The 60,948-nt window shown below is 32.3% G+C and overlaps 5 protein-coding genes and 1 long non-coding RNA gene across 17 annotated transcripts; 2 read left to right on the forward strand and 4 right to left on the reverse strand.

Moving 5' to 3' along the window:
• Window positions 1–2,710: 2,710 nt before the first annotated feature.
• Window positions 2,711–3,996, reverse strand: LOC107903093 (uncharacterized). Its single transcript, XR_001685702.2, has 2 exons — window positions 3,917–3,996; window positions 2,711–2,974 (listed from the first exon to the last, which is right to left on the reverse strand). It is a non-coding gene; the product is annotated as an uncharacterized lncRNA (long non-coding RNA).
• Window positions 3,997–10,220: 6,224 nt separating this feature from the next.
• LOC107904794 (retinoblastoma-related protein) lies at window positions 10,221–17,259 on the reverse strand. 3 transcript variants are annotated; one of them, XM_041094613.1, is made up of 19 exons: window positions 17,027–17,259; window positions 16,666–16,771; window positions 16,484–16,585; window positions 16,248–16,390; window positions 16,054–16,150; window positions 15,888–15,934; window positions 14,986–15,184; window positions 14,407–14,473; window positions 14,016–14,195; window positions 13,736–13,929; window positions 12,746–13,640; window positions 12,405–12,555; window positions 12,240–12,312; window positions 11,816–11,992; window positions 11,609–11,728; window positions 11,387–11,531; window positions 11,161–11,273; window positions 10,783–10,898; window positions 10,221–10,698 (listed from the first exon to the last, which is right to left on the reverse strand). In XM_041094613.1, exons 2-19 carry the CDS (start codon window positions 16,747–16,749, stop codon window positions 10,542–10,544), a joined length of 3,060 nt encoding a protein of 1,019 aa, XP_040950547.1. In that variant the 5' UTR covers window positions 16,750–16,771; window positions 17,027–17,259; the 3' UTR covers window positions 10,221–10,541. The 3 variants fall into 3 exon arrangements, 2 of the variants coding, with proteins under 2 accessions (XP_040950547.1, XP_040950548.1); XM_041094614.1 differs by lacking the exon at window positions 17,027–17,259 and having other exon boundaries at window positions 16,484–16,581; XR_005914185.1 differs by lacking the exon at window positions 10,221–10,698 and having other exon boundaries at window positions 11,161–11,277.
• Window positions 17,260–22,664: 5,405 nt separating this feature from the next.
• Window positions 22,665–26,051, forward strand: LOC107904791 (protein LNK3). 4 transcript variants are annotated; one of them, XM_041094617.1, is made up of 6 exons: window positions 22,665–23,049; window positions 23,583–24,032; window positions 24,291–24,399; window positions 25,010–25,126; window positions 25,218–25,366; window positions 25,553–26,051. In XM_041094617.1, exons 2-6 carry the CDS (start codon window positions 23,914–23,916, stop codon window positions 25,677–25,679), a joined length of 621 nt encoding a protein of 206 aa, XP_040950551.1. In that variant the 5' UTR covers window positions 22,665–23,049; window positions 23,583–23,913; the 3' UTR covers window positions 25,680–26,051. The 4 variants fall into 4 exon arrangements, with proteins under 4 accessions (XP_040950551.1, XP_040950552.1, XP_040950549.1 ...); XM_041094618.1 differs by having other exon boundaries at window positions 25,046–25,126; XM_041094615.1 differs by having other exon boundaries at window positions 23,583–23,926.
• An 18,242-nt stretch (window positions 26,052–44,293) lies between these two features.
• On the forward strand, window positions 44,294–51,089 carry LOC107904788 (uncharacterized). Of its 7 annotated transcripts, none has more exons than XR_005914187.1 (5): window positions 44,403–44,812; window positions 44,942–45,031; window positions 45,391–45,844; window positions 45,927–46,038; window positions 50,551–51,089. XR_005914187.1 is itself a non-coding variant. In XM_016831276.2 (3 exons), the coding sequence occupies exons 1-3, from the start codon at window positions 44,777–44,779 to the stop codon at window positions 50,717–50,719; spliced, it is 315 nt and encodes a 104-aa protein (XP_016686765.1). In that variant the 5' UTR covers window positions 44,394–44,776; the 3' UTR covers window positions 50,720–51,089. The 7 variants fall into 7 exon arrangements, 2 of the variants coding, with proteins under 2 accessions (XP_016686765.1, XP_016686767.1); XR_005914186.1 differs by having other exon boundaries at window positions 44,407–44,812; window positions 44,922–45,031; XR_001686336.2 differs by having other exon boundaries at window positions 44,364–45,031.
• A 781-nt stretch (window positions 51,090–51,870) lies between these two features.
• On the reverse strand, window positions 51,871–52,824 carry LOC107957445 (cytosolic sulfotransferase 15). The gene has a single exon (XM_016892962.2). It carries the CDS (start codon window positions 52,822–52,824, stop codon window positions 51,871–51,873), a length of 954 nt encoding a protein of 317 aa, XP_016748451.2.
• Window positions 52,825–54,170: 1,346 nt separating this feature from the next.
• Window positions 54,171–59,502, reverse strand: LOC121217139 (cytosolic sulfotransferase 14). The gene is made up of 4 exons (XM_041092691.1): window positions 59,124–59,502; window positions 56,446–56,522; window positions 54,744–55,314; window positions 54,171–54,298 (listed from the first exon to the last, which is right to left on the reverse strand). Exons 1-4 carry the CDS (start codon window positions 59,440–59,442, stop codon window positions 54,171–54,173), a joined length of 1,095 nt encoding a protein of 364 aa, XP_040948625.1. The 5' UTR covers window positions 59,443–59,502.
• Window positions 59,503–60,948: the final 1,446 nt, after the last annotated feature.

Here is a 60,948-nt window from a genome sequence, read left to right on the forward strand (position 1 = left end):
AGTCCCTTAAAATTCTTCACGTTTTCAATATGGTCCTAATTCATCCATTTTCCTTAGTTTCTAGATTATTCCACCCTTAAATATTTACACTATTGGTCCTTCAATTTTTTTGTATTTACACTTTAACCCCTCAAATTTTGAGTATTTACTCTTGGGTAACAAAACTTCTCACTTTTGCAATTTAATCATTTCTTGAATTAATATGTCATAATATACTTCTCAATGTTGACATAACTCAATATTACCCTTTTTATCACTTTATTTCCTTATTTTACTATATCAATGATATTATCTTACTTTCTTACTGTAGTAATTTTCGGGGTATTACGGGGCTAATCTAGTTGTTTATGCTTTAAATGTGGCTGAAGATATAGATGCAAACCAAGAGTCATTTAATTATTCTGAGGCAGTTAGCTGTGAAGACTCAGAAAAATGAATGTTTGCTATACAAGAGGAGATGGAATCACTCCACAAAAACAGAACATGAGATCTTGTGGAACTTTCTAAAGGTAAAAAGGTTGTTCGTTGTAAATGAGTGTTTGAAAAGAAAGAAGGGACTCTAGGAGTTGAAGAACCCAGATATAAAGCAATGCTTGTTGCAAAAGGTTACAGTCAAATTCCAGGTGTGGACTTCATAGATGTGTTCTCCCCAGTTGCGAAGCATAGTTCGATTCGAGCTTTGCTCTTGCTCGGTATTGTGGCCATACATGATTTGGAGCTTGAGAAGTTAGATGTAAAAACTGTATTTTTGAATGGAGAACTTGAGGAGGATGTTTACATGCAACAACCAGAGGGTTTTACAGTCTCAGAAAAAATAGGACTAGGTTTGTTTGTTGAAAAAGTCCCTTTTACGGTTTGAAACAGTCACCAAGATAATGGTACAAGAAGTTTGATTCATTTATGACTTCTCATGATTTCAAAAGAAGTAGCTTTGACAATTATGTTTACTTTAAGAAAAATAGTGATGGTTCTTTTGTGTATCTACTCCTTTATGTTGATGACATGTTGATAACAGCAAAAGATAAAGGAGAGATAAGAAAGGTCAAAGCCCAACTAAGTGAAAATTTTGAGATGAAAGATTTGGGACCAACAAAGAAAATACTTGGTATAAAGATTCTCAGAGATAGAAAAGTAAGTAAATTGTACCTAAGTCAGAAGGGGTACATTGAGAAAGTTCTTGGCAAGTTCAACATGCAGAGTGCTAAACCTGTTAATACTCTTTTAGCAGCCCATTTCAGACTTTCATAAGCTTTGTCTCCACAATCAGATGATGAGATTGAGTACATGTCACATGTTCCATATTCTAGTGCATTGGGATCTCTCATGTATGCTATGGTTTGTTCACGTCCAAATTTATCATATGTAGTCAGTGCAGTTAGCAGATACATGGCAAATCTGGTAAAGAACACTAAAAAGCAATTCAGTGGATTTTAATATACTTACGAGATACTACTGATGTTTGCTTACAGTTTGAAAGAACTAGAGATGGAGTCATTGGGTATGTTGATGTTGATTTTGTAACACCCCTAACCCGTGTCCGTCGCCGAACTAAGGTTACGAGGTATTACCAAACAAAACACAGTTCAAAACAGACATTCTTTACAAATCATAGTCCCAGTAATGTATTCTCCCTTATAAAATTTTTCGAAATAAATTGATAAACCAACCTCTTATTCATACAAGTCAAAATCATTTATTCGAATCACATATCTAACCACACATATCATGCCTTATCGAACATTCTCTTATATGAACTATATTTCAATATCTAACCATTTCAATTACGTTTGCTAATTCAAAACTTTCAAGCCAAGCCATCAAATATCAAAACCAAACTAAATAACAAACGTAATATTTAATAAAAATTATACATACACCTGTTAAACTAATTTAGCCATATCTCACAGTTTAATAACCATTTGCACATAAAACGTTAGGTAACTTTATACATGACCAACTAAGTTTTTTTTTACATCATCCAACCATGTGCATAACACCCTAAAACCAAAAGTCATTTCTAAATTCAATTACCAAATCATAGCATTTTAAACATTATAACCTTATGTACATTTTACTAAATCAAATTTAACCATTTTCGAATACAAATGCCAAGTCATAAAATATCTAATTTGCAAGCTAAATAGCATATCTAACATGTTATATTCAACCACACACATGAACCCCATACCTAATTCGCATGCGAATTATCATGCCTATAATTCATATACACAACCAATTAATATTTTCAATAATCAATCATTCAATTAACCTCCATATCAATTAGATCATATACATTCTTTGTCATTCAAAAATCGAGCCTAAATAGTCAAATACCATAGCCGAACATATAACTACCTATATATATAACACATTTTATAACCATCATTGAATCAATGATTTGACCTTTTTAAAACGAAACTACAAGCAAACATTAAATAGGCATATGTATTCATATCTCAAATGTCCAACAATTTAAAAAAATAACCTTTCGGTTATCAAATTTAACTCAATAAATCATAACATCTCCATCACCCAGTCTATAAGATAAACATAGTATCTTATATCTTAACATCAAAACAATATGTCATTTATAGATATTCAAATGACCCCTTTTACCAAACCATATTATACCACTTTTCATGCCACCAAAGTAAGTTAATTAATAAGCCGAATATATACCCTACTTACCACTTCTCATTGCCAAATCATATAACCAACATCACAACATATTTACCATAAATCATACCTCTCAATTAAGCTTATAACATGACCAAAAATAATTGCCAACATTTGCATCATGAACAAGCCATTTTCGCATGGCTATATACATATACAAATTTCAAAAATCAAATATATCAAAACTAGCCTATACATGCCACATAACCAAATCTCAAAGCGTTTATTTACCGAAATGAATACGGGATAGTGTGATGAGATCTCCCAAGACTTCCAACCAGAGCAAGTCTCCGAAACTCTATAACATAGGAAAAACACACAGAGTAAGCTTTGAAAGCTTAGTAAGCCATAAGCAAATAAATCATTCCAATAATGTTTATAATTCAATTTAACTAAGCTGAATTTAAAAAAATCTCAACCACATATACATTCATCATAATCTCAATTTCTTAAGACCACACTAGGTAACTTCACTAGAGTTAATTATGGATGGACATATAAACCGTTTTTTTCAAATTTATATATCTACCATTAGCTCATTCGTAGGATTAAGCTTCCACAATTTCATTACATACCAACCGAATCATGATCATTTATTACAATTTATTCGTAAAAAATATATCAATTTCTTTTTATACACTTCCAAGCCCGAATAAGCATAACAATTCACATCTCATTTTCACACAAATTATATAACAAATAATCATAACCATACTTACTTTCATTGCTCAAATTCATATTCATCATAAACATACCTGATTCGGCTGCACACTCATATACTCATTTATTTCTCGGAATACCCCGTTGAACCGTTCAGAATCAAATAGGATACTTGGATAGCTCAAAAAAAATCGTACAATGCCAACGTCCCAGACGTGGTCTTACATGTAATCAATATCGATGCCACTGTCCCAGACAGGGTCTTACACGAAATCAAATATGATGTCGATGTCCCAGACATGGTCTTATACATAAATCTCAAATCGATGCCAACGTCCCAGACGTGGTCTTACACGATAACATATATCGGAATCCTATGTCATGACATATGTATCCTAACTATTCCTATGGTTCGTACCGGGCTTTTCGGACGTCGTAATTCTATCGATTCAAGCTCGTAACTAGTTCTCCAACTCTAAATTCAATTCAGCATATGCACATATATTTATTAAAGATAAATTCAACACATATAACATATATACATTCAAATTTAACAGCATTTATTTACTTATGAACTTACCTCGTACGAACGCGAACGGACCGGAACGACTAATCGATAACTTCCGATTTTCCCGATCCAAATCCGATTTCCACTTTTTCCAATCTAATTAATATCAAATTTAACTTAATTATTCAACATTTCATTAAATTTTCATTCAAGAACATATAAATGGAAATTTGCATTTTAGCCCCTAACATTTTGCATTTTTCTCAATTTAGTCCTTATTTCAAAATAACATAAAATACACAAAATGTCACTAAATCCTTGTTAGGCCGAATTCTACCCATACTACTAGCAGCCCATATTTTTAGTTTATTCACACATTTAACCTTGAATTTGTACACTTTTCTCAATTTAATCCTTAATACACATTTTTATCAAAAATCACTTAATTAAACATAATAATCTATCAACAAAAGTTTATATTTCATCATCAAACCACAAAAACATCAAGCTAACATCAATGGCAAATTTCAAAATCATCACCAATTCACAAAATTGAAGCATGGGCTTTAAAGAACACAAAGCAACGATCTCAAAAACGTAAAAATTATCAAAAACCGAACAAAGAACTAACCTTAATCAAAATTCAAAATGGCCGAACCCTTAGCTTGTTCTTTCCTTTTTCTTTTCTTTTACATTCGGTTAGTAGAAACAAAAGAAATGATAATGGCTTTTTAACTTATGTTTGTTTTTTTATTATAATAACTTTATAATATATTATTTATTATTATAACCTTTATAATTACTATAAAAACTATATAATATATACATAGTGCCGTCCATTCATTAATTCAATGGCAAAATTGCAACATGAAACCTTCATATTAAAAGAACAACCACTATTTGGCCTTTCTAAAAATAACCACTAAATTTTTATTTTACTCGATTAAGCCCTATTCTCAAATTAAGCACTCAAACAATAAAATTAATTCACGAAACTTTCACATATATAAATTCACACATAATAAACACAGAAAAAAAAGAAAAAAAAATATTAAAATATTTTTCAGACTCGGATGTGTGGTCCCGAAACCACTGTTCCGATTTGGGTCAAAATCGGGCTATTACAGATTTTGCTAAATACCTTGATAGAAGAAGATCTCTCACAAGTTATGTTTTTACAATCGGAGGTTGTGCAATCAGTTGGAAAGCCACTTTGCAAACTACAGTTGCTTTGTCTACCACTGAAGCTGAGTACATAGCGATTACTAAGGCTTGTAAAGAAGCCACTTGGTTGAAAAGACTCTTTAGTGAACTCAATAAAGACCTTCAAATCAATTCAATATTTTGTAACAGTCAAAGTGTCATTTTCCTTACAAAAGATCAAATGTTTCATGAGAGAACAAAGCACATTAATGTTCGATATCATTTTGTTCGTGATATTATTGCTCATGGTGATATTGTTGTGAGCAAAATTATTACTCATGAAAATCCTGCATATATGATGACTAAGTTACCTCCTATAACCAAGTTTGAACATTGCTTAGACTTGGTTGGTGTTCATTGTTAAAGTTAAACCCTTAAGGGTTTTATGGAAAAAGCGGAGAACTTGTTCGTTGAGAGTTCGCAATGAAGAACTTGTTCATTGAGAATTCATGTCAATGTGGAGATTGTTAGAATTAAGTGACCCGAATCCTTATTTAAATAAAATATAGTGGTAAAACAAAATAAAAGTAAAATCTATATAGAGCTACACTTCTTTTATTTTATTTTAGAATAAGGTTTTTTAAACCTTATTAAACTCCATCTATTTTATATTGATTAGAATAATGTGTTTCAATCTTACTACACTCCTATTAGTATATGGTTTTACAATCCTATAAATAGACATAGTTTACTCCTCTTGTAATCATTCGAATTTCAACATAGTGAATTATCTTCTCCGCTGCCCGTGGTTTTTTCCCAAAAGGGTTTCCACGTAAAAATCCGTGTTCTTTATTTTTCTTTCACTTTTTCTTTGAGATACGTTGTCATTATCAACATTCTATTTTGTCAAATTTAGGTATATTCACACATTATTCATTTTTATCTATTTTTCATCAAAAGATTTTTAATTTTTTATTTCTTTGTTGGACGAGAGAAAGGAAATTGTGTGATGACATAAGAGATTCAAACCTTGAACCTGTGGTGCCCCAAACCCAGTCGAGATGGTCCGACTTGAATTATGAACGTTACATTAGCCACCGAAAAGACTCTCCATTATTCATGGAATATTTGATAACCTGAAGTCATGCTTCTGTTGCGCTACTCTAATCATCAAGTCATCAGCATAATTCGTAAATTAAATTTTTAACAAGAAAATATTTTAAAAGCTTCATTTGAACATTCATGTAGGTGATAGGGTATTTAAAATGTTATATTTGAAAGGATTTTAGAAACTATTTTATTTAAAAACAAATGATAGATCTAAATCATAATGTAGTAAAATGTTGAAAAACACCATTTCAAAAGGTTGAAAATAGTATAGTAGAGTGATATGTATAAATCTTGTTTAGGAAGATCCATTAAAACATCATGCATATCTTCATAAAATCATATCATTTAATTAGTTAACAGGTCACCTACTATTTACGTAATTTGTCCAATTTTATATTTCATGCATACTAAACTCATAATTAAGACTTACCTTAATAACCAAAAACTCTTCAACCTACACTTACAAGTTAGTCGAACAATTGCTCATACCATTCATCAAGCATTTATAATCTACCATTCAATCATCTATTTGAAGCAATAATAAAAACTCAAAATCAAACCAATTAAATAGTCCACAATGTCAAATTGCAAACCATTAATAGTTCAAAGTTTAAAACCCTCTAGATTAGTCCCGCATTGCCTTCCTTATTAAGTTGGGAAGACATCAAACACACTCAAGGTAAATTGCCTTGCTATGGATCACTTGGTGGCTCACTTTTCCTCCTCGTTTTAGTTATATCCTTGCATTGTTAAACATAAGAGAGTGTGAGCTTTTACAAGCTCAATTAGTGCTCAAAGATTGTCACAAGTAGTCACAATATCCAAAGTTAAAAGAAATCATACCATCACAATTAATCATGGTAAGCAATCAAGCACAACTCGTAGCGTTCTCATTGATATGTTGGCACAATTTGATCATAAAGCATATATAAAAAATATATTACATTGGATAATCAAATTTCCAAATACGACTAATATAATGTGTAGCATAAAGCTATCACCCACCAAACACAACCAATTTACCCTCCAAACATATCCACTTAAACATGTATACTTACTATTTTGTACACGCTTTCACATGTCACACAACTCATGTTTATATCACATATTCTAGTCTCATACCATGCGCTTATAAGTACTCACATTATGCTCAAATAGCCACAACATATAGATCTCATATAGTGTACATAAAATCAACAAGACTCATATCATATTCAGTCATAAACACATAACATTTTCATTGTCATCTCAATATACATTACATAACATATCACATTTAAGCATCATTTGCAAATCATCATTAGTTTAAGTAGAAAAACTTAGTCATGGAACTTAGTATAGGTGATTAGGCTACCTAAGCTCCCCTTTAACACTTTGATTTGTGCATAATTATAGCACATCAAACCACTGACCCTGCAACCTTGACTTTAATGGCAAAAATTCAAATAAGCCTTTGTTTGCCTTTATCCTTGCTTGTAGAACCTCCCAATGAGTCCAGAACTTTGCATTCACAATAAATACATTACAAACACATTTAAATCATATAAAAAATACAAACCACAACTCATCTATCATACTTACCGAAACTAGTTAGTTTTGCCAAAAATGCAATTTCACCACTCAAATCTAGTTTCTATATCTTAATTTCGATTCCAAACATCCTAAATATCATCTAATTACATATCTAAACCATCAATTTTACCCAATTACACCAATCTAATTTTTCCAGAAAAATCAAGCTTATGTGATCTTTTAAAAGAGGAAAATATTCAATTTGCTTAAATTCATTAAGAATTTGTTAAATTAAAATAAAATAGCTTTTAATTAGATAAAAATGAGTTAAAAATCACTTTAAAACAAAATCTTAGCCAAGGAATACGAGATCTACCATTTTCAAGCCAAAAATCAACTTAAAATCAAGTGATATATTAAGATCTTGATTAAATCATTTAAATCTAAAATTGAAATAACAACTCACTTAGTTTAATCATAAAAAGTAAGAATCTCACCTCAATTTTATAAAATCGACGAGTTATGGAGTTAATTCAAGCTTTGAGTATTCTTCAAAATTAAAGAGAGATTTTGTGTTTGGAGAGCTTGAAAATCAAAGAAGATGAACTAATTTCGAAAGAAAGACTTTGATTTGGTGTTTGACAAATTTTTGAAGAAGATGAAGAATGGGAGGTAAGGAGACGTGGGGGTTGTTAAATAGGCAACCATTTTTTAAAAAAATGGGTCATTGCCCATTTAACTACCTCCAGTTTTCTCTCTTTTCCAAATTGGTCCTTATTTTTCAATTAAAGCCAATTTCAAAATTATTTTCAAATCCAATCTCATTTTTAAAATCCCTTTTAACCAAATTAATTCCCGAACAGTCAATTTTAATTTCTAATCTAAAATTATTAATTCTATTTATTTAATATTTTATTTAATTAATTCCTAATTATCTTAATTATCTAACCCAATTACAATTTTCAATTCACTAACCCCCGATTTACTATCATGATTCTACTAACCCGGTTTTTGAGATGTGACAAAACTGATATGCGAAAGACCATTGGGTTTGAAGTTCAATACTCAAACATGCCATCTATATATCGCAGATACCTATTTTAGCCTTTTAGTTGTTGAACCAAATGGTGGTATAACTATATGACTAGTTATTTCAATTGAAGGAGTGCCATTCAAATCTATAAGTGGCTTGGATATTTATACAATCATTGAAATGGTTTATTTCACTGATAGTAGCATTGTTTTTTAAAGAAGGTTTTTTTTTATCCTTAATAATTTCTTCTATTTAGGTGAATTTATATATTCGTATTTATACAGAGATAATATATATTCAAACTTATATAGAGAGATTTTTTATATCAAAAGAATTCTTTATTTTTTAATTAGATAGGGATGTTGATTTTCTGGTAAGATATGGTGATAGAACTAGTCGATTGTTGAAATATAATCTTCATTCAGGAGAAGATCGATATTATACGATGGTTTAGCTTTTCCTAATGGAGTTGCTTTGAATGCAAACAATTCGTTTATTCTAATGAGAGAATCAATAAAAATGAATAAATTTTAAAATTTAGTATGCACTATCTGAAAGTAGCTCTCAAAGTATTTGATAATAAAAAGAGAAATAAAAATGGTAAATTTTGGGTAGCCTTGAGCAATGGAAGATTAGGAACAATTGAAATCAGTGCTCCGAATCCAATCAAAATGAAGTTTAATAATGGAGTTAAGATTTTAAAAATTTTGGATGAAAAAGATGTACCTTCAACTTGATCGGTGAAGATGAAGAATATGGGGAATATATGAGATTATATGTAGGCATCTTAAATGCCTAATTGAGATTTTTTATTTTAGAACTTTTTATTTTAAATTTTTTATATTTAAAGTTTGAAATTTTATTTTTAAGAGATTTTGTTTTAAAATTTAGTAACCATTTTTTATCTGGAGTAGACTAGTCCAAATTGATATAGATAGTCTCCTTTTGAAACCAGCTTTATAATCCAATTCTTGAAATTTGCTCGGATTCTTTGCTACTTCATTTTGGATTTTAATCTTGATTTAATTAAATCTGTTTCATGCTTATATATATATATTTAAAAATATATAATATATATGTATTTTTAAGTATCATATTTTTTTCACATAGTATCATAAATTTTTAAGTATTTTTTTCAATTTCATATTTATATTTAAAATATATATGTATTGTTTAAATTTATAATTTTTTTGAATTTTTTATTATTGAGATCAAATTGACACAATGTATAAACATTAATATAAAAAAGTCTGTTAGTCATTTAATAATTAGATAACCAAAACACACAATCTCCAATAGTTGGGTGGCCAAATTATAATTTTTCATAATTGGATGATCAAAGTTGAGTAACCAATGATGAAATTTATCCAATTTTTTAAAAGTTGAAACAAGACAAAAGGGTGTAATATGGATACTTCTTTCACAATCATGAAATTGTTTTATGAATAAAAATTGTGCCAAGGTGCCCACAAAGAACACCCGAAAAACAAAAATACATAGGCATTAGAGTTGGTGATGCATAGCAACCATCAATGTTTTGGCAAAATTAAAATGACACCATTGAAGGCTTTCCCGAGCTTAAAAATGAAATCAATACCATATGATTTATTTTTCAGATATGATCGCCTTCCAAATATATGAAAATGATTAAAATACAAAACATGATCCCACGCGTCATCATACCAACATTGCTACTATTTGCTACAGTCAAAAGAGGCACATTTTATACCAATTTGTTAGCCCAAACTTCCGAGTACTGAATCTAACATCCTTAAGCTCGTAGGGGCGATGGCGGCTATTCTACAATACCCCTTCTTAAAAACTTAAACCTGCTGCAGTATATAACAAGAATAGGGAAATAAAGGCAGAATTTACAAGGAATGCATGTCCTATGCTGCACTAAGATTCCGGTTGCTCAGATTTTAAAGCTGCACCTGGTGAGGATGCCAATGTGTGGCTCCCGCTTTGAAGGTAAAGGCTATTTGCAACCATGGAATCACTAACCAAGCCACCCTCAAGATCATCGAACTTGAGCTTAATTCTGATATTCCGAGTACTAAAAACAGCAAAGCAAATGGCAGCATCATTAAAGTAGTACACGGCAAGAATTTCCATACTTGAAAATAAAAAAAGAAAATACCTGTTCAACTGATTGTTGATGGCGGTTAGGTCTTTCGAAGGACTCTGAAAGGCATGGGTACTCTCTCCGACACAAGCATAGTAGCTTCTCGCGCTATGCGAGATTAGAGCATCCATCTGTAGATGAAAACAAATTTAAGAAACAGGATCGACTTTCTTTTTACAAGATTCATAAAAACTTAAATATTTGCAAATTAAAAGATCTTTTTCTTTTAATTCCTTTTTTCTGTATCGGCCCTTTTAAGAGTGCTTGCATTTTTAAAAGAACAGTTGAGTTGCAGCAGTCATCAAATACACTCTTTCCATTTTGTTTCTGGTTTTCTAGTAAATCGAAATTTGATCACTCTACGAAGAACCAAAAAATATATATAATAAGAACCTTGGATGCTCGCAATGGGGACACGTATACATTGTGCTTTGCAGATACTTTCATTGGGGACATATCAGGGAGACTCGGAAAAGAGGCAACTTTAGGTGATCCAGGGCATGGACCTAACTAGTCAATGAAGAGAGAAGCAAATTAGAAAGGTTTGCATAAGCAGCAAGGACAGAATATTACATTAACACCCCCACCCCAAATAATGGAAAAAAATTGAAAGGTTTACCATCATTACTATTGTTGGATTCAGGAACCTGGGTTGTTCTTGTAGTCGTTCTGGAAAGATCAAGTTCTTCAAGCAAATGTTTTATGGCAGGAATGAATTTTGTATTGTAAAATGCGACAATACCAACATGATCCTGCCTGGTTCTCTGTTTTCAGATCATTAAAATGGTTAAAAACTCACTTGAAAGCAAGCACCATAGAAAATAGAGATGAGATATTATACCCCGTTCTGTTGTGTTGATGATCTGTCAACAAATACACTGCAGTAAACTTCGGGTCTACCTTGCAGTTGCTTCCTATAGTTGCTAGTAATTTCTTTAAAAGGTAGTTCCAACTGAGAAAGCTGCAGGCCATTCATTCAGAAAGTAAGGGTAAAAAGTGCAGATAAATTTAACAACGCCAGCATCTAAAAGATATCATAAGAACTGACCTTTGCAACTACATAGAGACAACAAAGGATGATCTGGTCAATATGATGGTTAAAAAACAGAGAAGTCCGCTGGCTAAGTATTTGTTGAAAAAGAAAATATACACTCTCCCTAATCTCTTGAGACAGTTGTAGCCTCTCAACCATACCATTAATCCTGACAGCAGCCAATTTATTAATCTAGGCAATGCAAAAGCAACTGACATGTTAGTGACGGAGCAGAGTGATAACTGAATCTAAATCAATAGCAAAAGTTGGTGCACATTGGCAATCTGGCACCAAAATATATCAAGGGATATTTACATTTGCAATGAGTGCTAATAGGCCAACTTTTTGCGACACACGTAACCATAAGGCACACCATAGTGATGCAGGATTTAAACAAATAGATGAAACTTGAAAGCCTAATTCATCTATATTTTGATACCTTACTAAAGAATATATTAATTCCTGTTTCGGCACATGTTTCTCCTCCACCAACAGGGTTAGGGCGTGTTGGACTGCAAAACAAGTACCCGAAAATAAAATCCAAAAGCAAGTGCTAATAGTTTAGGTTTTCTACTTCCCTTTGAACTTGCACCAAACAAGATACCTGGCAAACACAGATTGCAAAGGAGCCTTCCGAAGGTTGCTGAAAGCTAATAGACGGTCCTTCACTGGTGATGTAAAAGAATTCCGTTCAACCAATACACTCCTGTAGTCAGTGCATAGTCTCTTCGGAGACCTGACATCCCCATTTTGACCTGAAAAAGGAACATGACCATGTAAATTAAGTTCAGGATAGAGTCGAGTTTAACACTTTCAGGTGGGAATAACTGTAATTCAATCCTATAGCACAAACTACTACAGTAGGCAAGCAAATGGGCACCAGTTACAAAGTATTCAATATCTGAATGTAACAAGTGGTAAAGCTAAGCTACTAATGATTCATACCTAAGATCAAGCTACCAAAATTACTTGGTGATGTTTCATGCTTCTGCAAAGAAGGCACTGTTGGAATACCTTCAGAAAAGTTTATATGCATTGCAATTGCATCCAAAGATGGCATTGGTTCTGCCAATAAGCCAAGACGATTTATTTCAGAAGAGAGTGCAGGCCTTGCAACTATCAAGGTATTGTACAATGAGGAGCCTTTATCCCACACCATGCTTTCCAAAAGCCTCTCCTCCAGAGAGTTTAGATGCCGCTTCAGTTCTCTTGGCAAAGACTTTTCATGTCTAATGAAACTTTCTATCACCTTGCTTAGATCAAAGGCCGTAATACCAGTTCTGCCTAGAACTGTAGGAAACAGCATTGTAGCAGTCTTATGTGTTGCTAACACTAGTTCAGCAGAACAAGCAAGCATACATCTGTGAAATCTCTCATTAGTTAACAAAGAGGTCAAGTTTGGTGCACGTAATATTTGAGCCTCTGCTGTACACATAGCTTCCAGAACCCTATAGTATAACTTAAGTGCTTCCAGTCTTCGTTGTTCCATCCATGTATTATCCATTAGGTTTGCACTTCGAAGGCTTCCAGTTAGACTACAATCATGACTACAGGGAAATATGGCCTCCAATATTATATGAGCCCTACGTATCACATCATTGGTAACATCTTTATCACAGGATGATAAAAAATGCTGTAACTCTGCTGAAGGTCTTGAAGGAAGCGGACAAATAAAAGAACGAAGCCACTTTGCAGTTGTCATTGCAGTGCTGACAGGTGTAGAGGCTACCTTTCCGTTAAGTGGCCCAAGGACACCATTTACATGAGATGCACGATGACAATGAGGAGACAGTGGGCTTGAGATTGTCTTTGACGGTGAAGGTATTGAATCAAACTTCCTCTACTCAACAAATAAAAACCTTAGATAAAGTGACTGCACCATAAAGCATATAAACTGAACAAGGGATAACATGCTTTCACAAATATGAAACGCACCTTAATGCCAGAAATATTCACATCCTCTCCAGACAAGCTCCCAAAACCAAGTAAACTATCTTCTTCGTTTATGAACAGCCTCTCGTCCAGATCACCTCTATTACGAGTTGCATCATCATAATCATTTTCTAAAATGCTCAAATTGGATAAAAAAGATTGTTCCTCCAGTAAACCGTCAAAATAGACCAAGCCATCTGGCATCAAAGAAGATCAGATAATTAGAAGCATAAGCAAATGAAAGCATGCTGTCCAAAATACATCCATGACTTTTGTAACAAACCTGTATCAATATGTTCCAGTGTTTCAGTTTTGCACTCGGATGCTGGACATGGCCTTTTTTTCAATATATCTTCCATTAACTTATTGGTCATCTTCAGTGTTCTCCTCAAATCAGCTTCTGAAGCATCATACATGTTGCAAAGTGATGCAAGCAAGTCGACACCTTTTTCACCTTTCTTAACTTAAAGATCAAACAACAAAGAAATCACAATAGGAACGACAAATTTACCTCCACCAGGAAAAGAAAATAGAAATATGTAAAAGGAAAAGGACCAAACACCAGTGTAGAATACTGGCCAAAAGGAACACCAGTGAAGAATAAAAAATGCCTTCTTCATCAATAAGAAGGATAGATCTAAAATTTTGACTGCCACAAAAGGGCGGATAATTACCAAAGTGTGGAGAGTCATTGATCTTGAAGTTTCTGTAGCAAATAGGAACATGTAAAATCAGAATAGCCTGCAATAAATCACAAAAAAAAAAAAAGTAAGAAGAAACAATTAACCTCCATAATTGCTACATGCTATAGTAAATGTCTAACAGCATATTAGAGCTGAATCTTTTGAAGCACACTTAAATGTAGTTTTCAACCTTTGCTTTCTGTCTTTTTAATAACTACTAGTTAGATTGGGATGAAAACAGACATGCAATACACAGTGCAACATGATATGAATGCAGTGACACATGAATTTTTGGGACACGATATTGTAGGGCAACAAAAACATTTTTACACAATAACATACAATAGAATGTCTCCAGCACTTAGACATTCCACTAACAGAAGTGTCCATGCTACACAGATTTGTAATATTATAATAAGAACAACACGTTCCTTTAGAAGAAAAGGATGGCATGTTATTACTTAGGAAAACCAGGTCTGCCTTCTCATAATCAACTATTAAGAAAGACGCAGAAGTTGGAAAAAAAAACAAAAAACAAAAAACAAAAAGCCAAAGAAAAGTGTAACTGACCAGTACAGAAACAAAACCAATTGTGCAAGTCACTAGGTCTGCAAAATGGCTGAATGCATGTACACGGAGTGCCAAAAACAGTAACCACCCAAAACGATGGTACTTTGACAAATAATCAGGAGCACCAGTAGCACTTTCCTGTTTTCCAATATTTGCATCACTTGACAAGAAGAGTTCCCGAAATGCACGCTTGTATGACCTTTTGTACCATTAAATAGAAAGATGCACATATTATTTACTTTACAAAATGAAAAGCTATACAAAGTACCCAGAAAATCAGGTTTTGAGGATATAGTTTCTCAGAGAAAAATAACATCATACACAGTACAAATTCCATGTAATATATGATTGAAATACAAAACAGCAATCTGTCTAAATGAGAATGCCATACGCATATCAGGATCATAAATTTGACCCTGTTATCTATCTGACAAGATTGCAATCAAACCAGGCCATAAACACGCTGCATGACCAGCAGTTGGCTTAAATAGGATGTGTCTGTGGTGTGAGTATGGTGCCTGCATGTATGCATGTATGCATGTATGTGTTGAATGAATTTTAATTTCCAAACATCTTTGATATGCCCATCTTGTACACTGCACCACCTCCCACCGTGTGGGTAATAAACACTTAACGAAAACACCAACATATACACCTGTTCTTGTCAATTTCAAAGGTTCAAAGCAATATAAGGAAGCACACTGCAGAATCTACACAATTATAGAACATAAATTGATGACTGAGGCAATATATCTTTTCAACATGCATTTAAAAGTAACCCATCAACTTTAGTAAATCATAGTTATATTGAGGAAAAGAGAGAAATACTAGGGCCATTACAAAGTTATACGCACAATAGCATATTCTAATCTGAACAGAATATAAAACAAAAGGGCACCTACTTGCTTATAAGGGTCAAGTGCTCAAAATTGGCCTGCATCTCCTTTGCCTAATTGATTAAAGTGTCATAAATCAATAATAAAGTATGTCACACCATAAAAAAAAGTCTTTTTAAGCAAAAAAAAAACACAGAACAAATTAAACCATAAATCTATATTCTTTCACCACCTCAAGTCTAGTCTCCCAATCTTCACCATACATGTTAGTCAATACAAGACCAGCTTTTACTACAAATTGAGGCAACTCTTCAAAGAAATACACAATACTGCAAGACAGGAAAAAGAAGAGGAAGCTTGGTGTCGTTAAAACAGGTGTAGATAAAAAAGAACACCCATATGTATACAAAATTAATAGCATCATACTTTAGCCTTGTAGCTCTCAATATCTGGCATAATGTAAACCTATTTTCATCAGATTTTTGTTGTGCACTGTCTCCACCTTTTTCACTTAGGCGGTTCAGCGAATACAAGACAAATGAAAACCAAAACCGCTCTGCTTCTTCAACCTAAATCCAGAATAAACGCAACTGAGTTTAGTTAACCAGAACGCAATTACCATTAGTAATTTCATTGTAAAAATAAAGTTCAAAAATAACTACCGTCCTCTCAGCTGCTGAAACATTAGATGAAACAAGATGTTTGGTTTCTTTAAATAGCTTCATAGCTCCTGAGCAAGTTTTCTCATCCAAAGATAGCCCTTTCTTCAAATCATGAAAAAACATCATTACCAAAAAAAGGGAGCATATTTGAAATAATATTACTAAAAAGAACATATTACTACCTTGCACAAATCAGTGAATCTAGCTTCAAAAGCATCGCCATCCATGCTGTTGGAAGTTGAAACTAAAGGCTTAACGTCTCCCATCTCTTTGAAATAATCCTAGCAGCTGATTTCAAATTTCACAAATTTCGAAAATTAAAGAATATGATTCCTCGAAAAGTTTTATCAATAAACTCATAACCAGTATATTAAAGATTACGCTAGCCGCTAGAGTTGCTAAGCCCAAAAAAACCGCAAAAGAATTGGAAAAAAAAGCTATTATTACAAAAAGAAAAGTAAAATTCAGAACCAAAAAAAAAACAAATTTCTTTTGTGCTTCTGAAAATGGAGAATTATCATTCAAGAATGCAAGGAAGCTTACAAATTCAGGGCTTGAAATTCGGTTAGGATCATATCTACAGATCCAGTGAAGAAGAAAAACCTTTTAACGGATCGAGAACAAGAAAAAAAAAACAGTGAGAAAGCAACAGAAAAAAATTCCTTCTTTATTTTTTTTATATCATCGTCAAGACCAAGTCAAAGAACCCAAAAATCTTCCCTCTTTCTTTCTTATATGTAGTTTTATCTCTCTGATTTTGGGCCTCTTTTTGTGGAAACCCTAATCAAGGAAGGATCTTTTTCTCTTTAGCGCGGGAAAATTAACCAACATAACATCATGATAACATTCACATGCACATGACATGCGTGACTATCCAGTTATATTTTGACACCTCATGATGTAGGATTGGCCTTTTGGCGCCAAAATTGTTTAACGCCTCGCCGTGACGAGGTTTCACGCTTTGCAAAGTTAGGGAAGCGGTTGGATGCTCTCCGTTACGATGATGTTTAATGGAATAGTTTTGGGGTTGGGTTCGGCCCAGCCGTTCGTCGGTATTGCCAATTGGGCTCATTGATTTAAGACATTACTTTGAACGAAAATATTTTGGCTTAATAATAAATTTGGCCATTAACGTTTGCATATTTTGTCAAAATGACCTTAATTGTATTTTTGAGCATTTTTTAGCCATTAACCTTTATTATTTTTTGTAATTTGCTTTTTCTAACAAATTTAATGGAAGTAACATTAAAAAAGTTAACGGGTATGATGTAGAATTTCATATGTAGAATTTTTTTAATGAGATGTAATTTATTACTTAGATAACCCAATAAGATAATTACATGTGAAAATGATAAAATAAATAAATAATACATTAAATTAAAAAATACTTAATTTAAAGAAAATAAATATAATTATCTAAAAAAATTAACTCCATAGAAAACTTATCATTAAACAAAAGTATGAAAGATTGAAACCTCTGGAAAGAAAAGAAAATTTGAAACCTTGAATTTATTCATTAAATCTATTAGAAAAAGCATATTGAAAAAAAATAACAAAGGCTAATGATAAGAAAAAAAAGGCTCAAAAATTCAATTAGGGTTATGTTGACAAACGTTAGTGGCCAAATTTATCATTAAGCCAAATATTTTTGTTGAATATTCTTTTGTTTATAATTTTTTTTGTGTTTTATGTCTAAATTTTAAATTTATATTCTTTATTCGTTTAAATTAAACTAGATTTTATGATGACTGAAATAAAATATTTTATGTTAAAAATATTTTTTTAAAATTTATTCACTAATATTACTAATAAATTTGTATTTTAATACTATTGAACATGAATACGACTATTAGATTTATAATTTATAATTCTTTTGTTTAAGGATAATATAAAAGTATGAAAAACAAAAATTTCATCGTAATAATATTAATTATAATTTAAAATAATAGTTATTTATGTAATCCATAATTGAATTGAAAGGGTGAATACTATAGATAATTTTTTCTTCATGAAAATTTAATGAATTTGTTCATAGACATTAAACAAACATGTTCACAAGTAGACTTGTCCAAGGGCCGGGTAGCCCACCCGTCGGGTCGAGTTTAGACAAAAAAAGAATTTATTTCGAGCCAACTCGATTCTGCGCAAATTTAATTTAAATAATATTTTATTATTTTATTATTTTTTTAATAGTAAAACGGAATTTAAGGGCAAGCTAAGTCGACCTGAAAACGAATCTGGACTTGAAAATTATTTTGGAAGCAGCCTCAATCTGATCCGAACCATGAACACATTTATTCATAAAGCAATTTGTTGATAAACTTAAATAATTTTTATTTAAATTGAAGTATAAAAAATATAAATATAAATTAAATTGTTTTTTAACAATAAATTCAGGCACCCACGTGCAAGAATCACGTGGCTCTCATCTTATGGGCATGTAGTGGAGGTGTAGAACTAGAACCAAGCAAACTTATCCTTTACTATCAATAGGCAAAAAAGTCAATTTAATTGATGCCTTAAGAAGAAGAAATTCGCATGGAAAAGAACAAAATTCATTTTTGGATGCACATTTGCGTTCTCGCCTTTAACAAGGATCATTTTGTCCTTTCACTCCTTTTTTGCGCCATTCAACTTCATGTGCTCACTTCCTCGCATGTTCGCTTCTTTTTTAAACCTATATAAATTTATTTATACATCAGTTTTAAAATATTTTAAAATATGATTAATTTTTACAAAATGAGAAAAATATGTAATAATCATTAAATTATACCCTAAATATTAATTTAATAAAAATATGTTGCAAATTTTACTTAATTTTGAAAATTATTTATTTATTTATATTTATTTTTTGGATATTTAAAACTACCGCTCCTAATAATATTTGAATTTTCTCCTGACATGTCTTATTATTATTATTGCGCTCAACAATTATTTATAAAAATCAATTCCCTATACCTCACCAACTACCAGCCACCTTTCTTTAAAAAAAATCGTTCACAAAATAATTAATTATTATATTATTTTAAATTGAAATATGAAATATAATTTTTTATAAATTATTTAAATAATTACAATTACATTTTTCGAATGTATAAATATTTTTATAAAATTTACAAATTTTAGATTCAATTAATTTATAATTATAAATTATTTAATAAAATTTTAATTGAAAATGTTGGTTTTTTTTAGTATTTATTAAGTAAACAACAAAGATAAAATACGTTGGTAAAAATAAACTTATAAATTAATTAAAATACTTTAAAAAAAGTTTTGAGTTCTTTTTATAAGTATTAATTCTTTTATAATTTATATTTTTGACACTTATAAATATTATAACTCTAATCATAACTCTATATAAAAGGTCCACTTTTCCTTATTTTTCTACCATTTCAATTATAATGGTAAAATATCAGTTTTGATCCCTCTGTTATACTCAAATTTAATATTTAATCTTTATATTTTTATTAGATATAATTTAATTATCTACTTTAACAATGATATTAGGTAGTCCAAATAATTAACATCTTTATCTATTCTAATTAATTTTTTTAGTCTTTTTTTTTAAGAAAATACTATTCAATAATAATTTGACATAATGAATTGAAACAACTGTTATGAAAAAAATTTCACATCAGCTACTAAAATATCAAGAGTGCTAATTATTTAGACTAATTAATAACACAAGTCTTTTTTTTTATTTTTTAGTCATTGTAAGGTAATGATAAAATTGTAATTTCGATCTCTTTATTATGCTCGCATTTGAAATTTATTATTTATATTTTAATTTAACATAATTTGACCTTCTACTTTTATAATAACATTAGTTAGCTCAAATAATTAACATACTTAACTATATCGATTAAAATGATTAGATGAATTTCTCTTTAAAACACCTTTCTAACACAATATATATATATTTCTACATGAAGTAGGAAGAGGTATTTTTAAGAAAAAAATTTGACCTCAACATTTTAACCAAAATAATTAAGGGTATCTACTATTTCAACTAATTAATGATATTGTATAGAGAAGCCAAATTATAAAAAAAGAATTTAAATAGATACTACATTCTAAATTTAAACATAATAGAGAGACAATTACCATAATTTGATCTAAAACAATCTATGCCTAACATAATCATTGATATTTTTTATTTAATAAAATGGTAATTATTTGGTACACGGGAGGTGAACAATTTTAACTCTACAAGCAGAGGCGAATTTAGGGGGCTAGCAGGGGTCCGGCCCCTCCTAAAATGTAAAATTGTTATTTAGGCGCTTAAATTTTATTTTAAATTTTAAATTAGTAAAGGTAAAGTTACACTTTGGCCCTCTTAAAATTATAAAAATTTAATTTAATATTTTAAAAATTATAAATATATATACTATAAAAAATTAAAATTTCATTCGCCCTTAACAATTTATTCTGGCTTCGCCTCTATCTAAAGGAGATTGAGATTTTTCCACATGTCTTGTCGATAATTTTATAAAAAATTGTTTTTATTTAATTTATTTGGTACAGGTGGTTATATATTTATCGAAAATGAATGGGAGATAACAAACTAATATTTACTAAAAATTTAATATATATATATGTCATGTAATAAAAAAGTGTGTTTGAATGAAAAGTATTCATGTTTCATTATTGATATTAACTACTTTACGATTACATCATTTATCATTTATTAAATTTTGGTTAATATATTTCATAGGTTCTTATACTTTTCATAAACATGGAATTTAATCTATATGCTTTTATTTCTAGGAATTTAACACTTCTATTTTTCAAATTTCAAAGTATAGATTCAATTGTTAGCATTGTTCATTTTTTTTGTTAAATTTATTAACGTGACATTTTGAAATTAAAAAAAAAACCCACTTGACAGTATAATTAAAAGAAATGGCTTTGTAATGAATTTGAATTTAACAAAATAAATTTAATAGTGTTAAGAAATTTTTGGGTAAATTTCACCAACGATCACTCAACTTTGGGGTAGCTGGTAAAAAAATCATTTAGATTTCAATTCAGTCACTGAACTTTTGAAAAATAACAAAACAGTTACCACTAACCATTTTTCATTACAAAAGTAACGGAGTTACCATTTTCCGTTACAGACGTAACGGAGCTATCATTTTTCGTTACAGTTCCACTACATACTTAACCAAACTACCATTTTCCGTTACAGACGTAATGGAGCTACCATTTTCCGTTATAGTTTCACTACAGACTTAACTAAACTACCATTTTCCATCCCCCTCCCATCCCTCACCCTCTTCCCCACCATCCCCCTACTCTGATTCTCTCTCCCTCTCCGCCTCTTCCTCACCATCCTTCCTCCTACTCTGATTCTTTCCCTCTCCCCCACCATCCTTTTGCTAATCCTCTCACTCTTCCTCACCGTCCCTTTCCCTCTCCACTCTCTATCTTTCTACCTACTGTTATCAATTTTAAACCAATCTAACAACAAATTCTTCACCGTCGTTTTTGTTTAGAACCCTGCACTTGCAGGTCAATGGCTGCAATGGCTGCAACAACTGGTTTAGGTGTAGCTCTGTTTTTCTTTGTGGAAAGGCAAAGGGACGCAGGAAGAGGGTTAGCAAAGGGACGGCAGGGGAGAGGGAAAGAACCAGAGTAGGAGGAGGGATGGTAGGGAAGAGGGAAAGGGATGGGATAGGAGGGGAGGGGAGGGGGATGGAAAATGATAGTTTGGTTAAGTTTGTAATGGAAAATGGCTAGTGGTGATTGTTTTGTTTTTTTTGAAAGTTGAATGACTAAATTGAAACCTAAGTGGTCATTTTGTTAGCTACCCCAAAATTGAGTGACTGTTGGTGTAATTTACCTTTTTATTTTTTAGCACTCTACCATTATAAATACTATAACTTATTGGCCTTCACAAATATACTCATAAATTTACGTCTTGCATGTCCAAAATCTCACTACATTAGCATAAATTTTTTTAAAATATTCACTAGAGTGAGCCCGATGATTAATTTGTTATCTTATTAAAGAATTATATTTGAATGTAAAAAGAAAGTGGATAATGTATACTTTTAAAGTCGCAGTGATATACGTATAGTTACCCAGTACCTAGGACTATCAGAATCTGTGCAACTCACCGATAAGTGAAGCTATTTTTAGCTAACAACGTGGAATGCAGCAAAAGGACCACAATAGCCACGTGTCAGCAACATGGGTTACCAAAATCTCAAAGTAATGGTTGGAAGATTAAGAGGTGGAATAAAATGATTACAAGTGGAGCAATGAGAATGCAGTTTTTGATGGAGGATTCTAAACCACTAATGAATTCCATATTATTTCTCAGCCACAAATTCTTTTCCTCTTGCCCCTCCCTGTTTTTTAAAAGCAGAAGTGTACACCATACTCAAAATCTTTTCATTTCTTCCCATGAATCGACGTTTCTCTTTCATTTGCAAATTGTTTGTTTACTAAGGGGGCCAAAAAAAAAAACAGCCTGCACATACCACTGCCGCCTTTGGTTTATAGCTTCTAAATCCAACTAGAGAACTAGGTTGTCTTCATTTGCTCAGCTAATTCACTACAAGGTTTGATTCTTTCTCTTCTTCTGTTTGGTTGGTTGTTCTGTTTTTTTAGCTTTCTTTATGTATGTTTGTTGGAAAATATCTGAATTTTTTTTATAGTTCATGTAATTTGCGTAAGAACTTTAGTTAATCCTAATTCAAAACTTTTGAACTTGGAAGTTTATTTATTAAAAAAAAAGAGAGTAAGAACTTGGATTCGTTTATATGTATAGAAAATAAGGGGTTTAGTTCATTTTTTTTCTGGAAAATTTTGAAAAATTTTAGAATATATGACAAAATAAGAACTTGAATTGATCTTGATTCTTCATATCAGTATGGACTGAAAGTTTATTTTGATTCATGATATTGCTTGTTTAGTGATTAAAAAGTAAGGGAAGTATGATTACATCATCAATTTTTATTCTTTATACTTGCCCATGAATTATTTGGTCTTGGAGAGTATAAAAGCTTGATGGGGTTTAGAGAGCTTCTTTTAATTTGTGGGGGGTTTCTATGATTTTCTTTTGTAATATGTTGTTTTTTTTTTGTTTTTTCAGTAAAATCACATGGATTGGTATCTCTGTAATGGTATGGAGGATCTTGTTGTCCCCAGAAATCAAGAATTAGAAGATAATATCCCTTCCCCAGAAAGTTGGTCAAAATGGGAATTCAGCCCTCCTGCAAATTTTAACGATGAATGCTTTGGCGTGGACACGAATTTAAGTGGTGATAAACCCAAGTTTAGCGGCAAATTATGCCATGATGTAGCTGATGTTAAGGATCCATCAATCTGTTCGAGTGTATATGGAGGTTTCTTGAATCAGGGTCACATTTTTCAACAGCAGACGGATTACCAGCTCCACGATTTCGGCAGATTCGAGCAGCTCGATGACATATTCTTGTACTAAGCTTAACTCCTGGAATTACCTTTCTTGCCTGTGGGAAAATCATATAGTTATGAATAACAGCATGCTCGGACATCCCATGATAATTGAAGGGTTTGGAAGGTCCGGTCTATATAATTCTGTTAAAAACTATTTGTTCTTCATTGAAATAAGTAGCCACCATTGCAACTGGTTAGAACTTGGCTGTTCTTAATATGTTCTCTTTTATGCTATGATTAGAAGTGTTTTATAACATAGGTTAGCCATTCAATATTCCATGGGATGTTCGGATTTACTTTCGGTTTCGATGTTTTACCTTTGAGATCATATGGTTCTTGTCTTTTCAAATCATCACTCTCTTTGGGTTTCTCCATGTTGCAGGGGTTCCTTATTGGAAGATCCTACTTGGAGTGAAGATCTTCAAAAATCGTTTTGCTTTTCTCCTGAGTACGAGTGCGAGACGATGGCAACTGATCATCTTCTGGAAGATGTAAGTTTGGATTTTCAAAGTATTTCAAGCAATGAACATAGCATGGAAACAAGCATAGTATCTCAAAACTCGTATGTTTCGTACTGTGCAAGTTCTAAGCTTGAATTGGCTGATGGTAAAGCTGAGATTTTTCCATCCATCTTTTCACCAATGAACCAAATATATATTGAATACTAGGCTAGCCTTCTGTATGTTATTAATACATGTATGTTGAAGATGTTTATTGTATATATAACCTAAGTGCCCTGCATCTACTCCGGTCTTGCATAAGAGAAAGAGCATCAACCCTTGGTAATAGAGGAGTAATCTGAGCCTTTTATTCGTTACATAAGATTTTTTTTTCTCTAAACTAGCCTAGGCCGCAAAAGATATGTTGCAGGCTTTTATGGCTATATGTTTTTAGTTCAGTTGAAAAATGGATTCCGTGTTCTTGAAATTACTTTTGTCAAAATAAACTCCCACAGTGAATCCGATGCAGCTTTGAAGAACCTTTAGAAATATCCAGGGCAATCTGCCATACATACATTGCATCATCCTATGCTTATATTATGAAATTTAATGTAGTTTTGGAGTTTATGAGATTAACTAATCAATGTAACTTCTGTACAAGGCATCTTTTGCCAAAATATTGGTTCCTCCTGAACAGATAACTGCAAACGGACTTGTCTCAAAAGGAATTTCACTTGAAGAATCGGTTTTGAAGGAGCTTGAAACGGTGACGGCTCAGGTAAAAGACTAAACAAATGCATACATCTACTCATCAACGATTTTTATAAAAACAACTGCTTATAAAAATTTCCGTATTTTGATTTGTTCAGCTGTCTGATAAGACTCGAATTTGCTTCCGAGATGCATTTTACCGTCTTGCCAAGAACTCGAAACAGAATCCTGTAGCATTAAACCAACAAGGAAACCTCCATGTTCGAACTCATTCTCCGAAGTGGACAATCTCAGAGGAGAAAATAAGGTAAACTTTCACTACGATTTGGAGTAATTTTATGTTTTTTTCTTATGTTAAACTTCCTTCTTCCGGTCCCGAGTTTCATGAACATGGTACTCTTAGCCTTTGTTTTTTTTTCCAACCTGCTATGTCCTTGTTTAGACATTTTAAGCATGTTCTTGGTCGGAAGATAATTTTGATATATATTTTCAGGTCTGGGAAAAAGGAAACAACTGAATCAGAGACCAACACCATCGATCGAACTATCGCGAACCTCACCTTCGATAAGATGGATATGAACGTTCGAGACTTTCCGGTTTGCCACACCCGACAACTCTAAGCAAAATTGTCATCGAAGTGACTGGAAAAGCAAACACGAGTTTCAAGTCAGTCGCTCAGAGATCCATTACGCTAGGCACGAAGTGATGCCGGAGTTGCAGACATGGATATGCCTCGAGAACTGATGCAACCGACAAGAATACCACGACTTAAAAAGAATGATTGAAAGGGAAGCTCAAAGGAAAAGATTTAGATTAAATTTTTTTGGGCGTGTTTCAATCATTGAATATGTGTATATATTGCTGCTGCTCTCTGCTCGGCTCAGTTTTGATAGAAGCATTTGTAGAAATTGCTTCAAATTGCATAGTACCATGTGTTAATTTTGACTCACCGTGAATGTTACATTAGTATGCATTTAATGCTTTAGTGCCAACATATTGAAGTTTCCAAGACCGTTGTTTAACATCAATTAAGGGCGTGTTCTTCATTGCACCTGAATGCATGCGTTTTTACATTGCTGAATATGAAAAATGTTTTATTTTTCAAGTTAAAAATGCCATAAAAAATATATTTTCATTTTTATATTTAGAAGTAAAAATTATAAAAGACATTTCTATGTATTATATTAGCTATTTAAAAGATATATTAAAAAATTAGATTATTTTATATTTTATATATTGATGAGTACCAAACAAGCTATAAGTCTAAAATGGGTTAAGAAATTAACTAATAAAAAATTAAAATTCTAAGAAATTCATAATTAAACTATAAAACCAAAAGTAGTATTGAAATCTAAATTCTAAATTAGAACTAAAGTCTAATTTAACCTAATTTGAAATTCTAAAGAATGTATCTTAACTTAAATCTAATTAAACTCAACTAATCCTAAATTTTTGTAATTCTAGAACTAAAATTTAAGACCTAAAATGCTAAATATATCTAAGATCTAATCTAGATTTGAAACTTGCTTAAAGTCTAATTTAACTAAGAAAACCTTTTTAATTTCAAACATACAACTTAAACTAAAAACCTAATTCAGCTAAAAGTTCTAAATATCTAATTTAAACATAAAATTTAAAACTTATTATCCAATGAATGTAAGGTGTACTTAAAATTTTACCAACACTTGAATTGAATGTAAAACACATACAATCTTAATTAAAATATCTAAAATATGATGCCCTAAATCCCAGGAACAACCAACAATAAATCAATCACAATCACATTTTTTTCAGGGTCCTGATGAAGTAATTATCCTTTTTAGATTGGCTGAAAAAGGGATGCGGCCAATTATTTCTAAATTTTTGGTCTATTTACAATTAGGTCTGTCCCCTTTTGAAATTAAATTTAAATAACTCTTAAAAAAATATAAGAATAACAAAAATAAACCCTTCTAATTTTTTTTTATTTTGTAAAAACCAATATAAACTAGAGAAATTTTTTTGAGAGTATATTTGGGTAATTTAAATAATAATTTTATATAGTTTTTTAAGTTTATTGTTTTTCTTGAAAAGAAATGACAAGTGTTTATTTTTGTTATTATTATATTTTTAAGGGCTATTTAAATTTAATTTTAAAAGGGACAAACCTAAACTAAAAGTTGGAAAGCATAATCAATGGCACCCTTTTTTTCAACGAATCTAAAGGGTAATTACTTCATCATGTTTCTGAACATTTTATATAATCACACTTCAGTCCAATGTCATCACTAAAAATTTAAATTTAATTACTTCATCATGTTTCTGAACGTTTTATATAATCACACTTCAGTCCAATGTCATCACTAAGAATTGTTTTTTTTAATGCAATCATTAGCTGCTGATGGGGCTAGTGCTGCCAATGTGTCTAGCGGCACCGGTAAGCACAATAAAAATCAAATTATTTACGTACATGATCTTTAAGTTGAGTCATTTTCGTAATTAATTACTTTTCCTATAATGTTGACAGAGAAACTGTTAGGATTTCAACCCTAACCTGCAACATGGAAAATGAAATAGGCAAATTAAGATGGGCTTCGATAGAGTTGTTACCTCAAAAGAAGATTGGGTTTTAACAGTTCAAAATTGAGCCTTGGCTAATTTTCCCCTCCATTTGCTGCTCAATCCCAGATTCTGACCTTGGGTTTCAATTTTGGACTAAAGGAATCTCCTAAAACCTTTTCGATTTAATTCATGAACAACAATAATTGATTTTTGAATAAAATTAAAATTAATTATTGAATAATTTAAGTTCAAATTAAAACCCCTTCTTTCCATACCTCAATTCTAAAGTCGAAAATATGATTTTAATGGTACAAGCACATGTCCAATGGTGTCAATGGTCCAAGTATGAGCCCAAAATAGTTCATATTTTCTTTTGATTTTCTGGAATCATTATATTATGTTATATTTATATTCAATATTTTCGTTTATTATTGTTTCTATTAGGGTTTTTTACTAATATAATATAAAATTTAAAAAAATAAAATGACATGCTTGAAAAATTATGTACTAAAATGGTACATTCAAAGTGGTGGAGGGTGGTGCATAGGCGGCACCACCCTAGTTTCTGACACATCTGACAAACACAAAAAAAAACTGATAAAAAAAACTTGATGAAAACAAAAATTAAACTGATGAAAACAAAACCGGTCACGCCTAGGGAAGAGGCGACACCGGTCACGCCTTCCCCATAGGCGGCATTGATCACATCTTCTCCATAGGCGGCATCGGTAGCTTTTTTCCCCCTCCTCCATCTGGCTCTATTTTAAAGTATCAATTAAAAAAATAGCAGGAGAAGATAGGGAGAAGAGAAGAAAGAAAGAAAAGAGAAGAAAGAGAATGTATTATTATTTTTATTGTTATTTTCAAATAGAATAGATTATGATAAGAAAAAAAAATATTTTATTAGTATTATATAGTTTGTTTAGTGTTATTTTTATGTTTTGTTTTAAAGTTATTTTGTTTATTGTGATTTGTTAGTAAGTTTTGTATTTAGATTAATTATTTGTTTATTGTGAATGTTATGTTTTAAATTTTTTTAATATATTTGAAAATTTTTATGTTAGTAACTATTATAAAGTAATTGTTAGTTAGTGATAACAACAGAAAAAAATAGATAAATATTGAAAATATTTCTGTCATAGATATTGTTAGAAATGGCAATAAATTTGATATTGTTAGAAATGGTCTCTTTTCATTCATTAAATTTTTTATGTAAGTATTTTTATGCTGTTCGAAATTGTTTTGAGAATTTTTGTTTATTTTTTAACAGATTGAGTATTGAAGATGAATAATTAGTTTTTCGTATGCATTTATTTCGATGGAATCATCTTGACAACAACCATTGGATGTATATTTGAATGTCGGCAACAAATAGCAATCTCGTTCAATGATTTGAAGGAAAAGATTACCGCAAAAATTGTTAGACGTTGTGGGAGAAGGATCTCGAAACTTTTCTACAAGTTTCCAATTTCGACAAATCCCATCAAATTCACAGAAATGGAATTTGTAGACGATGAAGACGTGGACGCAATGATCGCTCTTTATTGTGGGAATCGGAGTGACCAAAATGCACCGATCCAGTTATTTGCTGAGTTAGCTGGTCTGGAGCCAACAGAGGATCTCGCTGCATTTGGTTAAGGACATGGAGCTGAAGAACCGTGTATGGTGGCTCCAATATCGTACGTTGATAGTGAATCGACTATATGCGAGATCAATATCGATCTAAAATGTTGCACCCGATATTGATGTGGTTGGTGATGATGGATACGATAGTAGTGATCGTTGTGATCAAAAGGTTGATAGTGATAGTGAGTCTCGATGTGGATGAAGTCCTTGATGATATTGATGACGAAGATGTGAATAACGATGGAAACATTAATGGGTCTTCAGTGGGGAACCAGATTCGACGTACTGTGATACACAATAATCCTAGGCCATACATGTCGTTCATAGACCCCGACGCAGCACACGTAGCTGAGTTCTCGAAGTACTTTAAAATACTACCTGCTCATCGACTAGCCGTGGATTCTGATCCTGAGGAGTTGTTCGTAAGCCAGAGATTTGAAAGTAAGGAAGAGTGCGTATTTGCTATTAAGTGGTATATCATGAATATATTAGTGGACTACAATGTCGCAGTGTCTAAACTGACATTATATGTTGGGGAGTGTTGGATGTTGGCGGAAGGCTGCAATTGGCATGTACGAGCTGCATTTATTCAAAATTCATAGATGTGGGAGATACGAAAATTTGTTGAGCCTCACACATGCACATCAACACGTATGACAGAAGATCATCGAAAACTTGATTCCAAAACTATCTGTACGTATATCATGCCAATGGTGAAGGACATGCAGACCATTAAAGTTTCAGTACTGATTGCCGAAATATAGGCACGATTCTAGTATCGAGTATCATACCGAAATGCATGGATAGCTAAACATATGGCAATTGAGTAATTATATGGGGATTTCGATACGTCGTATAATAAGTTACATTGATGGATATTCGCTATGCGGGAGTACGTACTGAGGTTGTCATTGAGTTATAGACATGACCTTATTATGACCCGAATGACCAAATACAACCGGGAAAAAGAATTTTCCATCGAATGTTCTGGACGTTTGATTCATATGTGCGCGTATTTCCCCACTGCAACCCATTTGTACAAGTAGATGGGACCTGGCTATACAGAAAATATACATAGATCCTACTTCTTGCTGTTGCTTGAGACGGTAACAAGAACGTGCTCCCGATAGCATTTGCCATCGTAGATAAGGAGAACATGGAATCGTGGGAATTCTTCCTTACCAACCTGCGGAGGTATGTTATTAGCAACGATAATATTTGCATCATCTCCAATAGAAGGAAATGATTAATTACCGCCATTAGACGTTCCGGTGTGCTATAGAGATCCGTTTACTGCATTCGACATATCGCAACTAACTTCCATCGAGATTATAAGAATGCAAACTGGCGGAGACAAGTTGTGAGAATGGGTAAAGGATAACCTTATCTTTTCAATATAAGTTTTAATGTTTTAGGGCAATACTGTAACTTATCTTTTCTTAATACATATACAGCGCACGAGCTAGAGCCACACATTTTCGCCAAAGAATGACTCGACTTGAGAGTGACATAGAGGATCAAAGAAACACATCTTTTCAATAGTGTTTGGGTACCATGGAGTGTGGCAATGGGCTTAAATTTTTGACGATGACTTTCGTTATGGTCAAATGACCACAAACTTAGTAGAGGGGATCAACGCTGTGTTGTTGAAAACACAACATCATTTGATTTCATCTATCTTTTTGACTACATTCTATAGGTTGGCTACCTCGATGCCAAGAATGGGTCAGTAACAAGTCAACCAGATCGAGGCAGAACATGTGTTTGTCAAAGATGTCAGGGATGCAATGGTTGTAAACCGTCGAATGGTGAGGTCGATGAATGTAGAAGTGTATTCACGATGTCTTGAAACATTTCGAATTAAGGAGACCATCGGTTGTCGACCTGGTATACCACCTAGGTCTTATAGAGTTAATCTCCGAAACAGACAGTGCGATTGTAGGAGGTTCCAAACATTTCATTATCCATGTGAGCATGTCGTTGTAGTGTGTGCTAAAGTATTGCTCAATGTTGAACAATTTACCGATGATGTGTACACCTTTGAGTGCACGTTACATGTCTAGGAGAATGAGTTCCCTGTCTTGCCTAACCTGTCTACGTGGGATGTGCTTCCGATGACTTTCGAGCTTGTCCCAGACAAAGGGTTGTGTAGGAATCCGAAAAATATTCCGCAATCATCCAGAATTCATAATGAAATGGATATTAGGGAGAAACCTGACGGTAAGCTTTATGGATTATGTAGATTAGCTTATCATAATCGAAGTAAATGCCCGCAGTGAAACTACCATATTGGACAATAGTCACAATCGGGTAGGAATTGAGCTTATGTAATCCAATGTACCTAATTTATATTACAAAGTTTATTCCAATTTTTAATGTTGTAATGTATTTAATTTATATTACAAAATTTATGTTACAAAGTCTGTTCCAAGTTTTAATGTTGTAATGTTGTAATGTTACAATTAATCTAATTTATGACTACAAAGTTTGTTCCAAGTTTTAATGTTGCAATTAATCTAATTAAATAAATACAAAGATTGTCTTTTTCTTGATTTATATTTTTTAGAATAAAAAAGTACAAACTTTGTAATATTTAAATTGTAAGAAACCCTTAAAATTGATGGTTTGATGGTGTGGTCCTAGGGGTATATTTCTGTGGGGGTCAACGTTCACGTTGTGGGTGATTGCGGTGATCAACATCCTCTTCAGTCGCAGGTGGGGGTGTGTGAAACATGAAAGAAAAATCATATGCCCCGAACGTCATCGATGAACTTGAGCCGAGATGAGTGTTGTATTGCGGTGGTGCTAAACTAAAGATATCAAACCCGAAATAATTTTCATTTCTTGACGAGCCCGAAAAATAGTCATTGACCCGCAACTCCGAATGATAAAAACTCTCAGCAAAATGTGTATGCGACCGCTCGAGCTCGGGCTTGGGCTCTGGCTCGGGCTCGGGCTCTGACTCTGGCTCATCTTCTATATTGGGCACTGGCTCGTATGCCCTAAGTCGATGCATGTGCGGGGGGACTACAGTCGACTGCTCACCAAGTAAATATGGTTTTCCAGTACTAGAGTACCATTGTATGTACTCTAATAATGGTTGCAAATCGGAAGAAATATCCATCTGAGGTCTCCGCGCCATCTGATTATCCTACACTACAATATATTTCTGGTGCACAACCCCCTAATTATTTCCATATTTTCTTCTCTTGTTAATCCCGTGAATCTTCCCCACTTGCATTGGTGGAGCCGGGATATACTAGATGCAATCAAACTGCTGGAGTATTTGATCCTCGTGGTACCACTCGACTGTCTGGAAGTTGATAATTGGTGCGGTGCGTTAATACACCACAGGTGAAAATGAATGTGGGCAGATGAGGGTATAACAGCCGCAATTTTTGGTCTCCAATACAGCATCCAGATAAACTGCAAGATTAATAACATGGTTAAAATTTAACACGATTCGAGTAAGATATACAAAGTTATTACATATCTCAAATATTGGAATAACTTACCCCTTTCCCAGTATGTTGTTCAATCATCAAACGATATATCAGGATAGTGTACGACCTCTCGATACCAGGATAAAAACTCCATCTACGAAAATAAATTACATGTTAGAATAGAATCGTTAGAATAGTATCATTAGAAAAAATGTTAATTAATTGCTATAACAAGTTAAATTTAATCACCTGTTCACTAGTGGGAATACGTATGCTTGGTGCCTAACTGATGCCAAGAATGACATTCGATAAAGAGCCAATGACTGTAGCAATATAACGTATCCGCCTATGTTTACGGCATCAGGCTTTGTCGCCTGACAAAGCTCATGATACAACATAGCGAGAATTGCGGAACCCCAACTATACGAGCAAACATTCTGCAAATCAGCTAATAGGGGTAAATACATCAAATAAACCCTATTGTTGTTCGCTTCCGGCATCAATACACCCCTATAATATGCATAATGTACGCTCGAGCTGCGTACATTACCTCATGCTTAGTGGAATTAATTGATAAATGTTTAAAATTGACTTTCAGCCATGAAAATCTCAAACCCGTAAATTGACTCAGAATCGTTGGGCGAGACTCCTAGTAGACTATAACAAAGGGTAGCTGGCTCAGCTATTGTACTTACGCTCGTTACGGCACTCTCGTCAATTGGGAGCCTAAGTTGCAATACAAAATCCTCCAGAGTGACAGTGCACTTTCCACACGACAAATGAAAAGTGTGGGTCTCCGGGCGCCAACGCTCGACCAATGCGGATATTAAATCGTACCGCAAATCAAACGTCCGGATCAATGCTGCTGACCTGAGTTCAGCTAACTCTAAGTATGACATCAATCGTTCATCCGGGGAATATCCTAAACCATTCCCGACCCATTAATGCACGGTACGGGCCCTGACACTATTAAATTACAAAAATAGTTATAATAACATAATTTATTTCGGTAAATGACATAGAACATTTTTTAAGGGAACCCGTGATTAACAAATAACAATATATTACCATATTATTAACTGTGTTTAATATGCGACCATCGTTCTCAATTAATAAACCCATTGCGATACCTGTAATTTCAAAACAAATTTCGGTTATTAATTTCAAAGTTTGATGCATTTTAAATATTTATCAAAATACCTAAATTTCATATATTGCTTTTAATTACAAAAAAATACCAATCAGTTTTGTCCACATCATATTTTTTGCTCTACTACATTAACAAAATATATATATCATACAAATTCGAACTCAGACTCCAACTCAATGGTCCCATTCACAAATTCCATCTCAATGGTTTAATATTTTACCTACATAAAAAACAATAAAATTTATATTAAAATAATAAAAATAACATGCCAATAAAAAATATAACAAAAATATAACATAAATTATCTCAACATAATAAATACAAATATTATTATAATTTTAAAATGATAATAAGTAAAATGTATTGGTTTAAAATATAATATATATAATAACATGCCAACTTAATTATTGTCAAAAAATATAAATTTTTTTTGCATACAAGGATTCAAAAGAAATTTCATATATAATATTTATAAAAAGCATAAAATAAAACTTAAAAACATAAACTCTTATTCTCAATTATAAAATCTTAAAAAATTAGAACATATAAACGAATTCATAATTTATCTCATAAATTCTAACTCAGTGGTCCCATTCTCAAATTCCATATCAATAGTCTCATCTTTTACTTACATAAAAAATAAAAAAAATTATATTAAAATAATCAAAATAACATGCCAAATAAATTACATAAAAAATATATCTAATCAACCTAAAACACACATAACAAATAAATTACATAAAAAAATAAAACATTATTTGTACATAACATAAATAGACTTTTTTACTTCAATAAACATTAAAAATAAATTATGAATGAATGAAAATATAAAATAAATACAAACACACCTTAATAGCTCTTTTTAACCAAATAATACCTTACAAAAATAAAATTAAAAACTAAATCTGAATTAAATCAACAATAATAGCAACAAAAACAAATTAAATTAACATTAATTTATAACAAAAAAATTACCTTTTCTTAAACACCTAATCTTCTCTAAACAACAAACTCTCTTTTTCCTTTTTTATTTATTTATTTTACCTTGTCTTTCTCCTTCCCTCTCTCTATTTTGCTCCTCTTTTTTTCTTTATTTTTCCCTTCCCTTCCCTTCCTGCCCTGTCCTTCTCCTTATTCTTCTTCTCTTCTTCTCTTCTTTTCTTCAAAATTCTCTCTCCTCCGGTAGCCAAAAATGGGCATTGGGGACCATTATAAGGTCCCCAAACACACACAACTCGCAGGCCTTCATGCATGACCCGTCCCATTGCTGCAGGCCGGTGTTACCTATGAGGAAGGCGTGACTGGTGCCGCATCTTCCCTAGGCGTGACTGGTGTGCTGTCCCATCAATTTTTGTTTTCATCAATTTTTTTATCAATTTTTTTTGTGTCAGGCACCACCCTCCACCACTTTAAATGTACCATTTTGGAACATAATTTTTGAAACATGCCATTTTGGTATTTTTTTTAAATTTTATATTATATTAGTAAAAAACCCTTTCTATTACCTATTAATATATTACATATCAAATATTTGTACTAAAATTTATATTATATGTACTATATTTTGTATTTTAAATACATTATATATTTCATGTATTTAGTATATCAGGAACGAAGTCAGAAAACTTGTTTAGAGGAGACCGAAATTAAATTGTGATTTTTATGATAATAAAAATACAATTTCAACATTTGAGTAGTTTTTATTTTTATAATTTTGAAAGGATTAAATCAAAATTTTATTATTTTTAGGAGGGCAAAGTGTAAATTTACTTTTTACTAATTTAAAATTTTAAAAATTTTAAAAAATTTAAGGATGTAAATGAAATTTTTTTTAAGATACGCCTTGCAGTGTATATAATATATATATATATATATATTTCATTTTTCGAATTTCAGATAAAAAATTTAAAAAAAAATCTGGAAACTGTTCAAGAATCAAAGAAAAAGAAAAAACTTTTTTCAAAAAAAATCAATAAAAAACTTTCCTTTCGAAAATCTGTAAAAAAAATAACATCAGACGTTTAAGAGAAAATTTTGGAGTGATTTTAGAAAAATCTTTCATCATTCCTTGATACATACACATTTCTTTTTACCTCCAAAAATCATTCCCCAAAAATCTGTGATTCATGGGAAAAGGAAGGAAACTAGCACAACAGCAACCGAAAAAAGACACATAAAAGAAAAATACTCAGAAACAAGAAGGAAAAAAAAAGGAGCAGAGGATTGCAGAACTTCTGCAAGTCAGAAACCTTCTTTTTAAGGTATATTTTAGAAAAAAAATTATTCTTTTCTTTTGCTTGCATGTCTTCTATTTCATGAAATCCTTTTTTAAAGAAATAAAAAAGAAATGTATCATCTTTAAAAAATATATATATATTTTGGCAACATATGAAGTTTTCGGTGCCGGAAATTGAAAACTTTGAGTTTTCCGGCGCCGGTGAGTAAGCGGTTAAAGCAACGAAGAAAGTAGAGGGATCAAAAATAAAAATAGAGGAAAAGCTTTATTTTTTAGAACAAGTTGGAAATGAATTAAAATAGTTGATAACTAGTTTCTTATCCGGTGAGATGTACGTATTTATTATATATATCTATTAAATTTTATTAATTTTAAAATTCGTAATGTTTGTCAAATTAAATGATTAAAAATAAATATTTGTGCCATATTAAATTTAATAAATATTTAAAAATCCATAATTACTAATAAGAGGTTGTTTTGGAACTAAATGTAACAATTAAAAGTTAATAGGGACTCATATCATAATTTTAAAAGTTATTAAATAAATTGATTTCAATAAATTTAAAAGAGAATTAAATTGTGGAACTATTAATATTTAAAGAATTTATGATGCAAATAATATTTAAATATTCAAATCCATTGCATTGAGTTGATTGTATATTAATAATTTCTGAATTAACATTTAAATATTCAAATTCATAAATTCTTTATATATTAATAGTTCCACAATTTAATTTATTGAAATCAATTTATTTAGTAACTTTTAAAAATTATGATATATTAATTAATCACAGTTATTATAGGAATAAAATTCTCTTCCTTTTTATTTATTTATTTGATCTAAACCCTATAATGATTAAATATATACAAATCTAATCATATTATTTGTGAAACATTTAAAATTTTAAAATATTTTAATTAATATAGCATAAATTTTGTACTAATTTTTAAGTAAATAATTATAATATAGACACAAACAAGCAATGCAGAAAATTTATTTGACATTTTAATTATTGAAATCGGTTTAAATATTATAATGTATTTTAATTATTGTGGCACTATTAATATTTAAAGAATTTATGCAGAAAATGGATAAGGAGATTTACATGATTAAAAGACGAAAAAAGTTAAGTAATTAATTAGTACCCTCAATTGAATTAATTGATTAATAAGGTTGCAATTTCATAATTAATTGAGAAATGACCTAGATTAAATGGTTAAGTAAGTAATGCACACTCTTAAAAGAAATATTATTTGAAGTTAAAATGCAGTAGCCCAATGGTTAGACATGTCCAACTCCCCCTAAATACTCTTTTCTCCTTTTTTATTTTCGGCACTAGGTATATTGTCCTTTTTCCTCATTACAATTGAGTTTTGTTTTTCTCCTCCCTATTTCTTCTGCCTTTTCCTCTCCATCTTCTTTGCAAATATTTTCTTTTCATTACTGTGAATTCTTATTGCTTATTCCGAATCAAAGCCAATCTCCATTAACTCATTTTCCTACCGGAATTGTACTCGTTGTTAGAAACCCCCAATTAAATCCCAAAGTTTGATATTGAATCTTTATAAATTTTCTATCTTGCGATTGATTAAACGGTTTTTCTTAATTTTTCATCAAAACTTTCAATAATCTTGACGAATCTTTAAATCAATTATTAATTCTTGTGTAAATGTCGTTTGAAGGACTCATTTTAGGTGCATCGACCTAGATTTGAGCACGAGAAATGTCGATTGAGATCCCGGAGTCAAGTGTGTGTTCTTTTACAGGTGAATCAAGGTAAAAGCGTGCCTAAGATAGGGCCACACAGCTTGCCACACGTGTGGTCCATACGACCCATGTCCCCCTGGAACCCTAAGATAGTTCGAATATGATATTAATATAAATGTTAATTTGTTTTAGTGATTTTAATTAAACATTTAATTACAGAAATATAAATGTTATGGGCGATAATTGTACAAATTCACAATAAATATTCTTGAAATTTGAAATTAATATGATGGAGGGTATTGGAATAAAATGTGTTAGTTAATTTGTGATCTAATTGAAATTATATGAACTAGTTGGAAATGGTAAAATAAAAAATAAAAAAATAATATTGTCCTGATTTATATGGAGAGGTAATTAAAGTTTTTATTAAATATATGTTTGACACAAGTTCAAAGCAATGTATGTTGAAATTAAAAATAATTTAATTATAATTACTAATGTTAAATATTTGTGATTAGTTAATTTGTATCAACATAATCAAATGATGTTTATAAAGACATCTTGATGTTGTAACAATTAGGCTGTCTTTTTCTTTTTTTAAAGAAAATTGATCTTGCCATATCTTATATTCTTTGATATTATATATAGTGATTATATTTAATTGGTAAATGTATAAAATTAAATTGTATATTTATTATTAAAAGGATATATGATGGTAGAACTTTGCGGCGTTTATGGACAAACTGCTATAAGCTTAAATTTTATCGGTGTTTTATTTGGATATACATTATTAAAGAAATTTAAGATGTAATAATCTTTTGATACTGAATCAAAGTAGATTACATATATTTCTTTTTTTGAAGATTCACATTCAACTTCTCTCTAAAAAAAATGGTAATAAGCATGTATTGCATAATATATAATTAATAATTACAAAAAACAATATCATTACCCGTTAATTTACTGATTTCTTACTATTATTATCCAAGTTGAACTTACTTCTTGTTTGTATTGCATACCCAACAAAAAAAAAACACAAACCAAAAAATAAATAAATAAATAGTCAAAGTCCATTACAAATAAATAAGACCCAAATTACCAGCTCAAATCTAAAACCTATTACCTAAATTACAAAACTCAAAAAAAAAAAAAACTAAAAACCCTAAATCCCAAATGGCCCAAAACTAAAATAATTTTCGACCAAAAAAAAGAAGGGCAGAAACCCTAGCCGCATGCCACGTCGGCGCCGCTGCCTCCTCGCACGCGCCTGACCCCTCTGTCACCACTGTCAGCCTCTGTCACCTCCTACAAAGAAGGATAAACACACAAACAACAGTAGAAATAATAGAAAACTTTGTAAAATGGCTATATAAGCCATGATAAACGGATTGTAAATGACGGGTTTTTTTTTAATACAACAAAAAGAACAGATTCAAAGCATACAAACAAAAATATAGCAACCAAGCAGAGAAAAAGTGAGAAACGTGCAAGGTCCTCTTCATTTTTTTATTTTCTTTCTTTTTCCTTTTTTTGAAACCGTTTATACATACAAATATTTCTTTTTTTTTAAATACTGTTTATACATATATATATTTATTTCAAAAGTATATGAAAAGAGAAACTTACACCTTGACCCGCGCGCGACCTAACCCGCCAGGGGATCCGCATGTTTTCAACTTTTGGGTTATTTCGCAGAAAGTCCTTCTGCTTTTTTCACCTGTTTTAATTAGATCCTTTTTGTTTATTTTTGTTTCTTTTAATTCGGACTGATAATTTTGTTTTCATCACATTTTAGTCCCTAATGGAACTGTGCGTTTTGGTGGACGAATTATTTCCCATTTTGGTCCCTCCTTGTTATTCCTGCGTTTGATGTGGTCCTTTACCCTTTCTTTTATTTTCGATTTTACCTGAAACTCTATTTAAAATTTCAATTTTTGTTATTATTATATTTTTAGATTAATTAATCTAATATTATTATTACTATTATTATACTTTCCTTTTTTGCATTTACTTACTTATTATTATTATTTTACTATTAAACAAATTAATTTTATATTATTGCTATTATTATTATATTTCTTTTTTTTGTTTGTTTACCTAATGTTTTCTGTAAATATATTTATTTTTATCATTTTATTATATTTACTTATATTCTTTTATAATTTCAAACTTAGATTATTTACTATTATTACTAATATCATGCTTATTATTTGTTTATTTATATCCTTTTCATCATTTCAAACTTTATTATTCTTATATTTATTAATATTAGGGTAAACTATAAAAATAGTCACTTTTGTTTGTCTTGGATTACATTTTAGTCACTTATGTTTGAAACGTTACGTCTTAGTCACTTACGTTATCGTTTTGTTACAAAGTGGTCACTCTACCGTTAAACTCCGTTACCTCCCTAACGACAGTCCTACGTAGCAGTCCAAATGGATTTTAAATGCCAACTTAGATGTCCTATGTGGTAGTCCAAATTAAATCTATTTAATTAAAAACCTATTTTCATTTTAACAACCGAACATCCAAATTGGCATTTGAAACTTATTTGGGCTACCATGGAGGATTGCCGTTAGGGAGGTAATGGAGTTTAACAGTAGAGTGGCCGCTTCATAACCAAATGATAATGTAAGTGACTAAAACGTAACATTTCAAACATGAGTGACTAAAATGTAATCTGAGACAAACAAAAGTGACTATTTTTATAGTTTACCCTTAATATTATTTCTTAAGCTGTTTATATACCATTTATTTACGTAATTATTTACTATTTTTTTATCTTTTATTTTTAGTTTCTACTTTTTTCTCTTTCTATTTGCAATCAGCTCGTGTGTTTCGTTAATTCCTTTATTTTATTCTCGTCTTTTTTATTATTATTATTTATTTTTATTAACTCATTTCTTTTATTATCATCGTGATTTATTTTTTACAACAAATTGGTGTTACATTAATCTTTTACTCAACACATACAATTGCGGTTTTTTAAAATAAGCACTGTTCGTATTTTGAGATTCGAAAAGTCGTACCCCAACTTACGAGGTTTTGATTTTCTCGATAAATCCGTATACACAAACCTCTTTTAAACATAGGTTTTAAATATTCTCGGGAATTAAGAAAAATCGTGTTCCAACTTAAGGAATATGATTTCTTTCTAATATCGAGATAATTAAATATATTTCAAATAAGTAAATTTTTCGGTGTTCATTCTCATATCAGGAATTTGAGACATTGTGTCATAACTTACGAGACATAATTCTTTTTCTCGATTAACGTGAAATATGCCCCTTTCTAAAAAAATTTCAATATTTTAGCAAAGGATCGTATTTTAAATCTCTTTAAAGCTTTCAATTCTCGACACTAAGGCACTAATTAATTAACTAGGTACCATTGGGCGTAACGAAGGTGCTAATCCTTCCTCGTACGTAACCGACTCCCTAGCTCGTTTTCTTGAATTTCGTAGACCAAAATCATTGTTTTAGTAAATCAAAGCATTTTATTAAAACGATCAATTACGAGGTGATCTGATCACACCTCAATAAAAAGGATTGGTGGCGACTCTTATTTTCATTTTTTTTGTTTTCATAAATAAAAATCGACCATTTTACAAAAAATGGTTTCGACAACCCTAACTTGATTTTTTTAAAAAAATATACTTATTTGGAATGTTAATTTCATATTGGATGGTTCATCTTAGGTAGCGTTCGGTATTTTCTGATGTTATGATTCTAATGGAATGTGATTTTTTGAAATGTAATAGCTGGGAATGCAGTTACTATGAATGTGACTTTATAACATTTGATATACATTGGAAGGTATTAATTAAAATATCATGAAAGTTACATCATTACGTTTGATTCATTAAGCACTTTCTTAGGAATGTAGCGATAATTTATGAACTTACCCTTATTAAAGAAAAAATAATATTCATGTATTAATTTTCATAATAAACTTTATTATTAACAAATATTTGGATTAAATATTTAATAATAAATATTAATATGTTAATTTTAAAATAATTTTTTTAATTTATAATTTTAATTGAAAGCAAAATTATTTCAAATTTGTCTTGCATATATATATTTCTAAATATAATAATGCATATATAAAATTAAGTATATATAAACTTGTTTTGGAATAAATTTAAAAAATACTTGAAATCACATTTTATTTTAGCTAAAGGCTGACTCATAAGAATATAAAAAAAGTTGATTCTAACGAATCCTTTGAACAAAACTATAAATAATTTAAAGGTAAACCATGCAAAAAAAAAATTATGATTAAATAAGTGAGTTTAACCTAAACTTTAATTTTTTTCCATTTTGCTCAAAAAATTCATAAAGACTATAATAAAATTAAAATTTCAATTAATATACTTAAAAAAAGAGTTAAAAACAATAAAAAAATAAAGATAATATGTAAATAGTATACTAGATAGATCATTAAATATGCATATGAAAAATAAAATTAGGAAGAAAAAAACTTACGAAAAATTTGTTGAAGTAATAGAAAAAATCAAGTTGGAGAAAGAAGACAATAGTTTTTATTTTGTTTTTTTTCATATGTTCATGGGAAATCAACTGTCAAGGGAAAGTAGCTCCTCGAAAGAAAATTAGTTTACAAGAAAAATAAATAAAACTTGACATACTAAACATTATCTTAAATTTTTTAATCAAAATTATGAAAACTAGGTTTTGAAATCCTAAACTGCAACTATCATATTGCTATATAATATGATATGATATGATATTGCTATATTTTTATTAAAATTCTCTCACTTCAAGCTCGATGGCCTAACCCATAAATAGATCTAATTTTATACTATTTTTTATTATTTTTATTCTACCAGAAAAGTAGCTTTTAAAACAACATGCACAATTATATGATTTGACTTCTCCTACTGTTGCTTTATCATTTTTCATAGAAATAAAAATTATTATGTTTTTAACAATAACAATGTTATATATAAAGTAAACTACAATGCAAGCCACTCAATTTTCTTTTTTCACTCAATTATAAATTTTTTATTTTAATTACTTAATTTTTTTTCACTCAACTATTAAATTTTTTTAATTTGTTCACCCAACTAATTAATATTTTTTTTGCCCATTTCTATTAAGTATAGTTAAATCTTTAACCGAGAATGACATGGCAGTTAAAAAAATAATATAATAAATTTAATCATCAACTTTTACATATTATATCGATTTAATCATAATTTTAAAAAATTAATCCTCAAAATTTACCTCCTCTTCTTCTTCCCCACTGCCACTACCATGGTTACCTCCGCCACCACAACCACCTCTAACTTCACCTCTTCCATCTTTAAAAAAAAAAAAAAACCTTAACTTGCACAAAATGTTAAACCAAACATTGTTTGCAGGTAACTTTACCTTCCTTCACTTCCTTGTGTGTTGTCATCTTTCTAAACTTAATTTTGTATTTGGAAAATTAAGTATCTTTGTTTCTAACATTGACAATTTGAGTTTTCACTGCAGGTGAATATTAAAGGGAGTGAATTTCATATTTAATAATTAAGTGAATTGGAAGAAGATGCTTGTAGTTTTGAGATTGTGATTGAGAAGGCAACAATGGGTTGTTGAGTTTGGGGCCATTAATTAACCTTGGGGTGGCAGAATATGGCATCTGGAAGAGGCAGGAGTCATGGTCATGAGTTGATGCCTCTGGTAGCATTTATAAGCAGAGAGATGAATAAGCCAAGCGTGAGATACGAGTATGCTACTCAATCTAGGAAAGGAAAAGATTATTTCTTGGTTAAAACAGGTTGTCAATGAGTGCCTAGCAATCCTTCATCTACCTTCTTTGTTTTAAAGAAAAAGGGAAAGCAAAAGTTTTTAAAGTTATCCCATTTCATTGAGGCTCTTGATAAACTCAGAGAAGAGACCAAAGAGACTGTAAAGGGATTGGAATCAATGTTGAAACTTGCGGCTGATGATTTTGGTAAGGATGCAATGATGGATGATTATTTAATGATAAATTAGGTTCAAATAGAAGAAAAAAAAAGTTTTTTTTAAGGAAAGTGGAGTAAGAGGTGGTGGTGAGGCAATGATAGTAGTGGAGGTAGAGGAAGTAGGAGAAGAAGGTAAATTTTAAAAATTATTTGTAAATTTTGAAGATTAATTTTTAAAAAAAATTATAATTAAATTAATTTAACATGGAAAAGTTGAGGGCTAAATTTGTTATTATACTAATTTTTTTAACTGTCACATTACCTACCTGTTAGCGATTTAACGGAAATGAGCAAAAAGAAAAATAATTTTAATTAATTAGGTGACTAAAAAATAATGATAATTGGGTGATTAAAAAAAACCATAATTAGATCAACAATGATGTAGTTTAGCCAACTAATCCATTATCATATTAGATTCTCCAAAATGGAAATCCTACAAATGCATTATCATCTCATATATTAGTTAATTCGATATTCAGATTTTGATGGAGTTTAGATTTTGCCAAATTAGATTGCATTTGTAAAATATGATGAGTTGGATACGTGTAGAATAATTTCCTTAAAATATGAGTTGCAATAAAACTCTCGGTACTTTTATCAAGGTATTTTTTTTTGTAAAATAGGCTGATTTATATAATTTCACAGCTTGAAGACACAGCTGTTCCGCATTCAACACATGCATAGAAAATATCAACAAAATAAAGAAATAGCAAAACCGAACAAAACAAAGCAGAAAGTTCACTTTAGAAAATGAAACGCCAAACGAACATCAGCAGTGGCTCTTCCTCAACCCAAATCAGCCAAAGTGCTTCCCACTATATCTGCATCGATACCCACAGAAAGGAAACACTGGAGCTATGAACAGATTCTTGGAGATTCAACCGAACCTTCTCCAAAGTTTAAAGCTAACTCATCAACAACCTTGAGACTTCCGTCCCCACGCAATCCAGTCCTTTCTCACCGCCTGTAGAATCAGATTTGGGACATCAGTATCCCAGATCCGATAAGCCTCTCTCCTTCGTCCTTCGATGGCTAGAGCATGCGCCGCTTCATTTCCTTCCCGAGGCACAAATGTGTAAGTAACCTCTTCAAAACTCCTATCAAGCTGTTGGATGTGATAAACGATCGATCTAATAATCGATTTGCCCACCTCTCTATTTCTAATGGATTTTATGACTGACAAGGCATCCCCTTCCACCACCAGCCGTTGGAGACCCAACGCATGCGTAAAAATCAACGCTCTCTCACAAGCCCGAGCCTCTGCCACAAAAGGGTCAGCAACATCATTTAAAAGGTAAGTCTCCGCTCCAACAATTTCACCTTTATGATTTCTAGCCATGACTGCTGTTACGGCCAAACTTAAATCTTGCAAAAAGGATGCATCAAAATTAATCTTGACAAATCCATTGTTAAATGGTCTCCAAATTGCCTTACCAACGAGTCCCGTACCAGGGCTGATGATCTCCCTACTGATGCTTAGTTCTTGTTCAAAACCTCTAATAAAACCCAGTAGTTCTTGCCTCGAAAATTTAACTCTTCATGCACTAGCTTGTTTCTGCGATACCAGAGGCTCCAAATCGATATAATGATACTCTTTTTATGACGTTCATCCGCTTCCAAAAACGTTTTAACAAAACGCTCTTTATGGTCCAGTGAGCTTTCAAAAGAGGGATTCTGCACCAATAACGAGTTCCAAATATCCTGCAGAACATCACAACTCCACAAGAGGTGATCAGAATTCTCCAACTCATTCTTACACAATGGACATACCACAGCTACGCACAGAGTCCGACGCGCCAGATTTTCGTAGTGAGGCACCAAATTGTGAAACAGCCGCCAAACATGTATTTTAATTTTTCCTGGAATACTTAAATTCCATAGCCCTGTAAAGAATTTTTTGTAATTCTCCGATATAGAGGATAGGTTAGCTCTATTTTATAATAATACTATAGAGAGGGCCCTGTATCCGCTCTTGACCGTATATTCACCCGAACCCTCATACTTCCAAACCCTCACGTCTTCCGGCCTACTCACGAAAATAGGTATAGAGAGGATTCTTTTAACAGTTTCATCATCAAACAGCTTATGTATAACCTCCTTGTTCCAGGTATTGCCTTCAATAGGGTGATTTACCGTTGTCCAATCTGTACTAATGTCATAACCTTGAATTCTATTGTTTTCCCTTCCAGGTAACCAGGGATCGTTCTATAGATTAGTGCACCCACCGTCCCCCACCCGCCACACCATCCCTTCTCGGATCACGTCACGAGCACTGCAGATACTTCTCTAGGTAAATGAGGGGTAAGAACCGACTTTAGCTGATAAAATATCTGAATAAGGAAAGTAACGGGCTTTAAACACTTTAGCTAAAAGGCAGCTAGGTCGGGTCAAAATGTGCCAGACCTGTTTTGCTAACAACGCTTTATTAAAAAGAAACATATTTTTAAATCCCATTCCCCCAAAGTTTTTTGGTTTGCAAAGCTTTTCCCACGAACTCTAACGAATACCTCTTGACGTTCTATTATTAGTCCACCAAAACCTATTCATAATACCTTCAAGCTTTTCACATAAAGACTTTGGTAATAGGAAGCATTGCATCGCATAAATTGATGTAGCCTGCAGAACCGATTTAATGAACACCTCCTTCCCCCCATCGACAGATAGCGCAGACTCCACCCTTCAACTCTTTTCCTGAATCTGTCCACATAACTTGCGAAAGCCCAATTTTTATTCTTACCCACCATCATAGGCAATCCTAGATACTTTTCTAGATTAGGAGCCAACTGGACACCAAGCTGATTAACAATATCCTCCTTCACCTCCGCTTGCACATTCGCTCCAAAGTAGATTAGTGACTTATCAAAATTCACCCGTTGCCCTAAACCTTTCTCATACTCACAAATTATCTCCCGTACAACTCTCGCTCCCTTAGAAGAGGCATCTCCAAAAATAATACAATCATCCGCAAAAAACAAATGATTCACAGCGAATCTCTCTCCCAACAGTTGCGCCCATCAATCGTCTTTCGTTTCTCACATCATTAATAAGCGCTGAAAAACCCTCTGCATAGATCAGAAACAAAAAAGGGCTGAGAGGGTCTCCCTGCCTTTAACCCCCTCGAGGGAGAAAACCACTCACCCTGAACACCATTAAGACAAACCAAGTATGAGATAGAACAAACACAGCGCATAATAAGAACAATCCATTCCATATGAAACCCCAATTGCTTCATCATCCCAGCAAAAAAATCCCATTCAACTCGATCATATGCTTTACTCATGTCCAATTTGAGTGCAAAGTTACCCTTCTTACCGCGTTTCTTCATTTTCAGAGAGTGTAACACCTCATAAGCAATTAACACGTTGTCCGAGATTAACCGCCCTGGAATAAACGCCCCTTGTGCCTCATTGATACAATGCCTCAACATGGTACTCATCCGGTTCACCAGAACTCTCGCAATAATTTTATAAACAACATTACAAAGACTTATGGGCCTAAAATGTGACATATCTTTTGGCTTATCAATTTTTGGAATTAAGATGATACGTGTTTTATTGAGCTCACCTAATTCAGCTTCCCCATTTAGAACTGCTAAGTAAAATTGAGAAACATCCACCCCCACAATGTGCCAGTACTTCTGAAAAAATATAGCATGAAAAAATATAGCATGATACCCATCCACTCCGGGTGCTTTCAATGGTGCCATCGGTGCTTTCAATGGTGCCATCTGCTTAACAGCCATCGTGATCTCCTCTTCAGTGAACTCCTTTAGCAAGTCCTCATTCATACTCTCCGTCACTTTTTCCTCCACTAACCCAAATAAATGTTCATCTGAACCCGCATCAGAAGCCGAGAAGAGATTGCCAAAATAAATAGATGCTATCTATACAAACTCTTCATTCGAATTCGCTTGTCGCCCATAATCATCCTGCAGCTCCGTTATTCTTCTCCGGAGGTGACGTTGCACAGCCAGCTTATGGAAAAAAACTAGTGTTACGATCACCATTCTTTAGCCAATTCGTACGAGCACGTTGCTCCCAATAAAATTCTTCCTTATCAGCTTCTAAATTAAGTCCCAATTGAACTTCTGTGATCTCGACCAATATGTCATCGTTGATATCCTGATTATACAATATGGGCAATCTATCCTCTAAATCGAATTGTTTCTTTTTTTTCGCCCTACTTGACGACTTCTTCCATCGGAGTATCTGATCTCCCAACTTTTCTAACTTTCCCAGCACATTACCATCATTTTCAATCCACCATTTTTTAACCAACGCTTCAAATGAGTCATCCAAACACCACTTGGCCTCAAACCTAAAAATATTCACATTTCTATCTTCCTTGCTTCTATTAACACCCTCGGAATCAAGAAGGAGTAGACAATGATCAGAAAAAGAATGGCTTAAATGTTCAATCCGATACCCTAAAAAACGATTCACCCAGCTCGATGTAGCCACACCACGAACCATCTTCTCAAAAAGCCTAAATCTGTAAGGTCGTAATCTTCTAATGCATCAGTAAAATCTTTCATTTGTCGATCTGAGCGGAGACGCCCACCCTCTTTTTCAGAGGAATTCGCAATTTCGTTAAAATCTCCCATTACAACCCAAGGAATAGTTTGATCATGACTCAACTGACGAAGTAAATCCCATGAAGCACCTCTATTTCTTTCCTCCGGATGCCCATAAAACCCCGTAAACCTCCATGTACCGCCACATTCATTGTCATGAATTTCCACATCTATATGATACAAGGAAAAACTTTTAAGCTGCACCAACGCATTACCTTTCCATCCCAACGACAATCCCTCTTTTGTGCCTATAGCCCCAACGTCGATCCCATTTTCAAAACCACACCTCATCCGTACCCTCTCCATACTTTTTGAACATAATTTCGTTTCCATAAGAAACAAAATACGAGGATTTATGGCTCGTAACTTATTCCGGAGACTTTTAACAGTTCGTGGCCTCCCCAACCCACGAATGTTCCAGCTTAGGATTTTCATTGAGCTCGGTTGCTCTGGTCTCTAGAGCTAGCCGATACATCCATAACACCTGGTCCAGCAATAGTCTCCAATGGTTTCCTCGTATTCTCCACGATTCGTTGCCTTTTCTAACCTTCCGCCAGAGCAATAGGGTCCTCCTCCTTATTCGATATCAAATCCATAGATCCATATCCAGCCCCAACAGCGACCATTCTAACATCCCCTCCGCCATACCCCAAATTATAGATACTATTATCTTTGTAATTGCCCGAACCCGCCTGCTTGAGATTGGGATTTATATTTTGACTCCCATTAGGTCCCCTAACATTGCGCCCTTACACGTTCCCCTCATATGAGAGATTACCCTGATTGGAATCTCCCGAATTATCCAAATTACACGATATCCCATTCGCTGTCCTTAACCATCTACTGTCCAACATGTTCTGACGTCTAGTTGCTACCCGCAATGATAAGTCCCAACCAAAGGTAATTTTTGAAGGCTCAATTTGGAGTCGAAGGGGGAAAAAACTTTCCCCGTGTCCTAATCTTCCACAGATGAAACAAAACAGGCTTAACTTCTCATATTTAAACCTAGCATATACCACCAAGGATTTTCCAAACAAAACTTTCCTTTTACATTTTAGCGGGGCAGTAACATCCAAATGGACTCGTGTGCGTAAGTAAAATTGAGAACCTAGTGTTGGTATAGAAGTATCATACTCAATGAATTTTTCGCAGAAATTACCAAATTGTTTTGCCATTGATTCGTTCATCGATCCTGGCGGTAAATCATGAACTTGGATCCAAAACTCGGTGAATTTTAGATCCATTACTGCCGGGTTGTCACCCTCAGAGATTGATTGAAGTATAAGTAAGTGGTTATTAAAAAACCACGGTCTCCCTGCAGACACCCTTTCCAAATCAATTTTATTAAAAAATTGAAACATATACCTTTTCTCCCCCAAATCCGTAATACAGATCCCTCCAATTGGATGCCAAAGATCCGCCATGGTATTACGCAGTGATGGGAAATGAACAACGCTATCAGTTAAGCAACGACCCACCAGGCAAAACTGATAAACAAAAGTTTCCACTCCTACAATTTCCTGAATCTCTTCCTCCTCATCGTCTATCAACTTCATATTTGCCATTGCATCCTCCATACTGATTCCACAACCTGATACAGCCACAATAAAATCTAAAGAATAATTAAGAAAATTAGGGTTTCGTGCCAAGTCGACAGACAAAAGGAAACGTACCAAATTCGGCAGACTTAGTTTATAATAACTTTTAACTTTTTATTTATGGAGGATACTTTCATTTTATCAAGGTATTTTAGTTTCTTTTAGAATCCGATTTGTAATTGTGAAGGCAATGGTTCAGATCTTATTTTATTTCAAGTGGTGTTGGGGTTTTCTCTTTTTCAATTTCTATCATTGGATTCCAACTATATTGTCTTTTATCAAGGTCGTTAATTCTGTTTTGGTATCATTCCTATTGATCGAAATATTTCCTATTGATAGTAAATTGAAATAATTGTAGATCTCGATCGGTATTAGTCCTACCATTGTGTACTGCCAATATTGATATAATAAGGAAATATTAATATTTAAAATAAACTTGAATGATTTGATATTATTCTCAATAATAATTTAAATTGTTTTTTATTATATATTTTGAAAAATTGGTTGGCAGGGTTAGATTTGGACAAAAAAATCTTGTCGAAGGCCCTTCCCATATAGAAAATGAGCCTTAAATTTTACTAAGCTCATTTTTCGGGCCTTATATTTTGTCCAAACCCTCTTATTTGTTGGGTGGACTTTCAGGCTTGGACGTGTAGCCTTACCCATGAGCAAGTCTAATACTATGGCTAAGAGAGGAGCCGCAAAGTTGAGGAAGTTGAAAGCGCAGATAAAAGTGACAAAGTCGATAGAGTTTGATGGTAGGATTAGTAAGGAGTCTCTAACAGAATTTGTTTCTAGAAATAGGAAATAGGTATGTTTCGAGATGCAGAAAAAATTTGGAGGGTGATGAAGATAATGCTGTGGATGTTTTGGTCGAGATTGTGACTTGACAAATTCTTATATGAAGATTTCAGCAGTTTTTTTATATGAGTGGAGTAGGTGTTGGTCGTTAAAGGTATTCAAGAAGGCAAGTAACATAGTGGATCCAATTGGAACTTCTTGTTGGCTTTGCGTTCAGTGGTATTTGTGGAGTTTTATTGTGGTTACAGAATTTGTGAAGTGTGATTACTAGTAGTGAAGTATGGTTGAAGCTTTTATTAGTGATATTGAAGGTGTGTTTTAGATGGTCTTTGTTTGTTTAGTGAGTTTCATTGGAGATGTGTGGTTTTCTCTTTCTATAATTTGTGGGTGTTTCTATTTGAGAGTTTGACTCTCAAAACTTTTAATTTTTATTTACTAAAATTTTACTCACTTACCAAAAATAAAATTCATTTAGAATTGAAAAATTAATTACCTTAAATTTTGAATAAAATTATCAACAATTTTTTTTTCTTTTTTGGATAAAATTAGGTGTATGTAGTGGAAAATTAAATTTTGTTTTATATACTTTTATGCTTTTGTATATAATTAATATTTTAAAATTTTAATGGTTAAACTTTACAATATAATTCTAGTTATATAAGTAAACTGTCAAATGGATTAGATATACATATTATATTTATAAAAAATATTATCTGGATGCAACTACAGATAATGGAATGATTCAAAGCAAAGAATGCAATTTCAGCTAAATTTCATTACTATCAAATGCTCAAATTTCAGGAAACTAATAATGTTAGAAAAGTCATGCTGAAAACGTAAATTTATTAGAAAAAAAGGTAACTTGATGCGGAACACATCAACACACAAAAGGTAGACATAAAACAAAAGGAAAAAATACAACATTTTACAATAAAGGAAAAACTTTGTACATGGCATTTTTTTTTGGTAGAAAAGAAACATCAACTATGCGATTACAACCACTAGTTTCATTATAATACTAAGGTTTTATTATGGTATTCTAACAAAATGTTTTTTACTATATCTGGAAGAGCAACAAATTGTTTTAAACTAACAAGCTGAGTAGCTATTTTAGCCATGCAATCCGTAACTTGGTTCTGAGAGCAAATCTTACTAAAAAAATTACTTGAATGTTAAACCAGATCCACTTAATTTTTCTTCTAAAATGTTATTGAAACGTTCCACAGCAGTAGGAGTGAGATAATTAACATAATCACCCACTTTTCCACTCCTGAAAAATAACTTATTATTAGGTAATATTGTTTCTGCCATTTTTCCAGTTTTGTTGACCTCCAAATCTTTCAAATTTTTGAAACTGCAAAAATCAACAATTTGGTTAACCACACCTGTTTTCTCTTCTTCTATGGAGAAAGGAAATCCTAAGAATTCAGCCAATCTCTTTGTTTGAGCCACTGGATCTTCCTTCAACTCTTCATATCTCAAGAACAATACATTCGATGGCTTCTCCAAACTCATGTTCCAGTACCCCAAAACATGGTCCCAAAAGGGTCCATACCCTTCTTCACCTCTGCAAAACATCTCAAAACAGTCTTCCACTGGCCAATCATCCATAAATCTAAAAAAGTGCCAAAGTGAGACAACGATGTCAAACGGATTACGGGTTATATAAATAATTCGGCAATTTGAATGTTTGATGGAATCGGCTAGCATTGGATACGGGAGATGAGTAGAAAACAACCTTGGGGATGGGATTTTAGAGAAATCAGGATTAGAGTTTTCCCTATAAAGCTTGATCTCAAAAAATGGAATCAGTTGATGAGGATTTGCAGAGTTCAAAGGGGTATTTGAGAGCGTATAAGAATGACGGTTGACAATTGTAAACACCAAAGCCTTGAGCCAAGTGGTGCCAGCTTTGGGCTTAGAGGCAACAATGATATCATCATCAAGAGCCTGGAAATATTTCTGAAATGAGATTATGGATGAAGTGGGAACACGAGAAGAAGGGATCCAAAAGCCTTGGAATTGGGTTAAACCTATCGCATATGCATTAGATGCTGCAGTAGAAGGTGAGACATTTGGGGTGGATGTTTCCAGGCTACTTTCCTTGCTCTCCATAATATTGTAATTGCAATGATTTAGCACAATCAGTATATATAATATTCTTGCTCAAAAATCACAGGTGCTTGAATAATGGGTTCTTTTAATATCTATTTATTAGCTTAATTACGTCTTCCAATGGTTAAATTACTGAAAAAAGCAACATTTTTAAATATTAGTTTATTAGCATTTGGGTTTTGTGGAAGATTTGGTGGATGTCACCACGTTCATGGGAGGCTCAACTAAGTCATTGAGTTTGGATCACTACAAATTTGATTATTTTATAACACTAGAATCACTACGTCTCAAGCGATATGAGGCTTTAATTTTCTTTTCGATTTAAGTTCATCTTTAAGAAAATATTTTTGCTGAGAAAAAAAAAAGTTGATCTGGGTTGGGGTATTGTGTGCCTTGATGCACTTTATTATCTTTTTTGTTCTAATGAAATATCTTTAATTGCTTAGAAAAATAATAATATTTAATAATTTCAAAAATATTTGAAATTTATTATTAATATAAAAATAAAGAAAAGCCAAAATCCCTAATTTTCTGATACATGATTTTGTACTGCTGCTAGGCGAAGGATTAAAATAATTCATTATAGTCTTTCATTTCTTCCCTATGTTCTCTACTCTTTATTCACTCACCTCACGTTCCGGAAAGGAAGAAAAAAGTTATGTGCCATAAAATTAGGACCAAACATTTATAAGATTCGTGTTGGTTAAAATGATTTAATTGGTATCATTTTTTCCTTTAAATTATAACCAATAGTATTATGATGCACTTTTATCTTTTCCCACTTTTTATAAATATGTTTTCTAAAATAAATCTAATATATATTTATATATTTACTCGGTCTTTCGAAGAAAGTTCATAAGAACATTACAAAGATTAGCAACCAAAATACACATACATGTAGAATTGTTCATGGCTCGACCATTTATCAAATGTCAAATATTTTCTATTTATAGATGATAAATATTATTAAAATTTATTGTTATATATTATATATTTTTTGGGTTCAATTCAACAAAAATACTGTTATTAATTATTAAGTAATAAATTGACTAAATTAACTCAACTCATTAAAAGGTTTAACTGAAGCATGACTTAAGTGAATTGGGTTTACTAGATTAGATGAATAGTCCAACCTTCGAATTGGTTTACCTATACACATTTAGGTATGTATGAAAGATCCACCATCCGTCGATTTTTTTTATTTATTTATAAAATCAACCTTTTTAAAAGTTTGAAGCTGAAAATATAATTTTATTAGAAGAAATAAAAGGTAGATAAGAAACAAGTTTACAAAAAAAAAAAAAGGAAAATATTGGATATAACATAAACAAATGTTATTAAGCAACTTAGTTGAAAGTTAAACTAGATTCACTTAGTTTTTCTTTCAAAACATTGCTTAAACGTTCCACAGCAGTAGGAGAGAGATGATTAATATAATCACCCACTTTCCCACTCCTATGACTAGGTATTAGACCTGTCCATTGGCCGGGCCGAGCCCAGAAAAAAATTTCGGCCCGCCTCCTAGGCCCGGGCCCGGCTCGGCCCGGCCTGAAATATGGGTCTAAAATTTTGTCCAGGCCCGGCCCGGGAAAATATTATAAGCCCGGGCCCGACCCGGCCCGACCCAGCCCATTTTTAATAAACATTAAAAAATTATTTTAAAAATATAAAAATAAAAATAAAAGTATTTTAAAAGTATTTTAAATTTTAAAAATAAAAATAAAAAATATATTTATTATATTCGGGCCGGGCCGAGCCTGGCTCGGGCCAAAAAAGTGGTGCCCGAGGCCCGGCCCTTTTTTTAAACGGGCCTCTTTTTTTTGTCCAAGCCCATATTTCGGACCTATATTTTTACCCGAACCCTCCCATATTTCGAGCGGGCCGTCGGGCCGGGCTGCCCGGCCCATGGACAGGTCTACTAGGTATTATAGATCTTGGCATCTTCCCAGTTTTGTTGACCTCCAAATCTTTCAAATTGTTGAAACTGCAAAAATCAATAATTTGGTTAACCACACCTGTTTTCTCTTCTTCCAAGGAGAAAGGAAATCTTAAGAATTCAGCCAATCTCTTTGTTTGAGCCACTGAATCTTCCTTCAGTTCTTCATATCTCATAAACAATATATTCGATGGCTTCTCCACACTCATGTTCCAGTATCCTAAAGCATGGTCCCAAAAGGGTCCATACGATTCTTCACCTCTGCAAAACATCTCAAAACAGTCCTCCAATGGCCAATCAGGCAAATTATGCACGCCTCTTACAAAGTGCCAAAGTGAGACAACGATATCAAACGGATTACGGGTTATATAAACAATCCGGCAATTTGAACGTTTGATGGAATCGACTAGCATTGAATACGGGAGATGAGTAGAAAACACCCTTGGGGATGGGATTTTAGAGAGATCGAGATTAGGGTTTTCCTTATAAAATTTGATTTCAAAATGTGAAATTAGTTGATGAGGATTTGCAGAGTTCAAAAGGGTATTTAAGAGCTGTTATGGATCGACCCGATTAAGCAATAAGTAACAAAAATAGCGGAATAAATTGAGAAATTGAACACACAAATTTAATGTGGAAAAATCCCTCCAAAGAGGATAAAAAACCACAGGCAAATATAATTTTACTATAATGGCAAAAGAACGAAGAGTACAAAAGATGGAGATAAAACTAAACCCCGAAAACCCGAAAACAAAGAACTTTCAAAATGTAAATACAAAATTCTCTAAATGTGTTATGAGTTCTAATCTCTAATGGGTGTTTTTACTAAGGTTGTAAAAGAGCCTATTTATAGGCTAAATTCATATGTCAAATAATAATAAAATAATCTAAACTAATCAGTGTTTGATTGAAACAAATTAACAGAGTTTAACTAGAAGATTATTTTTCAAATTTGACTAAAAATAGGAGTCATACTTAACAAATCTCCACCTTGACTCATATTTCTACAACGCAATCTTTGCCAAAGCCCGCCATGAGCCTATCTTGAACTATGTAGGGAATTAACTGAGTCGAATCTGTGCTTAGAAACTGGAAGACTTCTAGCCTTCGACTTGTACACTGCCGAATCAAAACTAACCCGAGTCTGATTTTCACGAACACAGTGCCCTAACTTTTTAAAACCTGCATCCAAAAGAGAACCTCTCTTCAACGAAACGGGCATACATTTTTCCTTAGTATGACCAAGTTGCCTTCGCTCCAAATGAGTTAACTTCGACTCTGTAATGGACGAGGGACGTCCGATTTCACCGATCACTGTAGAACCTTCCAGAATATAAAGACTGCCAGTTCTTTTACCTTTTAACAAAACGAGAGCTCCACGAGATACTTTTAATGCCGCTTGACTCGATGTTGATTCTGCATCCTTTCAAGTCTAAAATACTCAAGGAGATGAGATTCTTTCGTAAATCAGGTACATACCTGAATCTAAGAGTGTCCTAATCGTCCCATTGTGTATCCTAATTTTAACAGTACCAATACCAATTACCTTACTAGATGAATCGTTAAATCTCTAACAGAAAATGACGTAGCAGTTAAAAAAAATATAATAATAAATTTAATCATCAATTTTTACATATTATATCGATTTAATCATAATTTTAAAAAAATTAATCCTCAAAATTTACCTCCTCTTCTTCTTCCCCACTGCCATTACCATTGTTACCTCCGCCACTACAGCCACCTCTAACTTCACCTCCTCCATCTTTAAAAAAAAAAAAACTCAACTTGCACAAAACGTTAAACCAGACATTTTTTGCTGGAAACTTTACCTTCCTTCACTTCCTTGTTTGTTGTCATCTTTCTAGACTTAATTTTGTATTTGGAAAATTAAGTATCTTTGCTTCTAACATTGACAATTTGAGTTTTCACTGCAGGTGAATATTAAAGGGAGTGAATTTCATATGTAATAATTAAGTGAATTGGAAGAAGATGCTTGTAGTTTTGAGATTGTGATTGAGAAGGCAACAATGGGTTGTTGAGTTTGGGGCCATTAATTAACCTTGGGGGTGGCAGAATATGGCATCTGGAAGAGGCAGGAGTCATGGTCATGAGTTGATGCCTCTGGTAGCATTTATAAGCAGAGAGATGAATAAGCCAAGCGTGAGATACGAGCATGCTGCTCAATCTAGGAAAGGAGAAGATTATTTCTTGGTTAAAACAGGTTGTCAATGAGTGCCTAGCAATCCTTCATCTACCTTCATTGTTTTAAAGAAAAAGGGAAAGCAAAAGTTTTTAAAGTTATCCCATTTCGTTGAGGCTCTTGATAAACTCAGAGAACAGACCAAAGAGACAGTAAAGGGATTGGAATCAATGTTGAAACTTGCGGCTGATGATTTTGGTAAGGATGCAATGATGGATGATTATTTAATGATAAATTAGGTTCAAATAGAAGAAAAAAAAGTTTTTTTTTTGAGGAAAGTGGAGTAAGAGGTGGTGGTGAGGCAATGATAGTAGTGGAGGTAGAGGAAGTGGGAGAAGAAGGTAAATTTTAAAGATTATTTGTAAATTTTGAAGATTAATTTTTAAAAAAATGATAATTAAATTAATTTAATATGTAAAAATTGAGGACTAAATTTATTATTATACTAATTTTTTTAACTGTCACATTACCTACCTGTTAGAGATTTAACGGAAATGAGCAAAAAGAAAAATAATTTTAATTAATTAGGTGACTAAAAAATAATGATAATTGGGTGATTAAAAAAACCATAATTAGATCAACAATGATGTAGTTTAGCCAACTAATCCATTATCATATTAGATTCTCCAAGTTAATTCTATATTCAGATTTTGATGGAGTTTAGATTTTGCCAAATTAGATTGCATTTGTAAAATATGATGAGTTGGATACGTGTAGAATAATTTCCTTAAAATATGAGTTGCAATAAAACTCTCGGTACTTTTATCAAGGTATTTTAGTTTCTTTTAGAATCTGATTTGTAATTGTGAAGGCAATGGTTCACATCGTATTTTATTTCAAGTGGCTTTTGGGGTTTTCTCTTTTTCAATTTCTATCATTGGATTCCAACTATATTGTCTTTTATCAAGGTCGTTAATTCTGTTTTGGTATCATTCCTATTGATCGAAATATTTCCTATTGATAGTAAATTGAAATAATTGTAGATCTCGATCGGTATTAGTCCTACCATTGTGTACTGCCAATATTGATATAATAAGGAAATATTAATATTTAAAATAAACTTGAATGATTTGATATTATTCTCAATAATAATTTAAATTGTTTTTTATTATATATTTTGAAAAATTGGTTGGCAGGGTTAGATTTGGACAAAAAAATCTTGTCGAAGGCCCTTCCCATATAGAAAATGAGCCTTAAATTTTACTAAGCTCATTTTTCGGGCCTTATATTTTGTCCAAACCCTCTTATTTGTTGGGTGGACTTTCAGGCTTGGACGTGTAGCCTTACCCATGAGCAAGTCTAATACTATGGCTAAGAGAGGAGCCGCAAAGTTGAGGAAGTTGAAAGCGCAGATAAAAGTGACAAAGTCGATAGAGTTTGATGGTAGGATTAGTAAGGAGTCTCTAACAGAATTTGTTTCTAGAAATAGGAAATAGGTATGTTTCGAGATGCAGAAAAAATTTGGAGGGTGATGAAGATAATGCTGTGGATGTTTTGGTCGAGATTGTGACTTGACAAATTCTTATATGAAGATTTCAGCAGTTTTTTTATATGAGTGGAGTAGGTGTTGGTCGTTAAAGGTATTCAAGAAGGCAAGTAACATAGTGGATCCAATTGGAACTTCTTGTTGGCTTTGCGTTCAGTGGTATTTGTGGAGTTTTATTGTGGTTACAGAATTTGTGAAGTGTGATTACTAGTAGTGAAGTATGGTTGAAGCTTTTATTAGTGATATTGAAGGTGTGTTTTAGATGGTCTTTGTTTGTTTAGTGAGTTTCATTGGAGATGTGTGGTTTTCTCTTTCTATAATTTGTGGGTGTTTCTATTTGAGAGTTTGACTCTCAAAACTTTTAATTTTTATTTACTAAAATTTTACTCACTTACCAAAAATAAAATTCATTTAGAATTGAAAAATTAATTACCTTAAATTTTGAATAAAATTATCAACAATTTTTTTCTTTTTTGGATAAAATTAGGTATATGTAGTGGAAAATTAAATTTTGTTTTATATACTTTTATGCTTTTGTATATAATTAATATTTTAAAATTTTAATGGTTAAACTTTACAATATAATTCTAGTTATATAAGTAGATGAGTAGAAAACAACCTTGGGGATGGGATTTTAGAGAGATCGGGATTAGAGTTTTCCCTATAAAGCTTGATCTAAAAAAATTGAATCAGTTGATGAGGATTTACAGAGTTCAAAGGGATATTTGAGAGCGTATAAGAATGACGGTTGACAATTGTAAACACCAAAGCCTTGAGCCAAGTGGTGCCAGCTTTGGGCTTAGAGGCAACAATGATATCATCATCAAGAGCCTGGAAATATTTCTGAAATGAGATTATGGATGAAGTGGGAACACGAGAAGAAGGGATCCAAAAGCCTTGGAATTGGGTTAAACCTAGCGCATATGCATTAGATGCTGCAGCAGAAGGTGAGACATTTGGGGTGGATGTTTCCAGGCTACTTTCCTTGCTCTCCATAATATTGTAATTGCAATGATTTAGCACAATCAGTATATATAATATTCTTGCTCAAAAATCACAGGTGCTGAAAATAATTTGTTTTTTTAATATCTATTTATTAGCTTAATTACGTCTTCCAATGGTTAAATTACTGAAAAAAGCAACATTTTTGAAGATTAGTTTATTAGCATTTTGGTTTTGTGGAAGATTTGGTGGATGTCACCACGTTCATGGGAGGCTCAACTAAGTCATTGAGTTTGGATCACTACAAATTTGATTATTTTATAACACTAGAATCACTACGTCTCAAGCGATATGAGGCTTTAATTTTCTTTTCGATTTAAGTTCATTGTACAACCCAAATTTGTTCGGGGCCCAAAAACCCAATACACCACAACCCAAATCAGAAAACAAAACAAGCCCAACACTGCCCAAAACTCAGAACCCAATTACAAAACCAAGCCCAAATACCAACCCACCTAGACCTAGCCCAATTCAGCCCAACAAGCCCACTATCAGCAGAAACAAATAACTAAACCTAACCCTAGGTGCGGTCTTCTGATCCTTGACCTACCAGCCGCCACCGCCGCAAGTCTGCCACCGCCGCTGTCACGTCGACTGTCTCCTATCAATCATCTGCAGGAAGAAAATAAACACGCAAGCAGCAAAAAAAAATAGAAAAATGGAAACAAATCGGCTATAAAAGCCAAACACCAAAATGACAATAGGGGTCAGGTGCCCAAACGATGTCATTTTGGCCCTGACCCGCGACCCGACCCGTCCACCCTCAGGATCCGCGTGTTTCTGCTGTGAAAGGATATTTCGCGCGAGATCCCTCCTCTTTTGCGCCTCAGTATAATCTGGTCCCATCTCGTTTTTTAATTTGGCCACTTAACTTTTCGCACGGTTCATTTTAGTCTGCAATGAAATGCTACGTACTAGGATTGGGAATATTACCCGATCGGCCCTTCCCCCTTTTAGCGTGTACTATTTTAGTCCTGGGCCATCCTTTTACTTATTTACAGATTTAAACCCCGAATCTTGTTTCAAAGTTTAATTTAATCCTTTTATTATTGTTTATTTCCTTAATAATTTGATATTATTACTGTTATTATTAATTATTATTGCAATTATTTGTTCATTTATATATATTTTTTAACTTGAAATCTTTGTTATATATATACATATACATGTGTTTATATATATATACACATATGCATTTTGTTATAATTTATCCATATATACAAATATGTACCTATATACATTTTTATATTTCATAATTTTATATATATATATCTACATATATGTCTATAAATGTATTTTATTTTCATATATATATATACTTACGTATTCTTTATACTTTTATAATGTGTATTTTGTATATATACATATTCTTTATATTTCATAATTCATGTATACCTACACATATACTTTTTACATTCCATGATTGTTATATACATACATGTATGTACATAAACATTGACATATATTTTTATGTATAATAGTTGTAAAATATGTGTATAT

This window comes from Gossypium hirsutum, chromosome D05, assembly GCF_007990345.1.
Source record: "Gossypium hirsutum isolate 1008001.06 chromosome D05, Gossypium_hirsutum_v2.1, whole genome shotgun sequence".
NCBI classification, from domain to species: domain Eukaryota; kingdom Viridiplantae; phylum Streptophyta; class Magnoliopsida; order Malvales; family Malvaceae; genus Gossypium; species Gossypium hirsutum.

Excerpts from the sequence above, each read along its gene's own strand:
- LOC107904788 (XM_016831276.2), top strand. The coding sequence starts at position 44,777 with ATGCGCCGCTTCATTTCCTTCCCGAGGCACAAATGT. Across the intron at positions 44,813-44,921 it reads CCTTCCCGAGGCACAAATGT|GCATCCCCTTCCACCACCAG; the intron begins GTAAGTAACCTC and ends ATGACTGACAAG. Across the intron at positions 45,032-50,550 it reads TCAGCAACATCATTTAAAAG|GCTTGGACGTGTAGCCTTAC; the intron begins GTAAGTCTCCGC and ends GTGGACTTTCAG.
- LOC107904791 (XM_041094615.1), top strand. The coding sequence starts at position 23,592 with ATGGATTGGTATCTCTGTAATGGTATGGAGGATCTTGTTGTCCCCAGA. Across the intron at positions 25,127-25,217 it reads TTGAAACGGTGACGGCTCAG|CTGTCTGATAAGACTCGAAT; the intron begins GTAAAAGACTAA and ends TGATTTGTTCAG. Across the intron at positions 25,367-25,552 it reads ATCTCAGAGGAGAAAATAAG|GTCTGGGAAAAAGGAAACAA; the intron begins GTAAACTTTCAC and ends ATATATTTTCAG.
- LOC121217139 (XM_041092691.1), bottom strand. The coding sequence starts at position 59,442 with ATGGAGAGCAAGGAAAGTAGCCTGGAAACATCCACCCCAAATGTCTCA. Across the intron at positions 55,315-56,445 it reads GTGGGGAAGAAGAAGAGGAG|CTCTTAAATACCCTTTTGAA; the intron begins GTAAATTTTGAG and ends GATCCATAACAG. Across the intron at positions 54,299-54,743 it reads GCCAAGATCTATAATACCTA|GTCTAATACCTAGTCATAGG; the intron begins GTAGACCTGTCC and ends GCCAATGGACAG.
- LOC107957445 (XM_016892962.2), bottom strand. The coding sequence starts at position 52,824 with ATGGAGAGCAAGGAAAGTAGCCTGGAAACATCCACCCCAAATGTCTCA.
- LOC107904794 (XM_041094613.1), bottom strand. The coding sequence starts at position 16,749 with ATGGGAGACGTTAAGCCTTTAGTTTCAACTTCCAACAGCATGGATGGC. Across the intron at positions 11,729-11,815 it reads GTCTCTATGTAGTTGCAAAG|CTTTCTCAGTTGGAACTACC; the intron begins GTCAGTTCTTAT and ends AATGGCCTGCAG. Across the intron at positions 10,899-11,160 it reads CCCCATTGCGAGCATCCAAG|ATGGATGCTCTAATCTCGCA; the intron begins GTTCTTATTATA and ends TTTCATCTACAG.